General features: G+C 44.0%; 1 protein-coding gene across 1 annotated transcript; it reads left to right on the top strand.

Annotated features, from left to right (window-relative positions):
* The first annotated feature begins 34,387 nt into the window (after positions 1–34,387).
* LOC149436866 (prostaglandin D2 receptor-like) lies at positions 34,388–49,304 on the top strand. The gene is made up of 2 exons (XM_089661367.1): positions 34,388–35,224; positions 49,031–49,304. The coding sequence occupies exons 1-2, from the start codon at positions 34,418–34,420 to the stop codon at positions 49,244–49,246; spliced, it is 1,023 nt and encodes a 340-aa protein (XP_089517493.1). The 5' UTR covers positions 34,388–34,417; the 3' UTR covers positions 49,247–49,304.
* Positions 49,305–72,089: the final 22,785 nt, after the last annotated feature.

Genomic DNA, 72,089 nt, shown 5'->3' with positions numbered 1-72,089 from the left:
GGCTTCCGCTTTTTAACCGAGGCCTGTGTTTGGCTTCCGAATACTGCTGCATCCACCGCCACCCTGCGCCATGTGCCTCTGTCGTCTGCTCACGCTGCTGACGGCTTCCGCTTTTTAACCTAGGCCTGTGTATGGCTTCAGAATAATGCTGCCTACACCGCCACCCTGCGCCATGTGCCTCTGTCGTCTGCTCACACTGCTGCCAGGTCCATACTGATTCATGGCCCCCTGTACCGGCTCCTCATGAACGTGGTTCAGCGGGTTTGCATCACTTAACGGCAAATCGTTGACAAACGCTGGGACGTTCAGTGTTGTGTGCATTAAGCCAGACACCAAAGGGCAGCACAGACCTGTTATTACTCGCTCAAGCATGGCTGAACAAAACCAGTCTCTACCACAAATTGGACCCAGACCTGCCCAGGGTCTCGTAAGTAGATTGCACGGAGGAGTAGAGTTCGTTATTGGAATTAACTGTGAGGGACTTTTAAACCTAGGCCTGTGTATGGCCTTCAATTGAAGCTGCTTCTGCTCCGCCACTCTGCCATTGGACTCTTGATAGTCGTCGACTCACAGTTAATTCCAATAACAAACTCTACTCCTCCGTGCAATCTACTTACGAGACCCTGGGCAGGTCTGGGTCCAATTTGTGGTAGAGACTGGTTTTGTTCAGCCATGCTTGAGCGAGTAATAACAGGTCTGTGCTGCCCTTTGGTGTCTGGCTTAATGCGCACAACACTGAACGTCCCAGCGTTTGTCAACGATTTGCCGTTAAGTGATGCAAACCCGCTGAACCACGTTCATGAGGAGCCGGTACAGGGGGCCATGAATCAGTATGGACCTGGCAGCAGCGTGAGCAGACGACAGAGGCACATGGCGCAGGGTGGCGGTGTAGGCAGCATTATTCTGAAGCCATACACAGGCCTAGGTTAAAAAGCGGAAGCCGTCAGCAGCGTGAGCAGACGACAGAGACACATGGCGCAGGGTGGCGGTGGATGCAGCAGTATTCGGAAGCCAAACACAGGCCTCGGTTAAAAAGCGGAAGCCGACAGCAGCGTGAGCAGATGACAGAGGCACATGGCGCAGGGTGGCGGTGGAAGCAGCAGCAATGGAAGGCCATACAGCACCCTATCACAAAATGGAACCCACCAACAGTGTAAGGAGACCTGAAAGTGGCACATGGCAGAGTCTGGCGATGAAGTCAGCAGCAATGGGAGGCCGTACAGGGACCCATGACACACTCTGGACCTGGCAGCAGCAAGAGGAGGCGGTACAGGGGCCCATGGCAGAGTGGCGAAGCGTAAGCAGCTTAAATTGAAGGCCATACAGAGGCCTATGTTAAAAATAATAACATGTTTGGGGCATGATTCATGGCGGATTTAGTCAGTTGTGTCAGGAACTGGTGGTTTGAAATCCAGACTAATCCACGCCTGATCCATTTTCACAAACGTGAGTCTCTCCACACTTTGGGTGGACAGTCGTGTCCTCCGCGGAGTTACAATACCTCCTGCCGCACTAAACACGCGCTCCGATGCCACGCTACTGGCCGGGCATGACAGCCTTTCAAGGGCAAATTCAGCTAGTTGGGGCCAAAGGTCAAGTTTCGTTGCCCAGTAGTCAAGGGGATTGTCTACCTCGGTTGGCAGGGTGCTGTCCAAGTAGGCCCAAGCCTGTTGTTTGAGGTCCTGCTCCAGGTCCACCTGATGCTGCTGCTGCTGCGGCTGGTTAGTAGTTTCCTCACTGCGCTGGTGAAGAAAGCTACTCATCATCGACTGCAGACTGAGGCAGCCGCTGCTGGTGGAGCTGCCACTGCTCCTACCACCCCACCCCTCCCCTGCTGCCATGGCAGCGGAACGCGAGCGCACAGGGCCCACAGTGTCTGAGGATGGACGTTGGCGCACAAAGGCAGAGACCAACTGACTACATAGGTGGTTTTTATAGTACTTTATTTTGGCCTCCCTCTCAGCAGGTGTGAAAAAGGCCACCATTTTTGAACGGTAGCGAGGGTCCAACAAGGTGGACAGCCAAAAGTCATCCCTCTGTCTGATGGTTATTATTCGGCTGTCGCTACGCCGGCAACCGAGCATGCTATGGGCCATTTGTGCCAAGGAATGCGAGGGACTCCCTGCCTCCATCTCCACAGCATACTGCCACGGTGCGTCTGGGTCCTCTGTCTCCTCCTCCTCCTCTACCAGATGCTCCTGCTCCTCCACTCCTGTCCGCTGAGTGGAAAAACCACCCATTTCACTCAATAATTCCTGAGCACCAATGTCCTCCTCTACCTCCTCCTCTTCTTCCTGTCCTGCCCCCACAGGGGTCATGTGGTGTTGAGATCTGTGCGCCACGTCTACCGCACCCTGACCAGCCATTGTTAACAGCATTTGTTCCAGGACGTGCAACAGAGGAATGACGTCGTTCATCCCATAGTCCTGCCGACTCACGAATAGCGTGGCCTCCTCAAAGGGCCTGAGCAAGCGGCAGGTGTCACGCATGAGCTGCCAATGACTGACATCTAAGTTACACAGGGGAGTACCTTTATCCGCTTGTAACATCAGGAAATCGGTGATGGCCTTTCGCTGTTCGTAAAGGCGGTCTAACATATGTAGGGTTGAATTCCACCTTGTTGCAACGTCGCAGATCAGGCGATGCTGTGGAATTCCGTTCTGCCGCTGCAGCTCAAGGAGGGTGTGCTTTGCGGTGTAGGAATGGCTGAAATGCATGCAAAGTTTACGTGACATTTTAAGGATGTCTTGCAGTGGGATGGTGGATTTTAGGAACCGCTTGACAACCAGATTGAACACGTGAGCCATGCATGGCGCATGGCACAACCTTCCTTGACGCAGAGCAGACACCATGTTCTTTCCGTTGTCGGTCAACATGGTTCCGATTTTCAGTTTGCGCGGAGACAGCCATCTGTCGATTTCTCTGTTCATTACACTGAGAAGTTCCTCCCCTGTGTGACTACGTTCGCCAAGGCATACCAGGTGCAGCACAGCGTGACACCGTTGCGCCCTGCACATGTGATATGCCGGTCGGGTAATGGGACTTGGCACGGGGGTGGCGGCTGAGGACACGGCGGAAGAAGAGGTGGTAGAGGCGGACATCTTTGCTGGACCAAGGACGTGCAAACGTGGAGGCAAAAGCGGCGTGACCTGTCCAAGTTGCTGGTGCGGCTGTGCCGGCACCACGTTCACCCAGTGGGCCGTAAATGACATGTACTGTCCCTGACCGTAGTTACAGCTCCACACGTCGGCGCTGCCGTGCACTGTGGCAGAGACCGACATGCTCAAAGACTGGCCCACCATCTATTCTACATGTGAATGCAGGGCTGGCACTGCCTTTTTGGCGAAGAAATGCCGGCTTGGCACTCTCCACCGCGGCTCGGCACAAGACATCATTTCTCGGAAAGGTGCCGAGTCCACCACTTGGAAAGGGAGGGACTGCAGCACCAGCAACTTGGACAGGAGGACGTTCAGCTTCTGCACCGTCGGGTGCGTGCTCGCAAACTGTTGTCTCTTGGAAACGGATTCCAAGAAAGACTGCTGACGGAATCCGTGAAGAGGAGTAGCAGGAGAAGGAGCATCTGAACGAGCGGAAGATGCCAAATAGCGACAACTCCCCTCAGCAGAGGTGTTGGAGCCTTGACTGGCTGATAGAGGGCGATTGACGTCGGGTGACGGAGCAAGTAACGGAGCGGGTGATGGAGCGGGGGCTGGGGCAGGCAGAACCGCCGTATCTTTATCACGGTTTTCCCAGGCAACCGAATGGCGACGCTGCATATGCTGACGCAACGCTGTAGTCCCAACATGGGCCCCCTGGCCACGCTTGACTTTCTGGCCACATAGTCGACATACGGCTACGTTTACTTCCTCGGGCGGCTTGACGAAAAATTGCCACACCGCCGAGTAGGAAACTTTGCCCCCGCTACTCCTCACTGGCTGACTGCTACTTCCTCCGTGCACACCGGCACCACTACTGGCCGTGGTGGTAGGCTGCAGTGGAGCTGGTGCTCTACTCCGTGGCCGTTTGCCTCCACTGACACTGCTGCGACCCTGCTGCCTCCTGGGCAACCCACCGACTGTTTTGCTCGCTGCCAAGCTGGCACCCTCTTCTCCTGATGATGCGGGAGCAATAGCCTGATGACGACGAGGCTGCCAAGTGCGATCAGCCTCATCATCATCAATTAGGGTCTCCGCCTCACTACTAGCCCCCTCGGCTGCGTGTGGGTCAGGAGACAGACCTGTCTCTAGACCGGCTACCGAGCCACTCTCCTCGCCAGTACTTCTTCGCCTGGCTGCTGAAGAGGCGGATGTCTCCCCCCGTTCCTGACCGCCCTCTGTTAGCTCTTCCTCACTGTACAGTGGGGCTGAGCCCACAGCATGCGATACTTCGCTTGGTGAGGGAACACCAAAGGACAGGGGCAGGTAGAGGACACGTGATTTCAGTGGGCTTGCTCCCGGGCCATGCCAACTAACGGTTGTGTCTGACGTACACACCGACCGTTGGCTGTAGGTGTCAGAGGTGACCTGGGAAGAGGAAGACGACCGAGCCAACCAATCGATGACGGCAGGGTTGTCGGTGGAGACACGACCGCTGGATGACACCGGGAGCACTGGCCTCTGGCTGCGACTAGTGCTGCCTCGACCCCTTCCTCTGCTGCCACGTCTGCTCGCTCCTGAAACATTGCCTCCTCTGCCACTCCTCTGCGTGTTGTCTGACATACTCTTTAATTCAATAAGCACTCCAAAAATAACGTAACGATTCTGTGTCCCTGAGTAACAATTCTGTGTCCCTGAGTAACGATTCTGTGTCCCTGAGTAACGATTCTGTGTCCCTCAGTAACGATTCTGTGTCCCTGAGTAACAATTCTGTGTCCCTGAGTAACAATTCTGTGTCCCTGAGTAACGATTCTGTGTCCCTGAGTAACGATTCTGTGTCCCTGAGTAACAATTCTGTGTCTGTCCCTGAGTAACGATTCTGCGTCCCTGAGTAACAATTCTGCGTCCCTGAGTAACAATTCTGTGTCCCTGAGTAACGATTCTGTGTCCCTCAGTAACAATTCTGTGTCCCTGAGTAACAATTCTGTGTCCCTGAGTAACAATTCTGTGTCCCTGAGTAACGATTCTGTGTCCCTGAGTAACAATTCTGTGTCCCTGAGTAACGATTCTGTGTCCCTGAGTAACGATTCTGTGTCCCTGAGTAACGATTCTGTGTCCCTGAGTAACAATTCTGTGTCTGTCCCTGAGTAACGATTCTGTGTCCCTGAGTAACAATTCTGTGTCCCTGAGTAACAATTCTGTGTCCCTCAGTAACGATTCTGTGTCCCTGAGTAACAATTCTGTGTCCCTGAGTAACAATTCTGTGTCCCTGAGTAACGATTCTGTGTCCCTCAGTAACGATTCTGTGTCCCTCAGTAACAATTCTGTGTCCCTGAGTAACGATTCTGTGTCCCTGAGTAACAATTCTGTGTCCCTGAGTAACGATTCTGTGTCCCTGAGTAACAATTCTGTGTCCCTGAGTAACGATTCTGTGTCCCTCAGTAACGATTCTGTGTCCCTGAGTAACAATTCTGTGTCCCTGAGTAACAATTCTGTGTCCCTGAGTAACAATTCTGTGTCCCTGAGTAACGATTCTGTGTCCCTGAGTAACGATTCTGTGTCCCTCAGTAACAATTCTGTGTCCCTGAGTAACAATTCTGTTTCCCTGAGTAACAATTCTGTGTCCCTGAGTAACGATTCTGTGTCCCTCAGTAACAATTCTGTGTCCCTGAGTAACAATTCTGTGTCTGTCCCTGAGTAACAATTCTGTGTCCCTGAGTAACAATTCTGTGTCCCTGAGTAACGATTCTGTGTCCCTGAGTAACAATTCTGTGTCCCTGAGTAACGATTCTGTGTCCCTGAGTAACAATTCTGTGTCCCTGAGTAACAATTCTGTGTCTGTCCCTGAGTAACGATTCTGTGTCCCTGAGTAACAATTCTGTGTCCCTGAGTAACAATTCTGTGTCCCTGAGTAACGATTCTGTGTCCCTAAGTAACGATTCTGTGTCCCTGAGTAACGATTCTGTGGCCCTAAAGTCTCTGTGGCCCTAACTCTGTCCCTAATACACACAGATCTGTCTCTCTTGAATGACCGGAGGCTAATGGAGAATTCTAAGATGGCCGCGATTTATAGCTCCACCATTACACAGTGCTGGCTGGCTGGCTGCTGATTGGCTAATGCGATCACATGTCATGAATGAATGCATTATGGGTCAGCGCGCCTTGTCTGCGCGCCTTCCCAGAGATCCCCGCTCCGTCGCCACACATGTCGCCGCCATTTTTTGGGAAAATTCGATTCGTGCATCCGAAGTTTGCTAATTTTCGGATTCGGCGCAAATCGAATATTTCCTAATCTTCAAAACGAATTCCACTTCGTCATGTTCGATTCGCTCATCTCTAATATTTATGTATATATTTAAATGTGTTTCTTACTTGTTTCCATTATATGAATTTATTTTTATAGATTTAATGAATCATGGGCACAAATTAATAATTAATATGAATTGATATCACTTTCACTTTTTATTTTTTATTATTTTTATTTATATTGATGCAATTTTGAGATTACACATCACTTAATATTTATGTGTACATATATCTTAAGGAGTAGCGCAACATTCTTTATTGTATTTACTTTACACAATCACTGGTATATGATTTAATGTTAGCAGCTTCTCCAGGTGTTTTTTGTTTGTTTTTTAGTTGATACACTTGGGAGCGCAGGAGGTTCACACCATTACTGTTATAACCCATTATGAACCTTATGTAAATTATAGTATATGGATATTTTGGCACCATGTCTGTGAAGGTTCTCATTTATCCAGGTCATGGTATAGCTGGTAGTAGTTGGTTACATTCAACTGCACTTATCCTGTAATTACATAGTTAGTCTGACTGAAAAAAATACAAACGTCCATCCAGTTCAACCAAAAAAAAAAGTTATAATCCTATACCCACAGTAGATCCAGAAGAAGGCAAAAAAACCAGCAAAGCATGATCAAATTTGATCCTGCAGGGGAAAAATTCCTTCCTGATCCCCCGAGAGGCAATCAGATATTAACTGAATCAACTTTACCTATAAATGTTAGAAACCAGTTATATTCTGTGTATCTGTAATGCCTATAAAATGTGCCTTGGACCCTTTGTTTTGTGGGGAATTTTTACAATAAAGCATCGTTGCTCAGATGCCAGAAGCACGAGAAATGACGTTGATGTAATTTCTCTAGGCTAAATGAACAGAGTCACAAGACATTAGACTGCTGTTTGTGAGATTGTTTCTGACATCTAGAAATGTTACATTAGACTGATTAAATTAGATAAGAACTTGTTTGTGCATTTAAAGATGTCTACTTGTTTGAGAAGTTAGAAAACTTTAAGTTTAGGGTAGATAAGTAGCTGATTTGAAGCAAAAGTGTGATATGGCGAGATAATGTTTGTTCAGTAATGTGGCTGCCTGTGACTCTGTTATCCTCATGGGACTTTTCTGCTAGCTTCTCCTGGAGTGGGAGTGGCACCTGCCCAATTCAGGAAAGTTGCCAGAAACAGGGCTTAAAACGGGAAGCCTGAACGGGGTCAGTGGGGAGCCTTCCTATGCGATAGGGGATGCTCTGACACTGGGACTCTTGCCAAGGATATATGGGCTCATCGACTGGTCACGTTTAAGGCTTCTCCGCAACCCCCCGTGCATTATGGTTCAGATGGGGTCTGCTACCTCCAGTCGTCCCATAGCTTTGGTAATGTATTAATTATATGTCGTGACACTGTCAAAAGATGTGTCTATTTCATGCTGTAATGCTCACATTATTATTGGTGTGTGCTTTTTTACAGATTGTGATGACTATAAGATATATCCTTCACCTCCACAACATCTCCAAGATACGCCCGTTCTTAACCTTGGAAACCACTAAGCAACTTATTCACTCCCTTGTTATATCTCGCCTTGACTATTGTAACTCCCTCCTCATTGGCCTACCTCATTGCAGGCTATCCCCTCTTCAGTCTATGATGAATACTGCTGCCAGACTCATCCACCTTACTAACCGTTCTGTATCTGCCACCCCTCTCTGCCAATCCCTCCACTGGCCTCCACTCAGTGTCCTCCATCCCTCTCTGCCAATCCCTCCACTGGCCTCCACTCAGTGTCCTCCATCCCTCTCTGCCAATCCCTCCACTGGCTTCCCATTGCCCAACGGATAAAATTCAAAACACTAACAATAACATATAAAGCCATTTATAACTCTGCCCCAAATTACATCACCAAACTTGTCTCTAAATATCACCCAAACCATACTCTCCGCTCCTCGCAAGACCTCCTACTCTCTAGCTCCCTTGTCTCCTCCTCCCATGCTAGTCTCCAGGACTTCTCCAGAGCTTTCCCCATCCTCTGGAACTCTCTACCCCAATTTATCAGACTATCGCCTACTCTGCTCACTTTTAGGCGATCTCTGAAAACCTCTCTCTTCAGGGAAGCCTCTCCTGCCCTCAGCTAATACTGGAATCTTCTACTCTTCCAACCAGTCCATCCCCCACAGTTACTACCTTTTGTACCACTAGCCCCTCCCTCCTAGATTGTAAACTCCAAGGAGCAGGGCCCTCAAATCCCTCTTGTATTGAACTGTATTGTTGCTGTATTGTCTCCCGTTATATTGTAAAGCGCTGAGCAAACTGTTGGCGCTATATAAATCCTGTATAATAATAATATAATATTCTCCTGTGTGTCGTGTGATAATAAAAGTGGAGGTTTTGACAGTGCAAGAATATTGCAGTTGGATTCTGTTATTTCTTGGAGTGCCATGTGAATTTTATGATGTGCCAGGGCAGGTAGTGGCTCTCTCACAGGATAATGGTGTAAGAGCTGGTTAAATGTACCTGTGTATTGTGTGTGTGACTACCTGTGTATTGTGTTTATATGACTTGCTTTTGGTTATTGTGTCCAGCATTGCATTACAGTATCCAAGAAAGAATTCAGGCCTTTTTTAAAGCAATCCACTGGGCTGGCCAGAACCAACTCTTGAGGGAGTCTATTCCACATTTTCACAGCTCTTACATGGAAGAAACCTTGCCATATTTGGAGATTAAATTTATTTTCCTCCAGACGTAAAGAGCACCCCCTTGTCCTCTGTGATGACCTCAGGGTAAATAACTGTACACCGAGTTCACTACATGAACCACTCATGTATTTATACATGGAGCTCATATCACCCCTTATGTATTATACATGGAGATCATATCCCCCCTTATGTATTATACATGGTGATCATATCCCCCCTTATGTATTATACATGGAGATCATATCCCCCCTTATGTATTATACATGGAGATCATATCCCCCTTATGTATTATACATGGAGATCATATCCCCCCTTATGTATTATACATGGTGATCATATCCCCCTTATGTATTATACATGGAGATCATATCCCCCCTTATGTATTATACATGGAGATCATATCCCCCTTATGTATTATACATGGAGATCATATCCCCCCTTATGTATTATACATGGAGATCATATCCCCCTTATGTATTATACATGGAGATCATATCCCCCCTTATGTATTATACATGGTGATCATATCCCCCCTTATGTATTATACATGGAGATCATATCCCCCCTTATGTATTATACACGGAGATCATATCCCCCTTATGTATTATACACGGAGATCATATCCCCCCTTATTTATTATACATGGAGATCATATCCCCCTTATGTATTATACACGGAGACCATATCCCCCCTTATGTATTATACATGGAGATCATATCCCCCCTTATGTATTATACATGGAGATCATATCCTCCCTTAATCTCCTCTTCTGCAGAGAGAATAAATTCAGTTCCTCTAATCTTTCCTCATAGCTGAGCTCCTTCATGCCTCGTATCAGTTTGGTTGCCCTTCTCTGTACTTTCTCCAGTTCTCCAATGTTTTTTGTGAATCGGTGCCCAAAACTGAACTGCATATTCTTACTAATGATTTGTACAGGGGTAATATGATATTTCTCTGTCTTTGGAATCCATACCTCTTTTAATACAAGAGAGAATTTTGCTCGCTTTAGAAACTGCAGCTTGTAATCTACCAGAACTCCCAGATCCTTCTCCACCATTGATTCCCCCAGCTGTACCCCCCCTAGTATATATGATGCATGCATATTCTTAGCCCCCAAGTGCAGAACCTTACATTTATCAACATTAAACCTCATGTGCCACATAGTTGCCCAATTACACAGAGCATTGAGGTTGGCCTGTAAATTGGAGACATCCTGTAAAGACGTTATTCCACTGCACAGCTTGGTGTCATCTGCAAAGACTGAAATGGGATTGTTAATCCTAGACCATATATCGTTTATAAATATATTAAAAAGTAAGGGTGCCAACACTGAACCTTGGGGTACACCAGTGACAACCCTAGACCATTCTGAGTATGAATAATTAACCATTACTCTCTGAATACGATCTTTTAGTCAGACATTTTGTAGTTTATCCAAGCCACTTCTTGTTTCATTCTAATGAGTTTCAGGAAAACTTCCCACCATTTAAATCCACACAGGTGGGACAGATACTTTGATCCTCCATGGAAAGGCAGATGTTGATTGTCTAAGGCCCCTTTTTAACCAATGATACCACAAAGCTCTTAATTCACTCCCTGGTCATCTCTCGCCTCGACTACTGCAACTCCCCCCTCATTGGCTTACCTTTACACAGGCTATCCCCCATCCTGCCCATCATGAATACTGCTGCCAGGCTCATCCACCTTACCAACCGTTCAGTGTTTGCTTCCCCTCTCTGCTAATCCCTATACTGGCTTCCACTCACCCAATAAATAAAATACAAAATACGAACAACAACTTACAAAGCTATCCACAACTCTGCCCCCAGCTACACATCACCAACCTGGTCTCAAAATATCAACCAAACCACTCTCTTCGATCCTCCCCCGACTCTCTAGTTCCCACGTCACCTCCTCCCATTCTTGCCTCCAGGACGTTTCCCAAGCTTCTCCCATCCTATGGAACTCCCTACCCCAATTTGTCCGGGTATCTTCTAATCTATCGACCTTTAGACGATCCCTGAAAACCTCTCTTTTTAAAGAAGTCTATCCTGCTTCTACCTAGTAAACTGCCATTTATTTCCTCCTTCAGCTCATCCCCCCACAGCTATTACCTTTTGTATCACTCAACCCCTCCTCCTAGATTGTAAGCTCTAATGACCAGGGCCCTCTGTTTCTTCTTGTACAAAATTGTATTGTAACTGTAATGTCTGCCTTCATTTTGTAAAGTGCTGCGCAAACTGTTAGCGCTATATAAATCCTGTATAATAATTATAATAAGGAGTAAAAGTTGAGAAACTTCCCTGTTCTAGTTGCAAAATCCCACCCCTTGTGTCCCAGAGTCTGCATAGGTGTTAAACCTTTGAGTTACATGGCTGAAGGTGTGTCCGGTAAACATGCCAGGATAGAGGTGTTAAAATGGCATTATACCTGGAAGATGGACCCCATCCTATTCAAGGATGTTTTTTCCATTTTGAGGTAGGAGGTCTCTTTCACACCTTTTGTGAACCAGTTGTTCTCATAGAGGGTGGATTCAGTATGTCAGTCAATATTTCTGTACCATTTTCTTAATTTCTTCTTTTCTTTACACAAAATTGGATGCACACCTGATAAGTTGTTTTTCTCCAATGGAATTGCCTGCTGGGCAGACTCTGGTGATGAATCAGTATCAGTCCCAGCAAATGATGCATTGGCAACATCCACATCTGTATCAGAAAAACAAACATGCTTCTCTCCTTCTTTCTTCAAGCTATACAAGTTATCAGTCTCAATGTCCAAATGATCTCAAGATGATATTCTTTTTCCATCAAAGGACATCTGTTTCAAGTTGATCCAGCCTATTATTCAACTGTGCATCCAAACCAATAAAGTTAGCCATTCCTTTCAAGGATGATATTTCTTTTTTCAGTTTTAAAATGTCTTGTTGCAGTTTATCCAATGCCAGAGTCTTAGAATTCATATTAATCCTCAAGATCAAACGAACATGCAAAAGTCTCTATTCATTAAACAGTTCAGAAGTAGGGTTTTTTTTAATTCCTAAACTAATTACAATATGTTCAGATGCCACATACTCCTTCAAAGTGTTCCCAGAATGCCCTCACTTCTTTATCATACAGCTCCATGAGGTTCTTGGTTAAAGTCCTCAAAGATCTACTACTCAAAGTCATCCTGTTGCCATTATACAGCATCAATGTCCCATCCAACAGCAAAACATAAAGCTCAATTCTTTGCTCTTGATATATGCAAAACTCACTGAGAATGTAACAATCCAACGAGCAGGTAGCGGACTGACCATTCGGAAACTCGGGCACTGCCCGAGGGCCTGGGGTCAGTAGGGGGCCCCATGAGATGCCCCTGGTACCTTTTTTGATAGGCTTTTGAGTTTGGGCAAGGACACAGGGGCCCCATGATCCCCTATTGCCCGGGGGCCCCATGAGTTGTCAGTCCGCCCCTGCCAACGAGATCCTCAGACATACTTTAGGCCGGTCCACATTTGCCCACAGATATACCGAAGCACACCCAACTCACCATTGAAAATTATTGTACTACAAGCAACAGGATGACACCACTCATGTCAAAATGCAATCTTTTTTATTTCATAAAAATTGGGTACAAGTGGGTACGATCTCCAGCATGTATTATGGTGGCAGGATGTGCCAGGAGAGTTGAAATAGGGTCTGAGGATTTACAAAACTTACAAAACCGTTGCTTCTACAGGAGTTTTGTGTTTCGCTGTAGAGCAGCTAATGTTATCCTGTGTGTCCATACACATTTGTATATTTAGAGGCATATTTGAAGCTCCGTGTTTGGAGGCATTTTTGAGAGCAGGTTTCTGGCAGAAAAAAAAATGCTGAATGCTCCTAAACTCTCCTAATCTCCTATACAAAAACTCTCTATATGAGTGGTTATTTCTGCCAAAGGAACTGGCATTTTTTAAGCCCAGTGTGCATGGACCCTGATACTTCAGGAGTTCATCCAGGATTAAGTGCTGTATAGAATGACATTTTTTTTTATTATAATCCAGGATTTATATAGTGCCAACACTTTGCACACTGATTTACAATATAAACAATGACATTAAAGTTACAAAACAGAAGGATCAGGGGGGCCCTGCTCATGGAGCTTACAATAAAAAAAAAAGAGGGGGAAGTAGTACAAGAGGTCATAACTATGGAAGATGGGCTGATAGAGATGGTCAAAGTACAGATTATAGATGGAGATGGGGTAGGCTTCTCTGAATAGATGAGTTTTCATGGATCACCTAAAGGGGTAGATGATAACTGGACAGATTGGGGTAGGGAGTTTTTATATTTTTAATTTTTTATACTTACCTGTTCCAGGTGTTTTCAGGCTGGTCATGTAACTCATGAAGTCTTCATCCTCTTTGCAACTTCTCCTGGTGGTGAACAGTGATGCAGAATGTGATGCTGACATGATGCCTCCTACATACATAGTGCAAGGTATGGGCAGCACAGTGGCTAAATGGTTAGCCCTTCTGCCTGGCAGCACTGGGGTTGTTGGTTCGAATCCCAACCACAGGACCACCTGTCTGGAGTTTACATGTTCTCCCTGTGCCTGCATGGGTTTCCTCCAGGTACTCCGGTTTCCTCCCACACTCCAAAGACATGCTGGTAGGTTCATTGAATCCTGTCTAAATTGTCCCTAGTATGTGTATGTATGAATGTGAGTTAGGGACCTTAGATTGTACGCCCCTTGAGGGTTAGGGACTGATATGAATGTACAATATAATATATATATGTAAAGCACTGTGTAAATTGCTATAAAAGTACCTGAAATAATTGTGCTGAAGCCTCCAACTTGGGGAGGGTCCATGACAAAGGGCATCATTCAACTGAAATTCCTGAAAGGACTTCCTGCAAGGTACAGCTCCAGGGAGGAGATGAGTATTAGGCTGCGTTTGGAAAACTCTTCTGAATGCTGGAAATTGACAGCAGGAAAACGCAGGTTAAGAAACGTCAGGTTTGCATACTGTGTTTATAAGCATTTGCATTCAGAAGTGTTTTTTAACCATTTCCATACCGGGCAATTTTACCCCTTCCTGCCCAGGCCATTTTTCAGGTTTCAGCGCTCTCACACTTTGAATGACAATTGCGCGGTCATACAACATTGTACCCAAACTAAAATTTTAGCATTTTCTTCACACAACTAGAGCTTTCTTTTGGTGGTATTTATTCACCGCCGGGGTTTTTATTTTTTGCTAAATTAACAAAAAAATACGAACATTTTGAAAAAAAACACGTTTTTCTTTGTTTCTGTTATAAAAGTTTGCAAATAAATAATTGTTCTTCATAAATTTAGGCCGAGATGTATTCTGCTACATTTCTTTGGTGAAAATAACCCAAATTAGGATGTATTATTTCGTTTGTAGGAAAGTTATAGAGTTCACAAACTATGGTATAGATCTGAATATTGATCAATCCTGAAGTACTGACAGCCAATCTAATTTCTTGAGGTCTAAGAATGTCAGAATAGTACAGATATCCCCCAAATGTCAGGACAGGACAGATATCCCCCAAATGTCAGGACAGGACAGATATCCCCCAAATGACCCCTTTTTGCAAAGTAGACAGTCCAACGTACTTCATAAGAGGCATGGCGAGTTTTTTGAAGTTGTATTTTGTTTGTCATAATGTTTCGGAAAATGAAAAAATTAAAAAAATTATTTTCACTATTTTTTTTTACATACTGTCACCAGTGCAGTACAGCGTCATCATATAACTGGCATGGCGGTGATCAGGGACACTGACTGGTGACAGCATGAAAAAAAAAATATTTTTTTTTTATTATTTTTAATTTTTTATTACAATTTTTTTCTTTTTTTTAAGATTTTTTTTTCATATTTCACTATGACCAAAGTAGTACAATGTTACCATAGTAACATTGTACTACTTTGGGGAAGTGATCAGTATTTTTTTTTTTTTCTTTACACAATTTGCTTATAGTAAAGAATTACTTTGCTATAAGCAAGCATTTACCCATTTACCTGAATGACATCGAATCATTCAGGGCTTTTTTTTTTGTGCTTAGCTGTGATTTGGCCACAGCTAATCACATGACATGTGCATGTGATTGCTGTGACCATCCACAGCTAGACACTAGTATACAATGGATGCCATGAATTAAGCCATCCATTGTATACAACTGTCATGTGACCTGCTGTGATTGCAGCAGGTCACATGGTACCGGCAACAGGGGCCGGTACTCAGATCTGTCATCGGCCGTGTCCAAGGTACACGGCCGGTGACAGATTGTGCCACTGCGCGGCTCTGCAAGCGCGCAAACTGCGCATGCCCGGGAGTACGCCATATGGCATCCACCTGGAAATCTAATGCATTTTTCCGGCTGCCAAATGACTATTGACTGGGCGGCTAATGGTTAAATATAAGCACAGGAGAACCTCCAAATGCCCAGAATGCACTGGAAAATTGTAAATTATTAACTATTTCAGTCATTTTGAGAGGTATAGAGAGAGCAGAATTTGTTGAGATTATGTCTTTTTTTTTTGTGGTGTTTGGATGTGTTCCAGCTCATTTCTGTGCAGAAATTATTGCAGCAGTGTCTAACATATTTTCTTTCATGCGAAAACTCAAAGTATGGTGTACCGGGTCCATTTGAGTACCGGGAAAACGCTTTGCATGCATTTTTCATGATGAAAAAAGGCTCTGGACAGCAATTGGAAATGGAATAGTTAAAATAAATTTACAAACGCAAACTCTTATAAACACGGTTAGCCACGTTTACAAGCATTTGAAACGCTGATAAAATCTACTCCTGAACGCAAGTTTGGTGCGTTCAAAAAAATGACTGTAAACTCAACTGCCTGTAAACGACGATGTGTACATGGACACAGGAAAACATTGGGGAGAGTTCAGGGGCTGCTGAAAAAAAAAAAAACACAGAAAAGCTCCTAAACGTGAGTTTATCAGCTGCAGTGTACATGGAGCCTTAGGCTGACGTTACACAGGCGATCTGGAAGCTGGTGACAAATTGCAAGTGTCAGGATCACAAAGGAACTGCCTGCCATTGCCTATGGAACTGCTCCTTCGTTAGCTAAGCCAGCAAGATATCACTCCCTCACTAGCATTCGAGATTCAGCAACCGTTCCGGGCTGGAGGGGGAGCATTTTCAAATAGGTAGGTGGAAGACTCTCCTAACATTAGCCTTACAGCAGGGACTGCTTTTTTTTATTTGCTTACTGAAATATTATGCAACTTTCCTACAAACAAGATAAACAGAACTGAGCAAATGCACACATCCAGGCAGGGGCGGACTGACCATTTGGAAACTCGGGCACTGCCCGAGGGCCCGGGGTCAGTAGGGGGCCCCATGAGATGCCCCTGATACCTTTTTCATAGGCTTTTTTGAGTTTGGGCAAGGACACGGGGGCCCCATGATCCCCTATTGCCCAGGGGCCCCATGAGTTGTCAGTCCGCCCCTGCCTGGTATCTTATTCATAGGCTTTTTTGAGTTTGGGCAAGGACACAGGGGCCCCATGATCCCATATTGCCCGGGGGGCCCAATGAGTTGTCAGTCCATCCCTGCATCCACGTATTTTGCAAGAAATTGCTTTAGTCAAATTAACCCCAAAAATAGGGAATTAAGTTCCAAGTGAAATATCAATAATTCTTCATCCTTCACCACATAAAATCTGACACCTCTGCCACAAAATTTCCCTTAAAGCAAACATGACAACAAAAAAAAAAATAGCAACGTGAACCCAGGATGCCCAAACAGCTTATTTTGATACGATGTTGCAAAATGAAACCCATATAGAGACCAGGAGTCTGGCAGTAATTGCACTATGCTTACCAGTATGAAGGCACAAACAACTGCAGAGACAGCTCGACGTAAGATTGTTGTTCTCATCAGACAATAATAGAATATTATCAGATCTACCAAGGTAGATCTTTCAATTTCCTGAAATTACCCATTTGCTTTCACCTAAATATCATTACAAATGACCATAATTATATTCTCTCATGAAGTATTCACGGAAATGGACATCATTGTGTTTTATAGAGCTGCAAAGGATTTACCGCTGGAAATGCAGTATTATCAGAGGATCTTAAAACCAAGCAGAAGAAACGAAGGCGAAGACTAAATGTCCCTACAACTCCCCCAGGTCCATGTATCTGTTCTGATATAGACTGCAGCCACTGATTGTCTGTTCCCTGTCAGGGCACCCCGACACAAATGCACAAAAGGGAAAATTGCCGTAATTCACTAGGAGTGACCAAAAAGCCACCAGGTGTGGAGAGTCTGTGCAAGACTGCGGCCTCCACTCATACCCTTCCCTTACCATAAAGAAGAATGGGCTAATGCCCAAGTTGCCACTATACCAGGCTGCAATTTGATATCCAGGGTATCGTATATATTGTAGACTTGCGTGCACCAGCAGCTGGCAATGCATTTTTTGGTAGACCCATAACACTTCTTCAGCATACTAGTCCAGGCATATCTCAATGAGTCCATTTGAAGAAAACCTCTGTTTTGCTATAACTTTTGGCCATAGCTGCACAGATCTTCCATTTGCTTCCTCACCATTCCATGTTTCTCTTAAGGGTAAAGAGAGGAACTGTGGCAGCACCCAAATATTGCAGAGATCCCCTTTAAGCTTTAACATTTCTAAAAGCATCTGTTTGCAGAAGCAGGTCATCAGCTCACTTCCACCCCCTCATTTCCTGTGGAACAATGTGTTCCAGTCTAGCAGCTGACACCCTAACTTTCAATTGGTGATATTTTATCTAAATGTGAAACCGCAAAGGCTATATCCTGAACTGCTCAGAATGTATTTTAAAGGTACAAAAAGTAAAGAGGAAATATATGCATTGTGACGTAATTGTTGATATATGCACCATGTAAGATGCTTTTCAAGGCACTTAGCTTGCAGACACGAGTCTGGCTAGGTCAACCAGCTGGTAAATAAAAAGCTTGTTTTCCTCAAGTTCGTGTCCAGGGTTCTCCTGGAATTCCCAAAGTTGCCATTACAGAACCCCTGTGTAAACCTCAAGACGCGCTGATTGGAGCTCACACAGGAATGAAAATTCTCAGCCCATCCCCATATGACAGCACGCAGTCTGAACAAAGCAGACACCCAGCTTGATTAGGAAAAGAGAAAGTCACATGCTTTGAATACCTGGAAGTACTGGGTATTTTGCCTTGGGATAAAGATTAGAACACCTGTCAGGTTTTTACTGAACGAACAAGGCACTGGATTCAGATTTTCTAAGGGTCACTGAAATTATTACTGGGCACACTAGCTTCGGTTCAGCAGCACACCACAAAATGGGGGCTCCACTCAGGAACAGGAGAAGGACTCAGAGTTGAGAATCCACATGCATCCAATCCAATGAGACCACCAAACATCCAAAAGTCCAAGTTTTTAATAAAATTGATCCACAGGAGAAAAAAGCCTTTGAGTTTCAGGGACAAACACCCACCAGGGTTACAAAACAAGTACAAATACAATGGTCATAAATATAGATGTATATTTTTAACCTTTGCATTTACATATATTTACATTATATTTATGACCTTCATATGCGTACTTGTGTAGCTCTACCCCTGCAGGTGCCATATGGTTGACTGGGTTGCCAGTTCTTTTGCTTCAACTGTGAACAACCTCGGGCCTTCTGACACACCAGGTTAAGCAAATGGCCACTGCAATATCATTAGGAGCACAAATATAAATATCCTACACACAACTATGTTTCTGTATCAGAAAGCAAACACCAGAATGGTTAGCAGTAAAGAATCTCAATATATTGTCATTGGCAGGCCCGGACTGGCCATGGGGCCGGGGCCACATGCATACCTCCCAACCATCCTGGCTGTATTGCTGCCAATATCACACCCCTGGCTGCTTATCACAGTAACCCACTGACCGGGGTGACTAACCAGACTGAAGCCACCGACTCCTCCTCGGCTCTGTTTTCCTGTACACAGACAGGAGGAGGAGCAGGGGAAGAGGAACACATTCGGAGGTCTGCAGTGGGTTTAACAGATACTTGCAGAGGAGGAGAGACATAATGACTGGGAAGGTGATGGAGGGGGTGCAAGTAACAAGGGTGTAAGAGGATGTGTTCTGTAGGGGTGCTTTGGGAGTGGAAAGAACATCTGTTGGGGGGATTGAATTTGAAATCCCAAAGCGACCCCCCAGTATGCCTCTGACTCCCCCAGCATAAGTCTGCACCCCAGCAGTACATATTTGACCCCCCGAGCACAAGTCCACTCCTCTCCCAAAGCACCCCCTGTATGTATCTGACCCCTTAGTACAAGTCCGCTCCCCTCCCAAAATTCCCCCCCCATAAGTATCTGACAACTCCAGCACAAGTCTGTTCCCGCCCAATACATATTTGAACCCCCCAGTCAAAGTCTGTGCCCCTCCCAAAGCACCCCTCCAGTACATATCTGACTCCTCCAGCACTCCCTTCCCAAAGTGCCTCTTCAAACACATACCCACCTCCCACTCCACCTTCTAGCACAAGTCCTCTCCCCTACTAAAGCACACCCCCAGTATGTATATGACTCCTCCATCCCCTAGACAAGTCTAGCCCCCTCCCAAAGCACCCCCCAGTACATATCTGACCCACCAGCACAAGTCCACTCTCCTCCCAAAGAGACCCTGCAGCACATATCCAAAGCCTGGGTTTTGTTTAACCATGCCCCTTAAGCCCCTCCCACTGTAAAGTTTGGTCGTGCCCACTTTTTCCCATGGTGCACATAGCGCACTGCAGGCCTCTACCACCCTCAGGTGTCCCTCATTGTCAAGTTTGAAAGTTGGAAGGTCTGCACATGTCCTAACAAGAGCTGGCTAATGTGACCGAGAGCTCCAGAGGATGAGAACTGTGACATAAAATATGTGATTGCAATGCATATATCATGCACCTGTTGCTCACTCATGGGTCTCTGTCTGCTGCAAGCCATGTGGGCCTTTAGAGTGAGGAAGTAGCAGAGGAAAACAGAAAACAGAATCTGTTATGCGATGTGCATAGCCAGATTCTGTTTTCTACTTCCATATTGGGAATGGGATGCTCAGTCTAAAATGTCTGGGCCTATTTTTTGTCCCAGTCCGAGTCTGGTCACTGGTTATAGTAAATGGCAATGCATGCATAAATGCACAAACAGAGAATTAGTTTAATCACAGCTAACTAGACAACATAATCACTATATTATAGTAGGTAGGGTAGGGTAGGGTAGTAGGGTAGAGCTCTGTACCACTAGATTAAAGTAAACCTAGTAACCCCCGAAATCAGCAATAAGCAGTAACATTGGTAAACTGTAAGTTGGTAAACAGTTTATACTGCGCTATATATGAATGGCTATGATGAATTAATTGGCTCCCAATATAGGTACCTCTTACTATGAACAATGGGCAAAATTCTTGTGAACCAGCTATATGGGTGAGCAGTCCTTAGTTCAAGTTCTTCAGCCGGCTAGTAATGGGGCCCAGTCTTTAAGGTGGTGCACATAAGTACAGTCCCAATAAAGTCTGCATCAGTGAATAAAGCTGCTAGTTACATGACCAATCCCTATGCACTTCTCTGCTAGCAGCGATAGATCAGTGGTGGCAATGCCTTTTCACCAGTCCCAGCGATACAGCAACTTTGGTCCTGCTGTTCAGATGTCAGCTAACTTCTGCTGGTGGTGTAACCAATGTGTTGGTACTGCAAATGCACTGTCATTGCTTATGCAGCACATTTATGTTAAGACCGGTCTTGATGTTGTTTTTATGTGATTTTAGGTCCTTGTGTATTATCTCATACTGAGGTGATGGTGAACCAGGGTATTTACGCTATTGTCTATAACTATTGTGTAATAAAGCATAATTTTTGGGAATTATTCTGAGTATCGCATTCTGTCCATGATGTAACCACTTTTCTGTGAATTCTTTTTCACAACCCCTCTTTTTAACTTCTGGATATGTCTAGAGTGACTCTAGTCCTCAACACACAGGTTAACAGAGCTCTGGTTTCTGTGTGAGGCTGCAGGCTTGTTGCAGGTTAGTGTGCACTCAGGGATAGCAACGTGCACACTCTGATTACCCTAACAGCAAGAGGAAGTTCTCCCTCTAAAGACCTGGAGAAAAATTACTCCTTTCCCCTTCTGCTAAGTTTATATATATTACTATCTACTCCAATGCAAGATGTTCTTCCCAGAGTACACTTCCCAGAGTTCAGTGTGGCCTGCATCAGAGTCGCTCAATTTCTTCATGCCCTCCGGCTCCCTCTGCTGGATAGATGCTGAATGACACTGAAAGCCAGCAGAAGGGTCTTGTGTGGGCACGCAAAGCATCTGCAGCAGCATCTACAAAATAGTGGCTCCTACTCCAGCCAAGCAAGCTTCTGGCCAGGGGCAGACTGACAACTCATGGGGCCCCCGGGCAATAGGGGATCATGGGGCCCCTGTGTCCTTGCCCAAACTCAAAAAAGCCTATGAAAAATGTACCAGGGGCATCTAATGGGGCCCCCTACTGACCCCAGGCCCTCGGGCAGTGCCCGAGTTTCCAAATGGTCAGTCTGCCCCTGCATCTGGCTACATTTGTTTAGTAGTCTTGATGAAAGGGAGTGTGTTTGGCCCCCTAAACACAGGGAATTGTTTATGCTATTAATCAGTTTTTGTCATTAAAATGCTTGGATTTACTTACAGTTTCTGTACTAATGACAACTGTCATAAAAATGGAAAGTGGTGGGAAATCCACGATTTTACATGTTTAACCAAAACAGGAGGCAAGGTAAATGTTCACCATGGGGAAACCTGCACTGGCGACAGCAGAAAAACATGGGTAGATTCCTTCTCACTTTCTTTTGCATCTCTTGGACAAGAAAGAGTGAAACTTTCCCCACTGGGGACATAGCAACAAAAATCTAAAAAAAGAAGTTTGGGTTGGATTTACAAAGATACTTAAAAAAAGATATGAAAACAAAAGTTTAAAATAAAACTAAAAGGCATTATTTTTTATTTTGGATAGAGTCATTTTTGATGTGCAAATTGTGTCCCATTTGGGAGTTTTTTCTTCATCTCCTGCCCCGTAGCCAAAAGAAGCAGTGAGAGCAAATCCTTCCTTCCAAAGAGGAAATCCCTGATTGTGAGCAGAACTACTATCCTCAGTAGAAGATTTCTCCTTTAATACTGTTCTGGGGGCAACCCAAAATGTGGGATTTTCTTTCGCTTTCAATGATAATGGTAAACAGGACAAATAGATAGTTTGAAACTTAAAAAAGTGTTACCTTTAGGTACAGTGCCTTGAAAAAGTATTCATACCCCTTGAAATTTTCCACATCTTGTCATGTTACAACCAAAAACGTAAATGTATTTTATTGGGATTTTATGTGCTAGACCAATACAAAGTGGCACATAATTGTGAAATAGAAGGAAAATAATAAATGGTTTTCACATTTTTTTTGCCAAGTGTGGCATGCATTTGTATTCAACTCCCTTTACTCTCATACCCTTAACTAAAATCTAGTGGAAACAACTGCCTTCAGAAGTCACCAAATTAGTAAATAGAGTCCACCTGTGTGTAATTTAATCTCAGCATAAATACAGCTGTTCTGTGAAGCCCTCTGAGGTTTGTTAGAGAACATTAGTGAACAAACAGCATCATGAAGGCCAAGGAACACACCAAACAGGTCAGGGATAAAGCTGTGGACAAGTTTAACTGCTTCCCGTCCACCCTATAGCAGAAATACTGCTACAGGGTGTCATGGGTACGCAAAATTACACATATATGTACATGATTTTGCACTTCCGGCCACGGCTGTCAGTCACTGGGTCCCAGCCAGTGATTACTCGCCTGCGCCCGGTGATTGCCAAGGATCTCCAATGAGGAGAAGAACTGTTTGTAAACAAAATAGTTCTCCTCCGTCAGCTCATGCACACTGCTTTGCATGGCTGTGCTCAGCACAGTCATACAAAGCAGTGTTCTTATAGTGAAGCACACAGCACATAGTAAAACAGCACACAGTTAACCCTTTGATCGCCCTCATGTTAACCCCTTCCTGCCCAGTGCCATTAGTGCAGTGTTAGTGAGTTTTTTTTAGCACTGATCACTTTATTGGTGTTCCTGGAGATGTCTGACACCAAGTCAATTGCCCCCAGTGTCAGAATGCCCGCCGCAGTCCCACAGTCTCGCTATAAGTCGCCAGTCACCTCCATTACTAGTAACAAGAAAAAAAAAGTCCAGTATACATACCTCCATTTGTAAACGCTATAACTTTCACATAAACCAATTTACACGTATTCAGATTTTTTTTAAGCAAAGACATGTAGCAGAATACATTTTGGCCTAAATTTGATGAAATTTGATTTTTAAAATTTTTTTAATCGATATGTTTAATAGCAAAAAGTCAAAATATATTTTTTTCTCAAAATTGTCGGTCTTTTTTTTATATCGCAAAAAATAAAAATCGCACAGACAATCAAATACCACCAGTTCCACAGGACAACTATTAGTCGTGCACGCCACAGATCTGGCCATTATGGAAGAGTGGCAAGAAGAAAGTATTGTTGAAAGAAAGCCATAAGAAGTCCCATTTGCAGTTTGCGAGAAGCCATGTGGGGAACACAGCAAACATGTGGAAGAAGGTGCTCTGGTCAGATGAGACCAAAATTTTACTTTTTGGCCTAAAAGCAAAACGCTATGAGTGGGGGAAAACTAACACTGCATATCACCCTAAACACACCACCCCCACCGTGAAACATGGTGGTGGCAGCATCGTGTTGTGGGGATGCTTTTCTTCAGCAGGGACGGGGAAGCTGGTCAGAGTTGATAGGAAAATGGTTAGAGCCAAATACAGGACAATCTTAGAAGAAAACCTGTTAGAGTTTGCAAAAGACTTCCCGGGCGAAGGTTCACCTTCCAGCAGGACAACGACCCTAAACATATAGCCAGAGCTACAATGGAATGGTTTAGACTAAAGCATCTTTATGTGTTAGAATGGCCCAGTCAACGTCCAGACCTAAATCCAATGGAGAATCTGTGGCAAGACTTGAAAATTGCTGTTCTCAGACATTCTCCATCCAATCTGACAGAGCTTGAGCTATTCTGCAAAGAAGAATGGGCAGAAATGTCCCTCTCTAGATGAGCAAAGCTGGTAGAGACATCCCCAAAAAAGCTTGTAGCTGGAATTGCAATAAAAGGTGGTTCTACAAAGTATTGACTCCGGGGGGCTGAATACAAATGCACACCACACTTTTCAGATATTTGTAAAAAAAATTTTGAAAACCATTTATCATTTTCCTTCCACTTCACAATTATGTGCCACTTTGTGTTGGTCTATCACATAAAATCCCAATAAAATACATTGATGTTTTTGTTTGTAACATGACAAAATGTGGAAAAATTCAAGGGGTATGAATACTTTTTCAAGGCACTGTATACTTTAGAGGAACTTCACACTTATACAAATTGCAACAAAAGCACCTTCAGAAATGTTTAGTAATAGTAATCTATAAAGAGTTACCTGTAGGAAGTTGGAGGTTTTGTATTCTTTGCATATCTTATTTTTTATTTCTTCCCTATTCTTTTTACAAGGGCCATCTTTACTAAGGGCAGATTAATCCATCTCCCTTTATGTCCTGGAATTCTGCCTAGAACTCTAGGTCTTCCTCCTGGAATATGTGACAACTTCAAAGACACATCTGTAAAGGAAGGATTACATCACCAATGCCTTAAAGTGGAAAAACCGCAAGAAGAAAAGCAAAAAATGTTTAATGGTTAAAGGGCGGTTCCATATCAGCATGCAGAGCTCTATGCTGCTGTGCTATTTGGGGCAATTTCCAACAGCTTAATAAAATAGGATTGACCAAAACTTACTGCAGCGTTTTTATAAAGTCAATTTTGGAGGTGATTTCACATTGCTGCTTGCCATATTTTTTTTATTGTAAGCTCCAAGGATCAGGGCCCTCCTAACGCTCTTGTATTGATCTGTATTGTTGCTGTATTGTCTACTGTTATATTTTAAATCGCTGAACAAACTGTTGGCGCTATATAAATCCTGTAAAATAATAATAATCAACAAAGTCTATGACAGTTTCCACTGAATTGCAGTAGATCAATGAACATAGATAATCCTATAATACAATAATCTCTGTATGTTGGCTGTCATTCCAATTAAGCAATTTCCGGTCATAGGATAAAGCACAGCCTCTGGTAATTTTTAACAAGACAGAGCGGAAAGTCTCAAGAGGAAATCTAACTTATTCAACAAAGTGTTTTTAGTAGTTCTTAGCAATCAGAATTCATGGTGCTATAGTCAAATCAAGAGAAAATGGGTTCTGATTGGTTGCTATGAGTAAGAAGCAGGGGCGGACTGACCATTTGGAAACTTGGGCACTGCCCGAGGGTCCGGGGTCAGTGGGGGGCCCCATGAGATGCCCCTGGTGCCTTTTTCATAGGCTTTTTTGAGTTTGGGCAAGGACACAGGGGCCCCATGATCCCCTATTGAGGGCCCGGGATCAGTAGGTGACCCCGTGAGATGCCCCTGGTACCTTTTTCATAGGCTTTTTTGAGTTTGGGCAAGGACACAGGGGCCCCATGATCCCCTATTGCCCGGGGCCCCATGAGTTGTCAGTCCGCCCCTGGTAAGAAGTCTATATTACCCACTTCATCCCCAAGCCATTTCTGGCACTTTTTGTTTACATTTTAAAATCGGTATTTTTTGCTTAGCACCCCCAAGCTTTTTTTATTTTTTTTTATTTAATTGCATAAAAAAAACACAATGCATAATTCATTTTTGTTTGTAAAATATAAAAAAGATGATGTTACACCGAGTAAATAGATAGCAAACATGTGACACTTTAAAATTGTGCCTGCTCGTGCAACGGAGATAGATTATGTAAATTGGGATTTAAAGACAAGGTCTAGTGCAAGAATTACTGCCCATAATCTGACGATCGCAGCGATACCTCACATTTGGGACAACCGTTTTTTACATGCTGGACTGACGAGTGTGTTCGCCACGGGGCACAGTGGGGGCACTTAATTTGTTTTTTTTTTCACACTGTCACTTTAAATGTTCTTTTTATTATGTAAACATCCCCTGTGACAGCAATAGACACATTTTTTATGAAGGGATCTGGGTCTATAAGACCCCAAATTCCTCCTCTGCATGTGAAAACATTCAAAACACCAAGATTGGTGTTTTGAATGCTTGCAGATTTTTAAAAATGGCGCTGAAAGTTTCAGAGGAAACCGGAAGCGATATCAGGTCATTGCTTCTGGTTTACAATAAAGGAGAGCTGATCAAAGCCAATTCCAGCTTTGTTTGGCTCTCCGGCCAGACAGTGGACCCACCGGCTGGTTGCTTGGGACTCCTGGTGGGACAGGAGATTCCGTGAGAGCCGCGGAAAATTGCTTGTTGGGGAGGGGGGGGTGTAGGGTGTTAAATCAACTTTTCATATTTTCTGTAAAGGTGAACTAGACCTTGAAGGTGCCCTTTTAGATTCCTCAACTACACCTCTAAATATATGGTCAAGGCACAGAATTAATGTGTTATGGATCACTAACCGGAACTACCTTCTATGGTATCCCTCAGTTTCTGTTCTTCACATAACTATACTGATAAGAATAGAAGGTTTAATTCAGTGGTTCTCAACCTGTGGGTCGCGACCCCTTTGGGGGTCGAACGACCCTTTCACAGGGGTCCCCTAAGACCATCAGAAAACACATATTTCCGATGTGTAAAGAGCAGCTACTGTGTAGAAAGCAGCTGCTGTGTTAAAAGCAGCTACTGTGTTGAAAGCAGCAGTATTGGAGGTAAAACGACACTTCATGAATTATAGTTACTGGGTAAATAATTTTATGGTTGGGGGTCACCACAACATGAGGAACTGTATTAAAGGGTCACGGCATTAGGAAGGTTGAGAACCACTGGTTTAATTGGTCATACTAAGATTAAGCAATGCTTACTGAGTTCTGTATACCAGTTCTTGTTTTGCATTAAACTTTCAGAGATTTAGCTTGCACACTTTGGTGTCTGGAGCTTTCTTTCTCCCAGGCCTGAGGGTGAAAATAACAAGGACAGGGGCTACAGACATAGGCTGATTCCTATCAACTGGTGTCAGAAGTGGGATAAAAGGTGTGGCTGGTCAGGTAAGCTGAGCCAGTCTTCGTTTTACCTAGATTGTCTCCCTTTAAGACCCAGGGATAGTAGCCCAAGTTTCCATTTGAGATTGCTGGATCTCGCAGGGAGTCTTTGAGGTTGGACTTCAAAAGGGAATTCAGAGGTTTTGGAAACCTCTGGGAAAAAAATTGCCTAGGCAGGTATAATTGTGAATTCACAGGAGTCCTCGTTTATCGGTTTCATTTTTGCCATTTTAGAAGTATAAGTGCGTATTTGCTGTACGTTAAGAAACTGTTAAGTAGTAATTTTTGTTACAGTATAGGTTTATTACAAGTGTCAGACTTTTAAGTGTTAAACTCCTGAAATGGTGAGACGGCTTTGTTGGCATTACAGACTCTCTGCTTCAGATAACAAGTATTGACACTGTAATATTTAGTGCTTTGCATAACAGCTGTTTTGCATCAAAGATGGGTATATCTAAGGTGAGAGATCTCTACCCAAACATTTTTAAGCTTTCACGTAAAGTGTTAAGTGATATTGCAAAAAACAAAAAAAAAAACACCTGTACTTATGTTTCCTATGTATCTTTTTTTTTTTAAATATCAAAATTTGAAAACAGTGTGGCTGTGCGGAGCTCCGCCCACACAGCCGTGTCATTCATTGACAGTTTCCTGTGAATGGATAGACTACAATTACCATCAGCCATTGTGGCAGACGGCTTGAGTTCTCAATGAACTGTGAGGGCGCTGGTGAGTGCTCTCATAGTTCATTGATCTTCTCTCAAGTAACTGCCTGCCCATACGAGTGTCAGGGCAGGGTCACGCACTGACTGATGACAACCACCACCCACAGACCGGAGTCCCTCAGGGCGCGGAGTCTAAGTCCCAGGCTGCCCTTCACTAGGGCCCCTGATGGTGGGGATGGACTTGACGCAGCCAGGAACCAGGTCGCGGCCGCCGACACACCCCAGCTGCGGTAATGGCCACCGCCAATGGCGTGTAGCTGGTAGGGAGCAGATAGACAAAGAATAGTCGGGCAGGCCAGGTCGATAACAACGGGACAAACGGTACAGAACGGTAGACAAGAATAACAGGTCGGGTTCAGCAACGGAAGGTCAGATCAATGGAAACACAGAGAATGGTCAGTCAAAAGCCGAGTCAGATTCCAGGAGAGCCACGAGAGTATAAACAGAGCTATAGTCACACTAACACACAAGACACGAATGCAAAGGGCACATGCGGACAACAGGCTTATATGTGATCAACCACACCACTCTGGGGGATGGACCGCAGAGGCCTGAAGGCATAAAAGACTCTCACCATGCTGTGCAGAAATCCAAGATGGATGCCAGCACATGGAGCAGCATAACCTCTGGGAAAAGGTAGGACCTTGACAACGAGGTATGGGCAGACAGCTATGCTCAGAGTCTGCAGGAGCCTGAGATTGCACTCGCTATCTGCTGATTGGAAGTGAAATGCTCTGCAAGCTTCTTAGAGAAAAAATAATAACAGCACATTTTTTTTACCTGCAAAAGAAATGTGCATGTATTTTTTTCAAAAAGTGAAGTTTGCCATTAAAACAAATTATGCTTAGGATAGGAGCAGAAAAATACAAGATTTAAGAACGGGTTCCTGCATCTAACTCGTTATATCTGAGGGACCTATCTATATGTTTACAGTCACCTCCAATCACAGGTATTTACAAGACTGGACAGGACATGTTGCAGATGAAAGTATTTGGCAAATGTGCATCAAATAAACCAATAAAATGGCACAACAGACAGATATTCATAGGAACTCTACAAATTTGCAGAGTGGCAGATATTTATGGCCAAATCTTTTTCTGGTGCAAACCACTGGCATGGATGACAGCAGTGCAATCCATTTCCTCGCACAGTCAATAAGGCTGCCTTTTACAGCATTGGGCTGATAGTGATGTACTGCAGTCAGGGAGATCCAATCATTTATAGGATAATTGGACTTACATAATAAAAGGAAACAATTTTTCCTTTGGTGGACGAGGTTTGCCTTACTACCTGGCATTCCCTGGAATAACCCTGCTGCATGGTCTGTGCGCAATGTTTCAAGCGTCCTGTGGTGCTACAGTTATGAAAAGCTCTGGGCTGAGCCTTAATGATGCAGAGAAGTGAGCGCGTCTTCCCCACTGCTCCAATCATTCTTTATGAGCCAATTTAAACAAGGTCTGCCCACTTGTCAGTTGCACAAAGTATTTTTTTTTTCTATAGCCATATCAGAATGGGAGACTCTAAGAACCGTACACAAGAGGAGCAGAAAAAGTGGGGTTATTCCAGGAAAATCCGTGTAGCAAATTAATGTGTGAAAGAAAGCTCATGTGTGCCCTGGGGTATATTTCATTTTTTTTCTAAGTACAATCATCCCTTTAGGCAGATCTATCTGCATTTTCCACTGAGCATTGCCATCTAATGACGCACTGGCAGAAAGGTTCATATGTTGCTCAATTTGTCACTTAATCCCTACTACATATAGTAAACCAACTGCGAGAGTCCTTAAACCGGAACTGCACTGCACCTGAGCACTAGTGATGGGCTGAACACCCCTCGGTTTGGTTCACGGTCGAACATTCGAACCTACCGAAAGTTCGACCACTTACAGTTACTAAAATACCGCATGAGTTATATTGTTAAGTCATTCAGAGTTTTAGTAGTGAAACATTCATTTGTGTTTCAGCGGTCGTTGGGGTTCCCGCTGAATGTCAAAAGAATTGTCGCCATTGCCTGACAATTACATTTTTTTTTTATTGTAAAAACGGCGTGGGGTCCCCCCTCCCATCCATACCAAGCCCTTCTGCTCTGGTATGGATTTTGACGGGAACCCATTTTTTAAATGGCGTGGGGGTCCCCCAAAAATTCATACCAGACTCTTATCCGAGCATGCAGCCCAGCAGGTCAGCAAAAGGAGAGGGGGGTGATCGAGCAGCCCCCCCTAGAAATATATTTACTGAGAAAAATGAGACATATTCAATACGTATTCTCTCTGCTGTACCTGCATGAATATTATTAATGCTTTGGCTAGTTTTAGATAGAGGAATGGTGAGAACCATTAGCAAGCTTTTATTGCTGTTAGTGTCCGTTTTCAGGGGATTTCACATTTTCACATCACTTATTTGCTCACCAAACCAGTTTATAACAAAAGCAGCCAATAGTCACACCCTTACTAACTATAGACTGATAAAGGGTATTGGCAGAGTTCCAACTTGAAGCAAAAGCACATTGTTTTTTTTTAAATATATATTTGTGTTTATTTTTTCTTTGTTATGTTCAGGACTATATTGCTCATACAATTACACAGACCTGTATTACAGGGCTGCAGATAATAAAAACGATCAAAATCCTTCTCCAAGAATTCACCTGATTTTTGTAGAATGACAAAGGGGGAGTAGCAGAGTTTCAATTTGAAGCAAAAGTAAATACAATTTTTTTTTAATATATATCTTCTGGGGGGGCTGCAGATCATAAATATGAATATCTCTAAGAATTCATCTGATTTAAAAAAAAGCGAATGCTTGTTACAATAGAATTTTTTTTGACACTTAACAAATGTTTGTAAAATATAGATGTTTTTTAGGGTCCATGCACACTGGCTTAAAAAAAATGCTGCTTCTAGAGGCATTTAGCCTGTATTATTATTAATTTTATACAGGATTTATATAGCGCCAACAGTTTGCTCAGAGCTTTACAATATAACGGGAGACCAGGGGCGGACTGACCATTTGGGAACTCGGGCACTGCCCGAGGGCCCGGGGTCAGTAGCAGGCCCCATGAGATGTCCCTGGTACCTTTCATAGGCTTTTTTAGGTATGGTTTGAGTGTGGGTGAGGACACAGGGGCCCCATGATCCCCTATTGCCCGGGGGCCCCATGAGTTATCAGTCCGCCCCTGCGGGAGACAATACAGCAACAATACAGTTCAATACAAGAGGGTTAGGAGGGCCCTGCTCCTTGGAGCTTACAATCTAGGAAGCAGCTCAATGTTAACCTATGTGTCCATGCACAATTAGGATGCTTAGATGCATATTTTAAGCTCAGCATTTCAAGGCAGAAAACAAATCCTTCTGGCTTGAATTTTTGAGAGAAGTTTTCTGGCAGAAAAAATGCTAAACACTCCAAAACACCTGTACGAAAAAGATCTATACAAGAGTATTTTTCCTGCCGAAAGAACTGGCTTTTTTTTTTTAAACCCAGTGTTCATGGACCCTTAAAGTATGATTAAATGCTACACAGAAATGCACATTACTGAAAGTTTTATTTTTTTTTTTTAAGTTAAACTCACCTAGGTGGTTGCAGCATCTGTCCCCCACAGCTTCTAAGACTGAGAACTGAGCGATCAAACATCGCTGATTGCTCATTTCTCATCCTTCACTGAGCAGACAGCCAGTGAGTGCCAGTCACCAGCTCTCTACTCTACCCCCCCAACACAGCGCTCACTGGAGCACCGGGCTGTGAAGGGGTGGTGGGAGCTGTTGGCTCAGGCTCTCAGTGGCTCTCTGAGAGGCTGAGCCAGCTGTCAGTACAGGTATCCAGGTGGATCCTGACTTTATTGTCTGTATCTTTTCCCAGTCTGCACGTCAGCAGTTGTCAGCTGAGAATGGGTTACAGGAGTGCAGAACACAGTGCACTCCTGTGATACACAGGAGAAGTAAAGCCAAAGCAGCTTTGGTGCTACTTCTCCTTAAAGTGTTACTAAACCCAGGACCCTGCATTCTCTATATCTGCTCTCCCCGGACCCTGCATTCACTATATCTGGTCACCCCGGACCCTGCATTCACTATATCCGGTCTCCCCGGACCCTGCATTCACTATAACCGGTCACCCCGGACCCTGCATTCACTATATCCGGTCTCCCCGGACCCTGCATTCACTATATCCGGTCTCCCCGGACCGTGCATTCACTATAACTGGTCACCCTGGACCCTGCATTCACTATATCCGGTCTCCCCGGACCCTGCATTCACTATATCCGGTCCCCCCAGACCCTGCATTAACTATATCCGCTCTCCCGGGACCCTGCATTCACTATAACCGGTCACCCTGCATTCACTATATCCGGTCTCCCCGGACCCTGCATTCACTATATCTGGTCTCCCCGGACTCTGCATTCACTATATCTGGTCTCCCCGGACCCTGCATTCACTATAACCGGTCACCCCGAACCCTGCATTCACTATATCCGGTCTCCCCGGACCATGCATTCACTATATCTGGTCTCCCCGGACCCTGCATTCACTATATCCGGTCTCCCCGGACCCTGCATTCACTATATCTGGTCTCCCCGGACTCTGCATTCACTATATCTGGTCTCCCCGGACCCTGCATTCACTATATCTGGTCTCCCACAGTATACAGAACATGAAAATGCAATTATTTGAGTAAATATAAACTGCTAAATACCTTTTCTCATCAGCATTTAGAGCAGTCTTGTGACTTCTATCAGTGTCCAGCAGAGAACTGAGCTTGTAGGAGGAGTTTTCACTGTCCTAGGAGGCTGCATAACCCCTGACCCTCTGTCTGTACAGTGCTGATTGGCCCTGTGCTGATCATGTGCACTCTCCCAAAGAAAAAAACGCTCTAGCAATACACACCAAACTGAGCATGTGCAGAGTGCCCCCAAGGCTCTGTACTATCAGCAGATGGAATGGGGGCAGTAAAAGAAGGGGAGGATTGGAGAAGACAGGATCAAACATCCTTTTTACACAATGCAGAGGACAGGGGAGGACTGACCATTTGGAAACTCGGGCACTGCCCGAGAGCCCAGGGTCAGTAGGGGGCCCCATGAGATGCCCCTGGTACCTTTTTCATAGGCTTTTTTGAGTTTGGGCAAGGACACAGGGACCCCATGATCCCCTATTGCCCGGGGGCGCCATGAGTTGTCAGTCCGCCCCTGATTCCAACCTTTTATTTCCATCCCCCCAGTGAAATCATTAAACTCTCTCTCTTCTCCTCTCCTATTCTCTTTTTTCCTCTCTCCATCTTTCATTCTTGCTTTCTCTCCTTTTCTCTTGCGGTCTCTGTCTCTTAAATTCTCAAAATGTACTTTAAATTGCTCTGTAGCACGTGTATGTCAAGGCAAAACCTTTTTGGTTTTTGTTTTGGATCATATATGGAAGGAACGGATCATATATGGAAGGGGAGGATTGGAGAAGACAGGATCAAACATCCTTTTTACACAATGCAGAGGACAGGGGCGGACTGACCATTTGGAAACTCAGGCACTGCCCGAGGGCCCGGGGTCAGTAGGGGGCCCCATGAGATGCCCTTGGTACCCTTTTTCATAGGCTTTTTTGAGTTTGGGCAAGGACACAGGGACCCCATGATCCCCTATTGCCCGGGGGCCCCATGAGTTGTCAGTCTGCCCCTGGCAGGGGATTAATCCCTTAAGTTCCACAGTGAGTATAACAAGCATGCTTTACTGCATATACAGACTGATTTTACTGTTGTGGGTTTAGTAACACTATTTTATATTGAGAGAATGCGCACCAACATTTTTCATTTTTTTAAAAACCTTTTTAAAGGAAAAAAAACTGCATACAATAACAGAGGATATGCTACCAGGAATTGCCGGGGAGGGCTTGCATACACTGATGATTATTATTGTCAACAAGGGTTGGGTTTAATCAGAGTTCTGTTGTTGTCGAGGAACCATGCCCCAATGACCACCCATATTGTACAGTCAGTTTGGGATCAATAATGTGATATTTGTACCTCCTTTTTTCTTTTTTTGTTTTGTACTCTTGATATACAAGCAGTACTGTGCTGTTAATCCTCTCTTTATAAATGAAAACAATATTGAAAGTAAAAATAAATAAATAAGCTGTTCAAAACCATTATACATTTCCATTTAAATGGACGGTCACAGCTGCAACAATGTTACCTGTTACACAGGGAAGCGGAGAAATGGCCAAAAGCTAACGAATTTCTGCATAAAGTTCTAAGATGTTGCAATAAATGTTTTTTCCCCGTTTTTTCTTCTTGGCAATTCACAGACTGTTGTTCATAAGAAGCACATTTATTTCCTTCTGATTACAAATTACAAGCTGGCCTACATCCCATAATAAAGTATGCATTATTAAAATGATCACTTCACGTAATTACTCAATCTCTCCACCCCGCACACTCTGTAAGAAAGTGCTCAGAAAATCTGCCTACAGAATCAGACACAAACACTTGTTGCCAGCACTCCGACTGCATCTACCCGTTTTTTAGCCTTCAGATGGAGCTCTACCCTTGTTCCTCCAGGAGAGACATCCAAGGTGACCACTCTGTGGTTCCTGGTTCTGTGCTGTTTGCTGCTGGCCTCCTAGGTAACATCATTGCCCTCATAATCCTCTGGCAACACAAGCTAAATGGGAAGAACAAGAAGACTTCAGTTTTCTACGTACTGGTAACAGGACTCACCATCGTAAATCTCATGGGGAAGATTATTGTGTGCCCAGTTGTAATAGCTGCTTATTCCAAAAATGAAACTCTATTCCAACTGACTGAGAACCAAAAACTGTGCCATTTTTTCGCCTTTTGCATGACTTTCTTCGGCCTGGCGCCCACCCTCATCCTCTTGGCTATGGCTGTCGATTGTTGGCTGGCTCTAGCCTATCCATTTACCTATCAGAGACACATCACCAACAAATTTGGGCTTATGGTCCCTGTTGCGGCCTGTATCTTCAGCCTGGGCTTCTGTTCTTTGCCTTTTTTTGGAATTGGGAGGTTTGTGCAATATTGTCCCGGCACCTGGTGTTTTATTGAAATGACCATGAGGGACTCCGCTCTTGGGGATCGCATCTATTCTATGCTCTATGGTACAATTATGGGACTAATAGTATTGGCCATCATTTTCTTCAATGTGGCCATCATGAGACATCTCTATACAATGTACCGGAATAATAGCATGAGGATCATTGTTCGTGCCAATGTAGGCAACAAAGGGATGGATGGGAACCAAGCACAGATGAAGGAGTTGGACCATCTAATTCTGCTAGCAGTCATGACTGCTTTATTTGCTGTCTGCTCATTGCCTCTGACTGTAAGTATACATTATATTAAAGTAGAATATTTTATTGCAAACCTACATATGATTTAAATGTCCAAAATGCTAAATTTTTTACCTCCATTTTAGTATAAGGGCTCATTCACAGGGGCAGTACACATTGCAGCCCCTGTCAGAAGACCTCTTGCATTATTACTGCCTGTTTTAACCCTGAGAGAGAGAGAGAGAGAGAGAGAGAGAGAGAGAGAGAGAGAGAGAGAGAGAGACCCTGGAGAATAAAATGTTGGCCACTGAAATATTTTCTTGTACAATATTTGAACAATTATATATCAAAAGCATATTTTTAGGACAAAAACACAATTATATTAATTTTTGTACACACAAACTCAATCTAATATCCAATTTTTGGGTAGAATATAAAAGAAGGGATTGCGTTGAGTAAATTGATACCAGACTTGTTAAGTCCCCTTTCACACAGGGCTGAATCGTCTTGCTTAGCGGGGGATCTGTCTGCTGACAGGTGGAGCAGACATGGACACAGCCTGCTCTAAGGGTAGTCAGATGTAAATGGGCCGGCTGCCCTTCAATCCACCAAGATGGAGGGGCATGGATCTCATTCCTTTTTTTTTTAGCAAATTGGATGTACGATGGTGTAAATGGACATAAGTCTGTTTACATGCACCGCTCCATAGAGGTAAATGGAGGATCTGCCTGAAAACAGACAAGCAGGCCTGATTGGACTGACTGCGTGATCCTCCGACTGGTAAAATTCACACCAAGCTCACAGCTGCAGTAGCAGCAACCAGCTTGCCTCAACCCCTTGTTTACAATCCTGTTTAGAAATGTACCTTGGCAGACAAGAGGTTAAAGAGCACGTTCAGCCAAAAACTTTATACATCTAAATTTGTCTGTGTTATGGTTGCAGATTTTCTGGCACTCTGTCTGGTGAAGCTGTTGTCACCAGGACAGGAAGTGAGAGGAAATCTTGTGAAGGGAGTCCCAGACAGCAGTAACATCTGACAGTTCTGTCCCTTCTAAACTACCAAAAACAAAAGCAAAACTTTTGGCTTCACATACACAAGTTTTGGTAGTTTCTCTGACCTCATGCAACACCATATTAATGTTTGTGCTCCTGCACAAGAGGCATACGTGCGGCTATAACAAAAGCTCATCTGTTCTGTCAATGGTAGAGGAATTAAACTTGAGAAGATAAATTATTTGTTCTGTATTTAAAGAAAAGGAACACTAATATTTTCATATGTGAACCGTCAACAACACTCCAGGCATATTTTACTCATTATGAAATACAATGAAATGTGAAGATATGAAAATCATGCCAAAAGGCTTATACACAAAAATCTGCAAGATTAGTTCTGATTGGTTGCTTTGCTCTGTCACTGTATATTGTTCTTTCCTTGAATAAACTTGACTAAGTTTCTGCACTCTCAAGATGAACTCTGTCTGGCAGCTGAGCAGTCAGTAGGACAAACAGTTGATCTTCCAAAACACGGAATCATTGTAACCAGCAAGCATAAAATTGTTGGGATCATCTCCAGGTCTTGATTTTTCTATAGGCTCAAAGGGGTACATCCAAGAGAAGCTGTCAATGCTTAGGGCTCATGCACATTGGGCTTGAAAAATGGCAGTTTTACAGACATTTGGCGATTGTTTTTTTATCCTGTAATAGCACTGATATGTTAGCTTGGGTGTCCCATGCACAGATATGCTATGTGTGTGTATATACACTATATTGCCAAAAGTATTGGTCGGCCGGCCTTTACACACGCATGAATTTTAATGGCATCCCAGTCTTAGTCTGTAGGGTTCAATATTGAGTTGGCCCCGCCCTTTGCAGCTATAACAGCTTCAACTCTTCTGGGAAGGCCGTCCACAAGGTTTAGGAGGGTGTCTATGGGAAGGTTGGACCATTCTTCTAGAAGCACATTTGTGAGGTCAGGCACTGATGTCGGGGGAGGAGGCCTGGAGTGCAGTGTCCGCTCTAATTCATTTCAAAGGTGTTCTTTCGGGTTGAGGTCAGGAATCTGTGCAGACCAGTCAAGTTCCTCCACCCCAAACTCGATCATCCATGTCTTTATGGACCTTGCTTTGTGCACTGGTGAGCAGTCATGTTGGAACAGGAAGGGGCCATCCCCAAACTCTTCCCACAAAGTTGAGAGCATGAAATTGTCCAAAATGTCTTGGTATGCTGATGCCTTAAGAGTTCCCTTCACTGGAAATAGGGGGCCAAGCCCAACCCCTGAAAAACAACCCCACACCATAATCCCCCCTCCACCAAACTTTACACTTTGCACAATGCAGTCAGGCAAGTTCCGTTCTCCTGGAAACCACCAAACCCAGACACATCCATCAGATTGCCAGACAGAGAAGTGTGATTGGTCACTCCAGAGAACACGTCTCCATTGCTCTAGAGTCCAGTGGCGGCGTGCTTTACACCACGGCATCCAACGCTTTGCATTGCGCTTGGTAATGTAAGGCTTGGATGCAGCTGCTCGGCTATGGAAACCCATTCCATGAAACTCTCTACACACTGTTGTTGTGCTAAACTGAAGGCCACACCAAGTTTGAAGTCTTTAGCTATTGACTCTACAGACAGTTGTTGACTTCTGCACACGGTGCGCTTCAGCATGCGCTGACCCCTCTCATTTTACGTGGCCTACCACTTGGTGGCTGAGTTGCTGTTGTTCCCAGTTGCTTCCACTTTGTTATAATCCCACTAACAGTTGAGCGTGGAATATTTAGTAGCCAGGAAATGTCACGGATGGACTTATTGCACAGGTGACCACCTATCACGGGACCACGCTTGGAGTCACTGAGCTCCTGAGAGCGACCCATTCTTTCACAAATGTGTGTAGAAGCAGTCTGCATGCCTAGGGGCTTGATGTTATACACCTGTGGCCATGGAGGTGATTGGAACACCTGAATCCAATGATTTGGAGGGCTGGTCCAATACTTTTGGCAATATAGTGTGGGTGTTTGCAGGCATATTAGAAGAGGAGCATTACAGACTGAAATAATTGTATCACCAACATGTTCAGGAGAGGAGCTTTTAGGCTTTTTGATGCACCTAGATGTGTTTAGTACTTTAGCAATCATTCATTTGGCTAGAATAAATTAATATTCTGGTCAATGGAATCCTTAAATGCTCAAATGCTTAAAGTGCTTAAATGTGCATGCAAAATGCAGCTTTAGTAGCATTTTTTAACCACTTGCCAATTGCACACTGTAGTTTTACTGCTACAGTGTGGGCCAGCTGTGCAGAATCACGTCTATATGTGTGATTTTGCATTTCCAGATAGGGGGCGTGCTCATGTGCCCAACCACCTGACTGTGCTGTCATTGGCTCCAGCACATGCCCATCAGCAATTCTCAGGTCAGTGATTTATGGTTAGGACCCGCTGATCAGTGGAGTGAGTGTAGGTAAACAACCAGGGGCGGACTGACCAAGGGCCCGGGGTCAGTAGGGGGCCCCATGAGATGCCCCTGGTACCTTTTTCATAGGCTTTTTTGAGTTTGGGCAAGGACACAGGGGCCCCATGATCACCTATTGCCCGGGGGCCCCATGAGTTATCAGTCCGCCCCTGTAAACAACACAGAGCTCTCTATTGACAGCGGCGATCTGCTGGGTTTTTTTTCCCCTCAAGGCAGGGAAACTATTCCCTGATGAAGGGGAGCCTGTTTTGGCATCAAAATGTGTTGGCTGTCTTTTGAATCTTTAAAGCTGTTTTGGACTCCTTCGTGAATTAGATTTTTCTGTAGGCACTGCGATTTTTCACATTATAACATGCTTTGTGCTAAGCTAGCCTGTTCACTTCACAATTAACGAAGAACTGAATCTGCTGCAATTTTTTTTAATGTATCAAACCACAAAGTGTGCCAGGTGTGTCCTGCTGCATTGCCACACAGGTCTGCTGCCACCTACTGTACTTGTGTATTGGGGAACCTTTCTGAATTAATGGCACCATAAAGGGCCACACAAAGTACCTTACATTATTATGTTTTTAAGTGAAGCACATTTTACAATGAAGAGGGCCTTAAGGAGGATTAAAGTGGAACTTTAGTCAGAAAATTAAGTCATTTGAGATCACTTCATGCTCCTTTTGCAGGTATAACTATTAAAAAGTAAGTGCCTATACTGTTTAACCACTTGAGCTCCTGAGGACTTACCCCCCTTTATGACCACGCCTCTTTTTGCTACTTGGCGCTGCACTAATTCAACTGATAATTGCGCGGTCATGCAATGCTGCACCCAAACAAAATTTACGTCCTTTTTTTCCACATAAATAGAGCTTTCTTTCGGTGGTATTTGATCATCTGTGCACTTTTTATTTTTCACGCTATAAACATAAAAAGGCCAAAAATTTTGAAGAAAAACAATATTTTTTACTTTCAGCTATAAAAAATATATAGTAAACTCAAAGTTGGTTATAAATTTAGGCCAAAATGTATTCTGCTCCATGTTTTTGGTAAAAAAAATCCCAATGAGTGTATATTGATTGCTTTGTGTGAAAGTTATAGCGTTTACAAACTATAGTATAAATACTGCAACTTACGCCATTTTTCTGCTATACAGCTCTGCGCTAGTTTAACGGACAATTGCGCGGTCATGCAATACAATACATAAATTAAATTTACATCCTTTTTTTCCCCACAAATTGAGCTTTCTTTTGGTGGTATTTGATTGCCTGTGTGGTTTTTATTTTTTGCGCTATAAAAAAAAGGCTGACAATTTTGAGGAAAAAAAAAAAATATTGTGGACTTTTTGCTATAAAACATGTCCAGTAAAAAAAAAATGCAAAAATCAAATTTAGTCATAAATTTCTGCCAAAATGCATTCTGCGACATGTCTTTGCTAAAAAAAAACCCAATACGTGTAAATTAATTGGTTTACGTGAAAGTTATAGTGTTTACAAATGGCGGGAAAGATACTGGGATTTTTAGGGTTTTTTTTATACTAATAATGGCGGCGATCAGCGAATTATGGCGGTGATCAGGGACTTATGGCAGCGACCAGCGACTTATGGCGGGACTGCGGTGGACATTCTGACATTGGGGGGTACTGACTTGGGGTCACTGACATCCCCAAAAACACTAATACAGTGATCAGTGCAAAAAAAAAAAACTGACACTGTACTAATGGCAATGGGGAGGAAGGGGTTAACTTTATTTTGCAGGGAAGAGTTATAGGAGTGAGGGGAGTGTTTTACTAGGGGGTGGGGGTGTGTACTGGGCGGGACAAGGCTGATCGAGAAAGAGAAACTCTTCTTTCCCGATCAGCTCATCCTCGAGCTGACAGGGAAGTGACAGACAGCACAGCTACTCCAGCTGTGCTGTCTGTCACCGTTTGCCGCCGATCGCCGGAACATAGCCGCTAACGAGCGGCTGTGACCCGGCGACTGACATCTGCGGCGGTGATCCGTGGGACAGATAGGGCGGCGGCGCGCCTCGCGCACGCCCCCTATTTGTTTACAAAACCCACGTCTTAAAACGTGGTTTTGCCTGTGAGTGCCGCCGCATATGTACAGTGGCTGGGCGGCATGTAGTTAAAATCCAGTAATACACTGTCTCACCCTGCTCTGCACATGCTCAATTACTCTATTTTTAGTCACTGTTCTGAAAAATGTAGAGGTTGAACTGCCTAACAGCCTAAAGATTTACTGCTGCCCAGGTGCACTGGGTTTCAGCAGAATAGCCGCCTCCAACAAGAAGAAACAGGAACAATGCTGGAGGCAATTTGTAACACACACTTATTTTGGTAGCTAATTAATAATGTATGTTCCTTGCTAAAGAACATTATTTTTTTATCAAATTGTTATGGGTAAAGTTCCACTTTAATGTGAAGGAAAGAGGGACCCTGAAAGTTTGGATTTGAAAGAGAAAGTTTTCATATCTGTGCTTTACTGGTGCAGATGGGTTGTGCCACATTGTAACACAACGTAACATGTTGCTGCAACAAACAGTAAAAACACATATTAGTGATCGTGCAGTACCGCAAATTTTGCTTAGATAAGTAATTATGTATTTAGGAAACCTTATGCAAGAGGAAAATAATTCCAAGGAAAACATTATAGGAGACCATCAGATTCCTGCTAAACTGGAACACTTCTGCCTGCGAGTACAGAAAATAGCAGACATTATGGGGAAGACAATAACAGAAATGAAGGGTGAAGAAGTAGATTCTTGAAAAACTTTTGCAACATGTTGTGAAGCATTAAAAATAACCTGTCCACTGGGACCAAGAGGAAGTCACCACTTTAGGTTTTCCCAAGGAAAGCTTTCCCAGTATAGTGTGCAGACATACTGTATGTTCTCATATGTTCCTCATGGAAGAGGACCTGTTGTACAACATCAAATGAAAATGCTGATGTGTTCACAGTATAACTATATACACGTATTGCGTTAGTTTAACATTTGCCTTAAGGTTCTTCTTTTTTTAACAAGTCTTCAGCCTCATGCACACTGCAGCTGTCAAACACTTGTTTTATAGGCATTTGACTTTTTTTTCTGCCTCTAAACATCACACTATGGTGTGCTTTTATGAAACCGATATCAGCGGCGATCCTGAGGATCATTTCTGATCTCCGATCATTAGTGGTTTAGGAAACCGAGATGATCAGCGGAGAACATGTTCTCCGCTGATCATCTCATCACACAGATGGCCAGTATATGAAGGAGTGATCTCAGCCCTACACTGCAGCTGTCAAACACTTGTTTTATAGGCATTTGACTTTTTTTTTTCTGCCGCTAAACACCACACTATGGTGTGCTTTTATGAAACCGATATCAGCGGCAATCCTGAGGATCATTGCTGATCTCCGATCATTAGTGGTTTAGGAAACCGAGATGATCAGCGGAGAACATGTTCTCCGCTGATCATCTCATCACACAGACGGCCAGTATATGAAGGAGCGATCTCAGCCCTTCACTGGCGATCTGTGTTCTCTCTCCAGATTCTCCAGCCCAGACATAGAGAATCGGGGGAAACTGCAAACGAAGCACCGGTAATTTACCCCTGCTTAGTAAACTGTGTTTGTAGAGAAAAGGACTGTTCCCAGATACTTTGCTTGTCTTACCACATTTGTGCCTGTGCCAAGACAAATATGGGGCTGGCACAAAGGTTCATATAAAACTACCTGGAAGTTGTGCTGATTCTGTGGCATCAGTAGAATTTGAGTATCTGACTTGGAACATGAATGTAGTCAGTGAAGTCAGAATTTGTTCTATACATTCTTGTTTCAGGTTTGGTACTCAGGAAGAAGAGAAGCCACTGATTTGCAGAAAGGAACTGGCATCAGAAAGAGAAACTGTCACTTGCCCATTCAGGGCAAATTAGCAGTGCTTCCAGATTGCCCACCACCCCAGCGAGTTATAGTCATTGTTTACCTTAACTTTGCCATGAATGACTAAAATGGCAGTGTTTCTTTAATTAGTTGCAGACTTTGGCCATACCACACCCCCCCAAAAAATGTCATAATTGTACAAAGGATGTGTTTAGCACGTCTAGTCTCTCTGTCTTGCTTCTGGTATCCCCCCTTCCAAGTGTAGAATAATTGTCAGCTTTGATTAATCAAAGCTGGCACTACTGTTTACTCAAGAGACGTCATAGGCAGCTCTAGCTGTCAAAAAAGTCTAAATCAGTGTTTATAAACAATCCAGGCACAATTATACAAAGATACAAATTATACTATATATATTTTTATATTATACAAAGATACAAAGTACCATATTGTTACTTTTGTATCATTTTATTCATTCATCTGCAGATCAAAGAGATGAACAGAGATCTGCAAATGATGTCAGTTAAAGCAACCTGACAAGTAAAAAATAAAATTGTTTAAAATAAAATTCTCTTCTGTTTAACCCCTTATTAACCCTCAGTTTACTCTAAGCAGCCCTAATTAACTCCTTAGTCTCCTCTGTTCAACTACTATCTGCTGATTTTTTATTTGTTGCAGTTTTATTTATTTACACATTTCTCATTTAAAAACGTGCAGAATTGAAAAAACAAAAATAACACCCCCCCCCACACACACAATTTATTTCATTTGTAAATAACTTTGCAGTGCTTTGTACAAGAATCATAATTGTAGAGTCATCTTAAACAGGACAAATTACAAAATAAAATGCACATATTTATCTGCAGTAACACTATTTAACTTTAAACTAACACTGCTCACAAAATGGAAAAATGTCATTTTGTTTAGTTTTGATGCATTTTATAGTCTAAGGATTGTGGGGAAAAAAATCATTATTGCAAGACAATATCATGTAAATAAAGCCTTGTTTGTTCTTAAAAACAATATATGTATTACTCTGTTATCTAGAGTAATGACAATTTGTCGCCGCATAACAGGTCCATAGCAGAAATGCAAAACTTGCTGTTATTCCGTAGTGGGTGAGCAGGTGTGAGAGGCCAAGTGGTCAAAGTGGATTTGAAATAAAAAAACAATGATGATTTGCTATCTTAGAGAATATGTAGAAATAGTAATGATCTCCAAGCAGTACCTTGAAACATGTAATGTTTGTCTTAAAATTCCTCCATCAAAATAGCAGAGCACTTCCAGATATGTAGGAGTGTCTGGTTCCCCCTATGCCTCATAGTTTGCAAAATGAGGTCCAAGGCACTGCTGCCTCTGAATACTATTCTCATGAGATTTGGAGTAGTGATGGCATTATTGTGCTGCTCACTGTTCTCCTTGCTGGAGGCTCTGACATAAGGAAGAAAAGCCCTGCCTCTACCAAGATGGCCACATCCACATAGAGAAACAATACAGAACAAGGCATGGTATGTCAATAATGAGAAAGAGATCAACAACAAGGAGAAAATAGGCAATACTGGTGACTAGTCCTTTGAAAGTTGTGCCAAAAATAGGCAATACAAGGACTGTTCTAGAGGGATCCCACAGATATGGCATATTCATGGTTAAAGTTGAACCAATATACCCATGTAAAAATCCCACAGCTTGAATTCATATTTAATAATACACAGTACTAAAATAATTTAGTAAGGGTTTAGATCTACCTTACTCATAGTTCATAACGGAGGATGACCATGTCAACTGCAGAGTGTACAAGCGATGGCTAGGGATTGCCCTTTGCAGACACCCAGACCATGTCCCAGGAAACAAGGGAATAAAAAAAGTGCAGTACATGAGATATGGATGGAGTGAAGTTTGCAAATAGAAAGGTTTCAAAAGTGTACAGTGTTTGTTATAAGAGCCCAAAAAGGCATTCCGCCCACACACACACTTTACAAAGTTCTGCTTTAACATATAACTACCGAAACAAACCTGAGTTATTAATGGACGATTCGAAAGGTAAGTTATATTCTTGCTTTCAACACTGTACAAGTACAGTAATGAAATGGAGCACCCCCCAGGGGCATGGACTCTGATAAAAGTTTACACAGCAGTTTCATCGCAGTAAAACATCCTATTTAATTTTTAATCAGCAGAAAGTAAAGAAAACATGATTAAAGATAGATTGCTGGCACAGTTTTATCAGCGCACAATAATTTCAAGGTAAATAATTAATTCCCAGCACTGAGTAACGTTTTGCGGTATAAAATTTTATTTCCTCTATGAGATAAACAGAGGCCTATGTTAACATAATTAAACACCAGAATGACGGGCCAGCCAGATTAGGTGGATTCTGGGGAAGAACTTGCTGATGTGTGCTAGCCAGAAAAAAAATAAATGAAGTGTTCAATAAATCAAGGTGTGGAGCAAAAACAAATGTTTTTTTTTCTCTTGTTTTTGTAGCCGTGTAGACATCTATCCAGGTTAGAGATACGGAGCTATCCATGCACATTGTATTTAGTAGTAGAACTAAAAGCCCATTTACACACTTTAAGACAAGTAAAAATGTAAAAATCTGTTTTTTTTGCTAGAAAATTACCTAGAACCTCCAAAACAATAGAGCATAAAATGATGGGTTTTACAATGTCACATGGTATTTGCACAGTGGTTTTTCAAATGCAGTTTTTTGGAAAAAATGCACTGTAATGAATTTTAAGCACACAATACCCATTTTTTTTGGTAAAATATAACATATGGTGTTACACCAAGTAAATAGATACCCAAAATGTCATGCTTTAAAATTACAATAGCGACAAACTACAGTATTAAAAAAAATCTCCATAGATGACTCTTTAAAAGCCTTTACAGGTTACCAGTTTACAGTCACACAGGAGGTCTGGTGCTAGAATTGTTGCTCTTGCTCTGATGTTCTTGGCAGTAGCTCACATGTGTGGTGCAATCGTCATTTAAATATACTGTATGTGCAGGACTGACACTTGCGTTCGCCTTTGCATGCAAGCACGGTGAGATGGGGCGCTTTCAACATTTTTTATTTTACTATTTATTGTATTAGAATTTTTTAATTTTACAATATCTCTTTACATTTTCTTTATCACTTTTGCTGTTATCACAAGGAAGGGAAACATCCCTTGTGATAACAATAGGCAGCAACAGGTCTTCTTTATGGAGAGATCTGGGGTCTATAAGCCCCCAGATCTCTCATCTACCCTTGAAAGCATGATGTTAAAAAGACATTGATCTGATGCTTTCTAGAGAAAAAAATGGCTTTTTTACATTTTCCCTAACCGGAAGTGATGAAATGCTTATCTCTTCCAGTCTCCTAGACCATGGGGATGATCCAGGCCCTCGGCAAGCTCTGTGGTAAGCCGGTGGAAACACCAGCTTCAATTCTGGGTTTTTTGGTGGGACTACCCGTTCTACCACCTGTAAAAGTAAGCAAAATTAACTACTAGGATGGCTTTTACATAAAATCGGGCTGCTGGCTGATAAAAACAATACCAGGATGATGCCTGTAGCTGCAAGTATCATCCTGGTATAACCACTTGAAGTACTAACGTACATACACGTATTGTGGTCTTCAAGTGGCATTGTGGAGGTGCCAATATCATTCGTCACCAGAACAGTTGAAAAAATATGTGTATATATATATATATATATATATATATATATATATATATATATATATACACATACACACACTCACATGTTAGTAAAGTCCATGCCAAAGCCAGTCCAAACTTTTAAAGGCTGGCCAACCCACCCGTGCAGGGGTTTTCCAACATTGAAACAGTCAACAGAATATACGAAGCCACTTGGCTTTTCTTGATTTAGCTCTCTTTACTTTGGTCTTATAGACATGTTTCACCCAACTCCTCTTGGCTCACTCAGCCAGAACAGATGCAGTCCCCCTGCTATATGGGCCCACTCCCTGGCCTCTCAATATGGAGTCTTCAGGCACCATGGGTTCTCAAACTCCTCCTGAGACTTAAGGACTCTCCCCAGTCCACTGGACTAGCTAGTCCAGTGTTCCTCAACTTCTTGTCAGTCAAGGTACCCCTTAGAATTGTGCACAATGCTGAGGCATGCCAGTGTGAGGGCTCATTCACACCAGGAGCTGCACTTTTTTAGTGTTTTTTAATGGGCTGCTCTATGCATGTGAAACACACAAAAAGGCACCGGCATGATTTTTGAAAATGCACCAAAATGCATGGCACTGCTGTACCTTGCATTTTATCAGGAGAGAGTGTAAACACATTGGCTAGATGCATGGGGGTGCCATTAAGAATTAATGGCACGCACATGCGTCTGCAAAAGACAGCACATTTTTGTGCAGTACGCATAAACATGTGACTACGCATGTGGTGCCGCACTGCACCTGGTGTGAATAAGCCCTGAAATGTAGTCAGTGAGGCAGAGTTTAGTGGTCTGTAGGTTGTAAATCATCACCTAAATCCCCCTCCAGCACAAACCACCCCCCAATCCCCTCTCCTAGAATAATCTCACCAATCACCCCACCTAACACAATCCCTCCTGATCCCAAATCCCCTTTCTTAGCACACACCCCATCAAGTACAAATTCTGTCCCTCTAATCACTACAGAAGTAGTGACAGCAGCAGAGAGGAGGGGAGAGCTTGGAGAAGGTACGGGCTGTGCTCTCTCCACCCTGACCCCTCTATCCACAGCTCCTCTCCCTCCTCTTTGTATACATGACCTAACACAGGATTGCTCTCAGGTCCAAATGTACAGGGTTTTATTACCACCCCCCCCCCCCACCCACAAGTTCTACTACAGGGACAGAAGTGTGGGGAGGAGATAGGGGCAGGGCCACCTGATGCTACCATGAGTTGGTAGGACGTGGGTATCTTGCAGAGCTTTCTGGGTTGCCATCTTTAGTACAGATAACAGAAGGGCGTAATTGAGGAAGCTGAAGTTAGAAGCTGATTGGCTCCCATGCACCAGATTGTGAGCGCTCCAGTTTTAGTAAATCTCCCTCTTTGTGACGTTTTGAAAAAAAAATGAAAAAAACTAAGAGTGCCATGTGCAAGTCACTTCATTTTCATCAACTACACTGATTATGGCCAACAAGCCTGAAACATCTGTATACAGTTCACAATAAATTGTTCTATGACATTACGCTGTATCTGTGCTCCACATCGGTGGTTCTGAATGTACAGAACCACAGGAAGCAAAAGGAATAAAAAGTACATGCAGTTTATCAATGGGGAGAACATGCTTCACTCACTATCCCGAAATGAGGAATAATCCATTTATTTTTGTGATATGTGATAGAATGAGACGTGTGAATACTTTCTATTCTAAGGCAGCATTACTGAGAGCAAACAAGTCAAGCAAAAGAAGTCTATTAAACAGCCACTAGGGGGCATGGGAAGCACACAGAATATAGTGCAAATCAGCATTATAGTCCAAAACTTAAAGTGGTTCTGAAGGCAGAATGTATTTTACTTTAATGCATTAACCCCTCACCCTCCAGAGGATTTACTCCCCTTCCTGACCTGGCCATTTTTCGTTATACGGCGCTGCGTTGCTTTAACTGACAAATGCGCGGTCATGCAACACTGTACATAAAATACATTTACGTCCTTATTTTTTCTTACAAATAGAGCTTTCTTTCGGTGGTATTTGGTCACCTCTGGGTGCTTTATTTTTGTGCTTTAAACAAAAAAAGACCGACAATTTTGAATATATATATACACACATACACACACCCACTTTTTTTTTTTACTTTTTGCTAAAAGCCATATTCAGTAAAAAAAAATCAAAAAATCAAATGTCATCATAAATTTAGGCCAAAATGTATTCTGCTACATGTTTTTGCTGAAAAAAAACCCCAATATGTGTAAATGAATTGATTTACATGAACGTCTACAAATGGCGGTACATATAATGGATTCATTTTTTTTTAATAATAGCAATGGCAGTGATCAGTGACTTATTGCGGAACTGCGGCAGGCATTCTGACACTGGGTGGGAACTGACTAACTATCACTGACATTCCCAGTGACACCAATAATAAAAAGCACTGACACTTTACTAATGATTCTGGGCAGGAAGGGGTTAACATTTGGGCCGATCAAAGGGTTAACCGTGTGTGGTTTAACAATGCGCTGTGTTGTTTTTACTATGGAAACATGCTGCTGTGTATTTCTCTGCTGTGCAGAGAAATACACAGCAGCATGTCCTTGCTGGCAGGAGAGAGACCTGTGTTGTTTACACACAGGTCTCTCCCTCATCAGTGTTACTCGGCGATCACCGGAGAATCTCCAGCCGGGACCTGGTGATCGACATCTTTAGCCGCCAATGGTAGCGCGGGTAGAAGATAAATATTTAACAGCAATGTGCAAAGCGCAGAACCAACCAGAATTCACTTTCTAGTAAATTGGTTGCTGCACAATGCTCCTCTGGTTTATAAATGGATGAAGCAAAATTCTACAAAACTAATGTTTAGACTTCACTTCTAAAGCTGTTTCTTTTTTCCCCCCACAGGCCCGAGTCTATGCTGGAATATTTACTGACAAGCACAATGAATATTACGATCTTATCGTTCTGAGGTTGCTCTCTATGAATTCCGTGGTGGATCCGTGGATTTTTATTATCTGCCGAACTTCACATTTTTACCGTCACGTCAGCATTCTATGTAACAAACTGCACAACAAGACCCATGGGAGACCGCATTTTCTGCGGCAGAGTGTAAGCCTATGATAGAAGGAACTTAGCACCTGTGCAGTCAGTGACTTATGGGACTGTGGACGAATTCTCGAGGACATCAGCCAGTGAATCTACAGTCATGCCTCCTTCATGTCTGATGAATCAAAGCAGATCTGCACTCCAATGTAAACATCAAGTTGTGTTCACAGTCTTGCTGGGATGGAGAAATGATTCTTCTTCAAATGATTTCTGCTGAAAAGCGGAATTGGACAATCTGAACTCTGATCGTCCTCTTTAACCCCTTGTTCACATATATGCTGTGTGGGCTGTGTGGGCATGAGAGCCCGTTCATTTGAAGGCTTAAAGCAGAACTTTCCCTTTTGGGTAGAGCTCCGCTTTAAGTACAGAGTCTTTATTAAAATGAATCCCGAGCACAGAAACATTCATTGAAATATATTGTTCAATAGCCATTAACGATGTAAATCCACTTTGTTTGCCTTTCCAAACCCAAATATCACCTTGTTAGAATAGCAGTGGCATCTTCACTGTACTGTACATAGACTGTGCAGAGGACAGAACTGTGGGAGGGGTCAGGCAGGCTCCACCTACTACAGGAGGGGGAGGAGACAAGACCAGTCACCATGCTCAAGAAGAGTGAGCAGCAGTGAGTGGTCTTTAATACAGGAAGTTCCTGCAAAGTCTAACACTGGATTACTGCACAGATCTGGAATACACAAAGCACACCGAGATCCAAGGATGTATACACAGGACTCTTGTATTAATATTTCTTGGAAAGTGTATATATAATTGTTTATATATATATATTTTTTTTTTTTTGCTGTCAATTTTCCTTGGCAAGATTTCGTTACTTCTTGTTCCATAGATACAACAGGAAATTGTTCTGGTGACAATTTTAGATTTGCCCTCAGTTTATGTCCCTGTGACACTGGTCACAGCACACCCAGAAAAGGGTATTTTACTTCTGCATTTCAGTTTACTGCCGTATGTGGAACAAATGCGACAAAGTAGCTCAAGCACATTTTTTGAGCGCCAAGCTTTTCTTTTTCTTTTTTTTTTTTTTTTAACAGCACATCTTTTACATCAAAAATGCACTTCTCCTTACCATGTTTGGGGTACCATTAACAATGAATGGTACTGCAAGTGTGACTGCAAAATGTGATTTTGCAGATGTTAAAGTGTCTGTAGACCCTTACATATACCCAGTAAAGTGACTGGCCTCAGGTGACACACAGAGATTTAACTAATCCTCCTACATAAATTGTACCTATGTACATAAGTTGTACCTGTCTTCTCTTCTCTGCAGCTGTTCAAAATGCTCAATTTATAAAGTTTATCTTAGAGTTCACAAAAAAAAGGGGAGGGGGGGGGGGTTGAATTTACACACAGCAGAGCTCAGGGATGAGAACTCTGAGAGCTGATTGGAGGGAAAAGACACACCCTCGTGCACACAGGAACAGAGCTGAAGCTATCAATCACAGGCTGTGTGCTGGAGGTCCCTCCCTGTCACCTTTTTTCTTTTGCTGTCAGGAGAAGCTGTCAGAAGTGATTCATGCTGATAGCAGATGAATGGGGAAACAGACAGAAATTACACTTTGTGCTCATGACTGAGACAAGTACACACTATAGAGGGATATGCTTTGTTCATATTTTGTGTCTGGGATTTACAACCACTTTAATGAAATGCTATAGTGTGAAAGCGGCCTCACTTGTAATGTTACCAAAATACCCATTTCAAATACTACTTGCAAACTAGAGATGCATATCCATAAACATAATGTATGTGTTTTGTCAAAAATGTGGTAAAAAATGAAACTTGATACACTCTGGAATAATCTTATAAAATGTTATGAATTGATTATCATGACCCAATAAAAGTATATAAACTATTTTCAAATAAATGTTACAGTAACAGTATAAAGTGATACCTACTGACATTACATTATAGATGTACAAGAAGGAATGTTTCACACACAATATCTTAAAGCGAAACTCCACCCAAAAGGGGAAGTTCCGCTTTAATGACTGCTCTCCATTAAGTTTTGGCACCTTTGGGGAGAGGGGAGGAGCGGGTACCTGAAATTGACAGGTACCTGCTCCCACTTCCGCTGCGATCGCCTAGGCGATTGGAAGCGAAGTTGTCCTCCCCGTAGTCTTCTGGGACATGCGATAGGTCCCAGAAGACTACTGGACCATTCACAAAGCACAGCGCTTCTCGCGGATGCGCGGTGGGCACCCGGCTGTGAAGCTGCAAGCTGTCACAACCGGGTGCCCTCAAGGAAGATGCCGGAGCCGGGAACACAGGGCGGCCGGTGAAATGGGCTGCGGGGAGGACACCATGGGATCAAAGAACAGGTAAGTGGCTGTTTTTTAAAAGTCAGCAGATACAGTTTTCGTAGCAGCTGACTTATTTTTTTACAGTTTTACTGGAACTTCCGCTTTAACTACCTAAATAAAGTGACATTCTTCTGCCAAGTCTCTCTGCGTTCAGGAAAATGTTACAAATGTATCACCAACTGTGCTGGGGAAGCAGTTATCTTACATAATCATGTGCAACGTCTGGGGACAAAGCAGAGCCGATCCTCTTCTTTTTACACTGCTGATTATTTGGCAAAGAGAGCAGGATATAAAAATAGTTTTCAGTCTGTTTCACAAATTGTTTGCCGGTCATAGATACATGGCAAACTGCGCATTTTTTTTTACATGAAAATATACGTCAAACCCAGGGGTGGACTGACCATTGGGGAACTCAGGCACTGCCCGAGGGCCCGGGGTCAGTAGGGGGCCCCATGAGATGTCCCTGGTACCTTTCATAGGCTTTTTTGGGTGTGGTTTGAGTGTGGGAGAAGACACAGGGGCCCCATGATCCCCTATTGCCCGGGGGCCCCATGAGTTGTCAGTCCGCCCCTGGTCAAACCCTCCAGACATGACTTTTTTTTTTAATGCAGAGGACCTATAGAAATAAAGCAAAGTAGATACAATTTTTTATGTTGTACAATATTTGTGCAAATGTTGATCAAATCTATAGTTTCAGTAAAAAAAAAATTAAATTTTAGCGCATACTATATAATCTTGATACTGTATTTCTAATCATCATATCTATACAATATCTAAGATGTGATATTGTATCAAGTAAATACATAGAAATGACTGTACATTGTGCCAACAGATTGTGTGCACCTGCAACACAGTGAAAACCCCACAATTGTCCATAGGTAACATATTACCTCTAAAGTTCAGAAATGTAGAGTAAAGGTGGCTATAGACTACTCCAGGGCAGAGGCGGACTGACCATTCGAACACTCGGGCACTGCCTGAGGGCCCGGGGTCAGTAGGGGGCCCCATGAAATACCCCTGGTACCTTTTATAGACTTTTTTGGGTTCTTTGAGTGTGGGAAAGGACACAGGGGCCCCATGATCCCCTATTGCCCAGGGGCCCCATGAGTTGTCAGTCCACCCCTGCTCCAGGGGTACTCAACCTGTGGCCCCCGGACCTCAAATCAGGGAAGTGCATGCTCAGGGTCGATAACCCGTTGAACGCGATCTCGGCTTGCAGATCCGCCATCCTAGAGCATCAGAGTGCACCGAGCTGATGGCGGCAGTGGAGGAGGCAGGAGCTGCATAAGCCGATGCTTCCTCTGTAGCGCCGGCTCCAGTCCCAGGCAGAGTGATACCAAGAACACTTCGCCTGGGGCCTTTCTAGCAGCCTGGAGAGCAACACCAGCAGAAGATGGAAGAGGAAAAGAAGGTCTGTGTATTAAACATCACATATATTGCGCTTTTGCAATGGGCATTTTAGCACCTATAAAAGGATTATCCCCCCGGTTCACATCTATGTGGCTGTGCGGGCCGCGTTTTGCATGGGCACAAGAGCCCATTCATTTGAATGGACTCCCGTGCCCGTGACACACAGTGATAGAAGTCCCTGCACTTCTTTGGAAAACGCAGCCCACACAGGAACCTCGGTTCCCAGTACGGTTGTATTTTCCAGTGCGGGCGGCGTGTCATTAGAACTAATGGCACCCGTCCGTAGGTCCGCATTTCTCTCTGCGGGTGGTGCGGCTGCACGGATTTTCATATGGATCCGCAGCGGCACCACCCGCACAGATGTGAACCGAGGGTAAAGAACGATAAGCTGCTTAGCCTGATTTGCAGGTGCAGCTCATTGCACCTGTGGTTTTCCTGCGAGTTAGCTGCACTGAGCCAAAGACTTCTATTAGATCCTGAAGGTTCGGTGTGCTTTCAGAAAACACACCAAAACTCCTGAATGCAGATGTTTTGTTGCACTTCCAGAAAGTACACCACACCCGCAAGATGTAATAGAAGTCTATGGCAGAGGGCAGCTGACCCACAGAAAGCCACAGGTGCACTGAGCTGCACCCGAGTTGGGGGTCTCAGGACAGTAGGAGCTCTTTAACATTTGTGGTTTGTGGGGGCAGTAAAACCCCACCCCCCCAACCACTAGCTTAGTGTCAAGGGTTTCAATGGTGACCCTGCCCCATGCCTCAGGGGGCCCATGCAGCCTCCCTGTCACATTCTGTTTTACACATATAGGAGGGGTGGCAGGGGCAACATATACAAGAACCAATTCTCCTCCTCCTTCTCCCACCAGTATTTAGTGACCGCAGGAGGAAAATGTTCATTATGCTATTCAAAATAAAAAAAAAATCAAAATTTTGAACCATTTTATTTTTTTCAAGCTTAAAGTGGTTCTGAAGGTTCAAGGCTTTTTACCTTCATGCATTCTATGCATGAAGGTAAAAAGCCTTCTGTGTGCAGCATCCCCCCGAACCCCCTAATACTCACCTTAGCCCCCTCTCGATCCAGCGATGTGCTATCACTGGATCGAGAGCTATCGCTGGATTTCCTCTACTCACTGGCTGAGACAGAAGCAGGAGCCATTAGCTCACACTGCTGTCAATCACAGTCAGCAAACCAATAAGAAGAGAGGGGGTGGGGCCGAGCTGCGGATGCATGTGCACATGGACACACCAAGCAGCGGGTGCCCCCATAGCAAGCCACTTGCTTTGGGGGCACTCAACAGGAGGGAGGAGACAAGAGAGCCTGCAAGGGACCCGAAAAGAGGAAGATCCAGGCTGCTCTGTGCAAAACCACTGCACATGGCAGGTAAGTATATACATGTTTGTATTTTTTTCTTAAGAATAACATTATAATTGAACAAGCTGAAGTTAGAATCTGATTGGTTACTATGCACAGCTGCACCAGTTTTAGTAAATCTCCTCCAATGTATTCTGACAGTGGGACTGCTCCGTTGTCAGAGTACTGATCAGTGCTGCAGCTGCTGTTTGAGAAAAGTTTTCCAACATTCCTGTTTGACAGAAGTCGATCATGATATCAACTTTCTCTTGAGTGGGAGCCTCCAAACATGGATCAAAAAGCAGCTAGCCCCTGCTGAACCAGCACAATTTTAATCCATCTATGGCCAGTTTTAACTGTAAATAGGGGAATTATTCCTCCTACCCTGATATGCTTCGTAATACTTAAAGCGGTAGTAAAGTGGCCCCCATGAAAAAAAAAAAATCCTCTGCAAGGTAATGTCATGCATGCATCGCATACTAGCTTATTATGACAGACTTGCACTACATTGCCCAAAGTATTGGTCGGCCTTTACACGCACACGAACTTTAATGGCCCCCCAGTCTTAGTCTGTAGGGTTCAATATTGAGTTGGCCCCGCCCTTTGCAGCTATAACAGCTTCAACTCTTCTGGGAAGGCCATCCACAAGGTTTAGGAGGGTGTCTATGGGAAGGTTTGACCATTCTTCCAGAAGGGCATTTGTGAGGTCAGGCACTGATGTCGGGGGAGGAGGCCTGGCTCACAGTCTCCCCTCTAATTCATCCCAAAGGTGTTCTATGGGGTTTAGGTCAGGACTCTGTGCAGGCCAGTCAAGTTCCTCCACCCCAAACTCATTTATCCATGTCTTTGTGGACCTTGATTTGACTGGTGCGCAGTCATGTAGGAACAGAAAGGGGCCATCCCCAAACTCTTCCCACAAAATGGAGAGCTTGAAATTGTCCAAAATGTCTTGGTGTGGTAACGCCCTAAGAGTTCCCTTCATTGGAACTAGGGGGCCAAGCCCAACTCTTGAAAAACAAATCCACACCATAATCCTCTCTCGATCAAAATTTACACTTGGCACAATGCAGTCAGGCAAGTACCATTCTCATGGCAACCACCAAACCCAGACATGCCCAAGGATTGCCAGACAGAGAAGTGTGATTGGTCACTCCATAGAACATGTCTCCGCTGCTCTAGAGTTCAGTGACGGCGTGCTTTACACCACGGAATCCAATGCTTTGCATTACACTTGGTGATGTAAGGCTTGGATGCAGCTGCTCGGCCATGGAAACCCATTTCATGAAGCTCTCTATGCACTGTTGTTGTGCTAATCTGAAGGCCACAAAGTTTGAAGGTCTTTAGCTGACCCCGCTCTGTCATTTTACGTGGCCTACCACTTGGTGGCTGAGTTGCTGTTGTTCCCAGTTGCTTCCACTTTGTTATAATACCACTAACAGTTGAGCGTGGAATATTTAGTAGCCAGGAAATGTCACGGATGGACTTATTGCACAGGTGACAACCTATCACAGTACCACACTTGAATACACTGAGCTCCTGAGAGCGACCCATTCTTTCACCAATGTTTGTAGAAGCAGTCTGCATGCCTAGGGGCTTGATGTTATACACCTGTGGCCATGGAGGTGATTGGAACACCTGAATCCAATGATTTGGAGGGCTGAACCAATACTTTTGGTAATATAGTGTACCTTAAAGCAAAGCCCCCCAGCAGCGCACTGTCACTGCTGACAGGGCTTCCATCTTCACCCAATCTTCATTCTGGGTTTGCCGGCTCTGGCCAATTTAAAAGTCAAGCCGCAGTGACATCACTCCTGTGCATGCTCATTGGAGCCACAGCTGCAGCACAGTGCTCTGAAAGGACAGAATGTTGTCCTTTCAGAGTGCAATGTGTGTGCAAAGTAGCGAATATCTCTGAAACTTTGCATGTTCAGGCGATATCCTTCTACTTACAGTAAAGATTTATTATAAGCTTACCTGTAGGTACAAGTCAGTAAGCAGAGTTTACAACCACTTTACATGCACAATAGGCGTTTACATACCACATACATCCTAGATGCACATTTGATACTTATTTCCATGGGAGAGTGGGGGTTCTTTAAAGGTATTATAAACCTTCCTACCTGCACTTTGTATTGTTCACCTGTATAAGATGAGTATTGATCACGTAGTTTCATGATGTAATTTGTTGCGTTCAATGAACGGTCTATATTACAGTAAATCCTAACATTCCTAAGTCAGCTATTTCAATTTGTGTTCAAGCATGAGACATGCTGCATGGCACTGCACAGGTTAATGCATAACCTCTTTTTGTAGTCTTAGAACTGTCACTTCTTGTGAAGAAACAACAAATCCCAGAATCTGGGTCTGCTCAGCCATTCAGAGGAAGACTTGCATTTTCTAAATGAGTACAAGGCTACATCTGATTGGCAGAGGTGGAGATTGTGACATCATCTGCCTGCCTCTCCACAGACCATGAGAGGATGCCTTGTATTCTTTCAGAAAATACATAGCTTCCTCTGATTAGATGAGCAGAGCTTACCTAACCCAGATTTTTTCCAGGAGCGGGACAGGAACTCCCTGTACCACTGCTGGAACACCGCTCTGTATACGGTTTTTAGCTAATGCCACATATAGTTTATGTAACACTACTCCCTTAGGAGTCGCTGCGTTTTGGGTCCCCCTAAAGCTCTGCACAGCCAGGCAACACACATTTTCTTCCACACTTTGTACACAGGAGTCATTAAACAGTTTTTGTGCTTGGTCTTGTGATTTTTATTAAGGGGTTTAGAACTTGGATGGGGTCTAGGGGTACATGGGATACCCGAGGAACTGCAGAAACCAAGGACAAACCCCTTAGCTACTATATACAAAAAATGTGGATAGTACAGTCTCTCCTTTGAGAGCACAAAAGGCTCTTTGGTGTACCTTTTCAGACCCTGGATGCTTCTTCCTCTTCACCTAACTGCCTTGAGGGTATCCTTGGGCAAGGGGGCCCAAGAGCTGTAAATTTAGCACAGTCCCATATGAAGACTAGTTGGGTTTTGCACCTGACCGTCCTCTCCCCTTATCTGGTCCAGAGGGTGTAGGAGTACTCACTCTGTCTTTCCCTGTTATCTTGGTGGGTTGTTGGCTGCTTTCAGGCCTTATTGCTGGGCTGGTTCTTTCCCTGCTTCACAGGCCATCCCCCCAAGGGAACGATGGGAGATCCTTCCTTCCAGAATTCTGCCTGCAGGTGGGTTCCCCTCCCTGGGGCCCTCTCCCACGCTCCACACTCCAGCTCCTCACTCCATCTTCCACCTGACACTGACTCTGCTCCCAGGCTCTGGGATACTTAAGGGTTGCCTTGGTCACCATGCCCAGACGCCTGCCAGAGGATTGGCCAAGGTCCCTCAATTATGCATATCTGAGCTTCCTCCCCTCCTCCGTCTCTCCTCCACAAAGCTCTCAGGTTTCTGGAGAGGTAAGAGGGCTCCAGAAGCTCTGACCTTCAAAACCTCTCTAGTCTGTCCTGAGGTGAACTCCTGCCTCACTCACAGGCTGACTCATCCCAGGCTGCTACCCAGCCTCTGACTGTCAAAAAAAAAATACCTAGCTAACCTGGAGGGCATAACATTTATATAGCACTCACAGCGGGCACATCTATTAGTGAAGGTAATAGTTCAATTGGACCAACATGGTCCAAATGAACTGTTTTAAAGTTGCATAAAACTGGAGTTGGGATTTAATGCATGACCTATGTCTTAAGTCTATAACAAATACTTCCGGTCATATCCCACAAGAGCTACGTCTTTCAGTATAGTGCTCTGCATGTGAGAGCTAAAGAGTACTTAGATCTGACACAGACACAAATAAGCAGAGAAATTAATCGAGAAATAAGCAGGCAAGTGTTTCATCACATTAGCACTCCCACATTTGTGATGCAACAAAGAGGAAATTGGGGGGCATATACTGGACACTACATGACCCTGGACAGGAAGCTGAACAGGGACTCTGTGAATGAATACATTGCCACAGGGGAATCTATTAGCTATGACACTACAAGCTGCAGCCCAAAATATGTGAGCCCCTCATTACAAGTAAGACAACACAGGGAATAGAACTGCACTAATAGTTGTTTTGTTTTTACTATATTATTTCTGTGCTAGTCATAATTTAATTATTTTTCCTTTGCTTTATAATATAAAATTACCACAGCAAGATATTATAGAAGATCTGGTTGTGTTGCAATTTTTTAGGTGGGCTGCAGAGAGTGCAGTGATCTCTAACAGTCTCATGTAACATGTCTCCAGTCTATTGCTCTCTCCTAAAGCATGCCTACAGTCTCCAAGCACTGCTATAGCATGTTTGCAGAATGATCATCTCTTGTAGAATTCTCATAGTCTCTGACCAACTCTTGTTGCATGTCTGCAGTCTTTAACAGTTTTCTGTAGTATTACATTATCTTAATATTTTGTGTTGCATTTGAGGTCCTGCATATCAAGGTTCAATTAATGAAGGGTACAGGTCTTTACTCCAAGCCGATCATTATTATTATTATTATTATTATTATACAGTATTTATAAAGCACCGATAGTTCACTCAGCGCTGTACATTACAAAGGGGGACAGAACATGTGACAGAACAATAACAATACAATGCAAAACATGAGGGGATCGAGGGCCCTGCTCTTTCGAGCTTACAATCTAGGAGGGAGGGGATAGTGGTACAGGAGGAGATAGCTGTGGGGGATGGAGTGGTAGGAAGAGTGGAGGAGGTCGGCAAGTTAGCAGGGGGTGGGGTAGGCTTCCCTGAAGAGATGGGTTTTTAGGGTGCGCCTAAAGGAGAGGAGAGTAAGTGATAATCTGATGGGTTGGGGCAGGGAGTTCCAGGGAATGGGTGACACCCTGGAGAAGTCCTGGAGGTGGGCATGGGAGGAGGAGACCAGGGAACTAGAGAGAAGGAGGTCTTGTGAGGAGCGGAGTGTGCGTGCTGGGCGGTACTTGGATATTAGGTCAGTGATGTAGTTCGGGGCAGTATGGTGGACGGCTATGTACGAAAGTGTTAGGATTTTGATTATGAACAGAAAGTCACTCGGCCACAGCTAGCTGGGATCTGACAGCTTTAAATCAGGAAAAAGTTTGCAGCTGAACTATGAAGTGCTCAGAGCTGAGTGCTTCCAGGTTCACTGCACAAAGGGTTAAGACTCAACTTCCAATGGAGTTTTCCTGGGGAAACGAAAAGTGGACAGGCTGGAAAAACACCAGCCAGACATTTGACCCTCTCTCCAAGAAGGCTTAAGTATGGTTTGTCATTCATGGTCAGTTAAGGTCTTAGGACATGAAAAATTTGATCCTACACGGCCCAGTTGGATGGCTCTGTAGGAACCTTAAACCGTTCCCTGCAAGCTGAAGCACTTTCATTTACTCCTTGCATACTATCAAAAAGCCTAAAAAAATCTGCCTGCTGTATCTATTCATGAGACTGGACAAGAAGCCAATTGCCTTAAAAATGCCATTACTCGGGGCCAGAGCCATATCTTGGCTATCTACAAATGTTATTTATTCTTTCTACATGGTGATACGTCATAAAACTTTATTAGCCTCCAACATCTGGACATTAAGTCACTCCAGGAAGACTATTGTACTTGGAACATCTGAACTAGAAATAGATGTAGCCCTTTGCAAACACAATCACACCCAGAGAGTAACATGAAAAGCTATGAAAATGTTTACTTTACTGCTGCTCCGCCGCTCAGCGATTATTCCACTAGTACAAGTGCAATCAGCGAGTTAATACAGATCAGATATTCCAGTCTAGACCAGATGGCTTAAAGCTGAATTCCGTGTACAAAAAATATTTAATTTATATATATTCCCAATGGTCACAAAGGGTAATAATCCACTTTGCTGTCATGAAATGCTTTTGGAAACCAAGAAATTACCTTCCAAAAGTAGCAGTGGCATCGGTCCGTACAGAGAGTGCAACTATGGGCTAGATACAGCAGGCTCCACCCACTACAGACCACCTGCAGAGAACTACATGAGGGGGAGGATACAAGACCAGTCACCCTGCACAAGCAGAGAGAGTAGCAGTGACCTGTCTTAGTCAAAGGAACAATCTTCGCATAGGCAAAGTGCAGGGTTGTTTCGTAATAGGTTACTGCACAGATCTGGAGCAAATGCACTAACCACACAAAGATTCACATAAAAATACACATGGCCCCTGTATATAGACCAGTGTTTCTCAACCTGTTTTCAGTCAATGCACCCTTTAAAATTATGGACAGTCTGGAGGCACCCCATTCTAAGCCAAGCACATCTCCTGAAAAACAACCCCACACCATAATCCCCCCTCCACCAAACTTTACACTTGGCACAATGCAGTCAAGCATTTCTCCTAGCAACCGCCAAACCAGACATGTCCATCGGCTTGCCAGACAGAGGAGCGTGATTGGTCACTCCAGAGAACACGTCTCCACTGCTCTAGATTCCAGTGGCGCCATGCTTTACACCACGGCATCCGACGCTTTGCATTGCACTTGGTGATGTAAGGCTTGGATGCAGCTGCTCGGCCATGGAAACCCATTCCATGAAGCTCTCTACGCACTGTTGTTGTGCTCATCTGAAGGCCACACCAAGTTTGGAGGTCTTTAGCCATTGACTCTGCAGACAGTTGGTGACTTCTGAGCACTGTGCGCTTCAGCATGCACTGACTCATTTTACTGGCCTACTACTTCAAAGCTGTGCCCAGTTGCTTCCACTTTGTTATAATCCCACTAACAGTTGACCGTGGAATATTTAATAGCCAGGAAATGTCACAGATGGACATTGCACAGGTGGCAACCTATCAGGGGACCACGCTTGGAGTCACTGAGCTCCCGAGAGCGACCCATTCTTCCATAAATGTTTGTAGAAGCAGTCTGCATGCCAAGGTGCTTGCTGTTACAGTTAGGTCCATATATATTTGGACACAGGCACAATTTTAGTTTTTTTCAGGTATTGACCAAAACATATTCAAGCTATAGTTATATAATGGATATGGGCTGAAAGTGCACACTCTCAAGTATAATTTGGGGGTATGTTCATCCAAATTGGAGGAAGGGTTTAGGAATTACAGCTCTTAAGAATAGCCATCCCCCCTTTTTCAAGGGACCAAAAGTAATAGGACAATTAAATATAATCATAAATACAATGTTCATTTGTTGAGAATCCTTTACTGGCAATGACTGCCTGAAGTCTGGAACACATGGACATTACCAAAGACTGGGTTTCCTCCTCTCTGATGCTTAGCCAGGCTCTAACTGCAGCTGTCTTCAGTTGTTCTTTGTTTGTGGGTCTTTCTGCCTTTAATTTTGCCTTCAGCAAGTGAAATGCATGCTCGGTTGGGTTGAGATCAGGTGATTGGCTGAATATGCAGAATATTCCACTTCTTTTCCTTCAAAAGCTCCTGGGTTGCTTTTGCAGTGTGTTTTGGATCATTGTCCATCTGTACTGTGAAGCGCCGTCCAATCAACTTTGCTGCATTTGGCTGAATCTGGGCTGACAGTATATCGCTAAACACTGCAGAATTCATTCAACGGCTTCTGTCTTCTGTCACATCATCAATAAACACCAATGACCCAGTGCCACTGGAAGCCATGCATGCCCATGCCATCACATTGCTTCCACCATGTTTTACAGATGATGTTGTGTGCTTTGGATCATGAACTGTTCCAAGCCTTCTCCACACTTTTTACTCCCCATCATTCTGGTACAGATTAATCTTAGTTTCATCCATACAAAGAATGCTTTTCCAGAACTGGTCTGGCTTTTTAGATGTTTTTTGGCAAAGTCTAATCTGGCTTTTCTATTCTTCAGGCTTATGAATGTTTTGCACCTTGTGGTGAACCCTCTGTATTTGCTCTTGTGAAGTCTTCTCTTGATTGTAGACTTTGACAATGATACACCCACCTCCTGGAGATGGTCCTTCACTTGTCTGGATGTTGTGAATGGGTTTTTCTTTACCATAAAGGGGATCCTGCAACCATCCACCACTGTTGTCTTCCGTGGACGTCCATGCCTTTTTATGTTTCTGAGCTCACCAGTGCATTCTTCTTTCCTCAGACTGTACCAAACTGTTGATCTGGCCACTCCTAATGTTGCTGCTATCTCTCTGATGGATTTGTTTCATTTTTGAAGCCTTACAATGGCCTGTTTCACTTGCATGGACAGTTCCTTTGAACGCATGATGTAGGTTCACAGCAATAGATTCCAAATGCAAATACCGCACTTAGAATCAACTCCAGACCTTTTACCTGCTTAATTGATGAAGAAATAATGAAGAAGTAGCCCACACCTGGCCATGAAACAGCTTTTGATTCAATTGTCCAATTACTTTTGGTCCCTTGAAAAAGCGGGGATGGCTACTCTTAAGAGCTGTCATTCCTAAACCCTTCCTCCAATTTGGATGTACATACCCTCAAATTAAACCCGAGTGTAAACTTTCAGCCCATATCCATTATAGAACTATAGCTTGAAAATATATTTAGTGTTGCGCTCTCAAACCTTCAATCCATATATAATTACTTAAATCATATTAACAAAAAATTCCTTTATCCAAAAGAATTTTTTGCAATTATTAGGAATAATGTGTATAAATAAACATAAATTCTAATATTCTTATACTCTGAATCTTCTAAATCAACTCAGATAAACCATGTGCATAGAACAGTGATAAACAAACAAATATAAAAAATGTATAAATAAAATGTAGAAAATATATATAATATACAGTTGTGTCCAAAATTATTCAACCCCCACTGAAATTGAGTGTTTTGGCCAGTTTGACATTGCTTTTGATCATTCAGTCATCTTGCTTACATTTACATTAAAGAGGCACTTGTAGGTCAGACAAATATAACATAACAGTTATAATGAAATAACCACAAATGTCTTTTCTGTGCTCACAGCATTATCAGTTTTATTCAACCCCCAAGTGACATTCAATCTTAGTACTTAGTACAGCATCCTTTTACAGTTATAACAGCTTTTAAACGTGAAGCATAGCTTGACACAAGTGTCTTGCAGCGATCTACGGGTATCTTCGCCCATTCTTCATGGGCAAAGGCCTCCAGTTCAGTCACATTCTTAGGCTTGCGCACTGCAACTGCTTTCTTTAAGTCCCACCAGAGGTTCTCAATCGGATTTAAGTCTGGTGACTGCGATGGCCACTCCAAAATGTTCCAGCCTTTCCTCTGCAACCATGCTCTAGTGGACTTGGAGGTATGCTTGGGATCATTGTCCTGTTGAAAGGTCCAACGTCTCCCAAGCCTCAGGTGTGTGACGGACTGCATCACGTTTCCATCCAATATCTCCTGGTACTGAAGAGAATTCATGGTACCTTGCACACGCTGAAGCTTCCCTGTACCTGCAGAAGCAAAACAGCCCCAAAGCATGATTGACCCTCCACCATGCTTCACAGTAGGCAAGGTGTTCTTTTCATCATAGGCCTTGTTCTTCCTCCTCCAAACATAGCGTTGATCCATGGGCCCAAACAGTTCTAATTTTGTTTCATCAGTCCACAGAACACTATCCCACAACTTTTGTGGTTTGTCCACATGGCTTTTGGCATACTGCAGTCGACTCTTCTTATTCTTTGGAGACAGCAAGGGGGTACGCCTGGGAGTTCTGGCACGGAGGCCTTCATTACGCAGTGTGCGTCTTATTGTCTGGGCTGAAACTTCTGTACCCACATCTGACAAATCTTTTCTCAGTTCCTCAGCAGTCACACGGGGACTTCTCTCCACTCTACGCTTCAGGTAGCGCACAGCAGTCGAAGTCAGCATCTTCTTTCTGCCACGACCAGGTAGCGTTTCAACAGTGCCCTTTGCCTTGAATTTGCGAATGATGCTTCCTAAGGTGTCTCTTGGTATGTTTAACATCTTTGCAATCTTCTTATAGCCATTGCCCTTCCTGTGAAGAGAAATCACCTCTTCTCTTGTCTTCCTGGACCATTCTCTTGCCTTCACCATGTTTGTAACCACACCAGTAAATGTCTAGAAGGAGCTGAGTATCACAGTCATTTTAAAGCTGCCTAATTGGTGCTTATTATGCTTGATTGCTGCTCGGTGACATCCACAGGTGTTTTCAATACCTGATGGAAAGCACCTGTATGAACCTCTGTTCTTCAGAGTGGTAGTCTTTAAGGGGTTGAATAATTGTGGCAATGAAGAAACCACATAAGAACCATTTACTACTGTATTACATAAACAATTGATGTCATTTTAGTTGCATTTGGGTAGTTACAACGTCCTTGTAGGATTTGATTCTGAATACAATTCCAAATGTACACTATAGTCCCTAAACCCCTTTACAGCATTGGGGGTTGAATAATTTTGGACACAACTGTATATACTATATATATATAAAATAAATGTCCCAAAAAGTGACTTTGTGCTGGAAAATCTTCAATAATATTAAATCGGTGACTGCTTGTGAATCCTCCCTCAAGTGAAGATATGCGCTCACCTCATAGGAAGCCTGCAATTAGGCTATATAAGCTTGCGGTTCACCTCCTTTGGAACCTGCTTGTTAAGAACTCCTATTGCAAGATATCCATGGTATACGACATATGCTGTGGAATGAATCTCTTCTCCAGAGGGTGCTATTCCTCTATATCAGTGGTTCTCAACCTTTCTAATGCCGCGACCCCTTAATACAGTTCCTCATGTTGTGGTGACCCCCAACCATAAAATTATTTTCATTGCTACTTCATAACTGTAATTTTGCAGTGGGAGGAGTAGTGCCATGTCATTGGTGTCAGTGGAAGGAGTAGTGCCCCATCACTGATGTCAGTGGGATGAATAGTGCCCCATTGTTGGTATCAGTGGGAGGAATAGTGCCCCATCACTGGTGTCAGTGGGAGGAATAGTGCCCCATCACTGATGTCAGTGGGATGAATAGTGCCCCATTGTTGGTATCAGTGGGAGGAATAGTGCCCCATCACTGGTGTCAGTGGGAGGAATAGTGCCCCATCACTGATGTCAGTGGGATGAATAGTGCCCCATTGTTGGTATCAGTGGGAGGAATAGTGCCCCATCACTGGTGTCAGTGGGAGGAATAGTGCCCCATCATTGGTGACTGTGGGAGGAATAGTGCCCCATCGCTGGTGTCAGTGGGAGGAATAGTGCCCCATCGCTGGTGTCAGTGGGAGGAATAGTGCCCCATCGTTGGTATCAGTGGGAGGAATAGTGCCCCATCGTTGGTATCAGTGGGAGGAATAGTGCCCCATCGCTGATGTCAGTGGGATGAATAGTGCCCCATCGCTGGTGTCAGTGGGAGGAATAGTGCCCCATCGCTGGTGTCAGTGGGAGGAATAGTGCCCCATCGCTGGTATCAGTGGGAGGAATAGTGCCCCATCGCTGATGTCAGTGGGATGAATAGTGCCCCATCGCTGGTGTCAGTGGGAGGAATAGTGCCCCATCGCTGGAGTCAGTGGGAGGAATAGTGCCCCATCGCTGGTGTCAGTGGGAGGAATAGTGCCCCATCGTTGGTGTCAGTGGGAGGAATAGTGCCCCATCGTTGGTGTCAGTGGGAGGAATAGTGCCCCATCGTTGGTGTCAGTGGGAGGAATAGTGCCCCATCGTTGGTGTCAGTGGGAGGAATAGTGCCCCATCGTTGGTGTCAGTGGGAGGAATAGTGCCCCATCGTTGGTGTCAGTGGGAGGAATAGTGCCCCATCGTTGGTGTCAGTGGGAGGAATAGTGCCCCATCGTTGGTGTCAGTGGGAGGAATAGTGCCCCATCGTTGGTGTCAGTGGGAGGAATAGTGCCCCATCGTTGGTGTCAGTGGGAGGAATAGTGCCCCATCGTTGGTGTCAGTGTGGTGGAGGGGAGAATAGTGCCCCATCATTGGGGTCAGGGGGGGGGGGAAATAGTGTCCCATCGTTGGTGTCAGTGGGGGGAGGAATAGTGCCCCATCATTGGTGTCAGTGGGAGGAATAGTGCCCCATCATTGGTGTCAGTGTGGTGGAGGGGAGAATAGTGCCCCATCATTGGGGTCAGGGGGGGGGGGAAATAGTGCCCCATCGTTGGTGTCAGTGGGGGGAAGAAAAGGGCCCCATCGTTGGTGTCAGTGAGGGGAAGAATAGTGCCCCATCGTTGGTGTCAGTGGGGGGAGGAATACTGCCCCATCGTTGGTGTCAGTGGGGGGAGGAATAGTGCCCCATCGTTGGTGTCAGTGGGGGGAGGAATACTGCCCCATCGTTGGTGTCAGTGGGGGGAGGAATACTGCCCCATCGTTGGTGTCAGTGGGGGGAGGAATACTGCCCCATCGTTGGTGTCAGTGGGGGGAGGAATACTGCCCCATCGTTGGTGTCAGTGGGGGGAGGAATACTGCCCCATCGTTGGTGTCAGTGGGGGGAGGAATAGTGCCCCATCGTTGGTGTCAGTGGGGGGAGGAATAGTGCCCCATCGTTGGTGTCAGTGGGGGGAGGAATAGTGCCCCATCGTTGGTGTCAGTGGGGGGAGGAATAGTGACCCATCGTTGGTGTCAGTGGGGGGAGGAATAGTGCCACATCGTTGGTGTCAGTGGGGGGAGGAATAGTGCCCCATCGTTGGTGTCAGTGGGGGGAGGAATAGTGCCCCATCGTTGGTGTCAGTGGGGGGAGGAATAGTGCCCCATCGTTGGTGTCAGTGGGGGGAGGAATAGTGCCCCATCGTTGGTGTCAGTGGGGGGAGGAGTAGTGCCCCATCGTTGGTGTCAGTGGGGGGAGGAGTAGTGCCCCATCGTTGGTGTCAGTGGGGGGAGGAGTAGTGCCCCATCGTTGGTGTCAGTGGGGGGAGGAGTAGTGCCCCATCGTTGGTGTCAGTGGGGGGAGGAGTAGTGCCCCATCGTTGGTGTCAGTGGGGGGAGGAGTAGTGCCCCATCGTTGGTATTAGTGACACAAATGATGGGGCACTATTCCTCCCACTGACACCAATGATACTTACCTTGCTGACCCCTGCTCCAGCCTGGGCTCGCTCTCTCACTTACCTGTCAGCTGTCTTCCTTCTCTGGCCGCTCTCCTCTTCACTCGCTCCCTCGGTCTTCTTTGATGTACGCGCGCTGCCGCTTGGCTCCTCCTCTCCAAGCTCCACCTCCTCGCCGATGATTGGCCGCCTGTGTGCCTCTCCTGAGCTACAGTTCCGGTGGCCAATCAGCGGCGAGGAGGCGGAGCTGCTGAGCTATCTTGGAGGTGTGGCCGGGTGACAGCAGCGTATCATCCCGCCCACACATCGCCGGAGACTGCAGCGGTGTCTCGGTTCCTAAGACCATCGGAAATATGTGTTTTCCGATGGTCTTAGGCGACCCCTGGGAAATGGTCGTTCGACCCCCAAAGGGGTCGCGACCCCCAGGTTGAGAACCGCTGCTCTATATTATCATCTCCATGCGGTTCTCCACATACAAAAAAGATCTCGACATGGTGCTTTATCGTTTTAAAAGCTTGACTTTTATTTGCTTTAAGGTATGGCACTCACATGTGTGCGGATAGTGGTAGTACAAATACGATCCCCGACTGCCGCTGACTGCTAGAGCTGTATACTCGTGGTCCGGCACGAAGGGAGTCAGTGAGTGCCATACCTTAAAGCAAATAAAAGTCAAGCTTTTAAAACGATAAAGCACCATGTCGAGATCTTTTTTGTATGTGGAGAACCGCATGGAGATGATAATATAGAGGAATAGCACCCTCTGGAGAAGAGATTCATTCCACAGCATATGTCGTATACCATGGATATCTTGCAATAAGAGTTCTTAACAAGCAGGTTCCAAAGGAGGTGAACCGCAAGCTTATATAGCCTAATTGCAGGCTTCCTATGAGGTGAGCGCATATCTTCACTTGAGGGAGGATTCACAAGCAGTCACCGATTTAATATTATTGAAGATTTTCCAGCACAAAGTCACTTTTTGGGACATTTATTTTATATATATATAGTATATATATTATATATATTTTCTACATTTTATTTATATATATTGTTTATCACTGTTCTATGCACATGGTTTATCTGAGTTGATTTAGAAGATTCAGAGTATAAGAATATTAGAATTTATGTTTATTTATACACATTATTCCTAATAATTGCAAAAAATTCTTTTGGATAAAGGAATTTTTTGTTAATATGATTTAAGTAATTATATATGGATTGAAGGTTTGAGAGCGCAACACTAAATATATTTTCATTTTTCGTTTGACCACATTGGTAGTTATGTGCTAAGAGGTTTGCGATCCAACATTAGAAATTTTTGTCTGCCTTCTGGCTCGCAAGATTTTTTAAATATTTGAGAACTATAGCTTGAACATGTTTTGGTCAATATCTGAAAAAACTAAAATTGTGCCTGTGTCCAGATATATATGGACCTAACTGTATATACCTGTGGTCAAGGAGGTGATTGAAACACCTGAATCCAATGATTTTGGAGGGGCGTCCCAATATTTCTGCCAATATAGTGTATATATATCTATATACACTCACACACACAGTGCTCAGCATAAAGGAGTCCACTCCTTTTGAAAAGTAAGATTTTCAATATCTCAATAAACACAAGAACAATTTGCAAAATTTGGACAGAACTGTGTTTTATAGAACATTTGTTTAGCTCTTTACGAGAGAGTAAGGTTAACTCAGATTACAAAATCTTCAGTTTTACACAAATTAGTTGGTGAAAAAATTAATACACCCCGCAACAAAAACTACTACATCTAGCATTTTGTATGACCTCTATGATTTGTAAGGACGGCACCAAGTCTTCTAGGTATGGAAAGAACAAGTTGGTGACATGTTGCAACTTCAATCTTTTTACATTCTTCAAGAACGACCTCTTTTAGAGCCTGGATGCTGGATGGAGGGTGATGCTCAACTTGTCTCTTCAGAATTCCCCATAGGTGTTTGATGGGTTCAGATCAGGAGACATACTTGGCCACTGAATCACCTTCACCCAGTTCTTCAGAAATGCAACAGTGGCCTTAGATATGTGTTTTGGATCATTGTCATGTTGGAAAAGTGCACGATGACCAAGAGCACGGAGTGATGGCAGCATCTTCTCTTGCAATATAGAGCAGTACATCTGTGAATTCATGATACCATCTATGAAATGAAGCTCCCCGACACCAGGCTAATCTAGTGATGATAATAAGGGCAGGCCGTACCACTTAGCAATCATTTTGACAAAATAAGGGCTGGCACGACTTACATCAATATGTTCAGAGCTGAAACAGGTAAGAATCTTCAGAATTTGCTAAATAATCTTTGGAGTTTCATTTTAAAGAGAAATCTACTTCAGGAGAATGACTGATGACCATTGTTTTCAGGCCTGTTGTCTATATGCACAAAGCTCTGTGTACTCTATATTTTGCATCTTGTTCTACCCTACTTTCATGCATTGTTTATATGTTGTATTGAACTGCATCAAGTTATTGTTCGGTACTATGCAGACATCTAGTGGCAATTTTGGTCCATTACGACATGTTTACTATTTTGGTTTCTCCCTCTATCCTCTCTTCCTGTTTAATGCTAGTTAGTTTAGACCAGGGGTAGGCAACCTGCGGCTCTCCAGCTGCTGCAGGATTACAAGCTCCATCATGCCTCTGCAAGTCATAACTGTAACCAGGGGCAGACTGACCATTCGAGCACTCGGGCACTGCTCAAGGGCCCGGGGTCAGTAATGGGCCCCATGAAATGCCCCTGGTACCTTTTATAGGCATTTTTGGGTGTGCTTTGAGTGTGGGCAAGGACACAGGGGCCCCATGATCCCCTATTGCCCGGGGGCCCCATGAGTTGTCAGTCCACCCCTGGCTGTAACTGTCATTTTTGTAATATTGCAATGCCTCATGGGAAATGTTCCACAACAGCTAGAGAGCCACAGGTTGCCTACCCCTAGGTAGACCCTCCCTGTTTCTTCTATGTTCACTCTGTCAGTGTTAGTATTTTTCAGAGACTGCGTTCAGGAGAGCTACACTTCAAAAGCCTTGAAAAACATCTTCTGTACAGCACTTAGCCGAAATAAAAATGCATTGGATTCAACTTCTGTGTTTTATTAAAGAGTGAAACTGCCTGTGAATAGTGCCAGACAGCAGGTGACCATACTGTCTGAACAGACTAAGTCTAAGGGGGTATGTCAACACATACAATTTATTGAAATTTATAATATATAAAAAATAAAAATTCCTAAGCACTCTGATTGCAATTTTGTATCTAAAAGTCAGTTAGAAGATTGTTTTATATTTTGGGAAATTCTAGGGGTAATCACAGCATACAACTGACAAGAATGGAAAGATTGATGAGAATGCCTCCCCAAGGAGATGTGAAATGATATTGTGCAATACTTCTAAATTTACTTTTTTACACTGTAAAATACTGATGAATGTGAATCACTGAATTTCAGTTCTTCTTGGTCAGTAACCGCAAAATGATCATTAAAGGCTTATGCATCTCTCACAGAGGGAAGGGGTGAGTCACTACACATGTAAGGTTTAATGGGAAAGATGAAGTGCAAGTTCTACATTCTACAAAGAAGCAACATTTTACATGCAGACCAAGCAACTCGGAGCACTTCTAGTCAGAATTCTGGCCTACTGACCTGTGTGGACTTGAATTTCAGGACATATTGGGCTTCTAATGTGCACTAATGTCTGACCTCCAGCCTTCCCTTCAGTCTTGCACAGTTGTACAGGCTCCTCTTCTGTAACTAAGGTGTCCTTTTATCATGCGGCGGTAAATGACCGCTGCTCAGTTCTCTGGCAGAGACAGTTCTCCAATGAAAGCTTTTTTATGAAGCGGTGTAGATCACGTCTCCAAATGAAGGGAGAAGCGATCTACAAACGCTTTGAACGCTGGAAAACGGCTGCTGTTACTATAATCTCACTAGATTCCAGTAAGAGATCAGTCAAACACCGCTTACTGAGCAGCAGTAAATTATCTCTGCTTCATTTGCAGTTCCTCCGATCCTCCAGCTCTGGGCTGAAGAATCTGGAGGGAGAACACAGATCGCCAATGAAGGGCTCACATCGCTCCTTCATACACTGGCAGTCTGTGTGCTGAGATGATCGGTGGAGAACATGTTCTCCACCGATCATCTGTTTCCTAAACCACTATTGATTGGAGATCAGCAACAATCCTTAGGATCGCTGCTGATCTCAGTTTCATAAAAGGACACCTAAATTAGTTTCTCTGATTTCACTCCACGCTGTGAGATTTCAAAGTGCACATTAAAGCGAAGTTCCACCCAAAAGGGGAAGTTCCGCTTTAAAGACTCCCGATTAAGGATTGGCACCTTTGGGAAGCGGGTAATTGAAATTGACAGGTACCCGCTCCCACTTCCGCTGTGATCGCCTAGGTGATCGGAAACGGAAGTTGTCCTCCTACCCTCCCTCCCCGTAGTCTTGTGGGACACATGACAGGTCCCAGAAGACTACGGGGCCATTCAGGAAGGGCAGTGCTACTCGCTCATACGCAGTGGGCACCCGGCTGTGAAGCCGCAAGCTGTCACAGCCAGGTGCCCACACTAAAGATGCCGGCGCCTGGAATACAGGATGGCCTGTGAAACGGGCTGTAGGGAGGACACTGCGGGATCGTGGGACAGGTGGGTGGCTGTTTTTATAAGTCAGCAGCTACAGTTTTTTACAGTGTGAGTGGAACTCTGCTTTAAATACTTCAGCAAGTCAGATAGGTCCTGTCTCGTTACTTGATTAGAGGATGTCCAGTATTTTCTAGTCCTTTCTCCCCTCCCTGAGTCTCCCTGGCCCGCCCCTTTAATTTATTGAAATCCAGTTCTTTCGATCATGGAGGA

This window comes from Staurois parvus, unplaced genomic scaffold (genome assembly GCF_062004578.1).
Source record: "Staurois parvus isolate SC_StPar_1 unplaced genomic scaffold, SC_StPar_1.0 ptg001329l, whole genome shotgun sequence".
NCBI lineage: Eukaryota > Metazoa > Chordata > Amphibia > Anura > Ranidae > Staurois > Staurois parvus.
Note: the sequence above shows the minus strand (reverse complement) of the source record. Positions and strands in the feature narration are given on the sequence as shown.

Coding starts and splice junctions, on each gene's coding strand:
- LOC149436866 (XM_089661367.1), top strand. CDS start 34,418: ATGGAGCTCTACCCTTGTTCCTCCAGGAGAGACATCCAAGGTGACCAC. Junction 35,225..49,030: donor TCTGCTCATTGCCTCTGACT/GTAAGTATACAT, acceptor TTCCCCCCACAG/GCCCGAGTCTATGCTGGAAT.